Genomic DNA, 72,089 nt, shown 5'->3' with positions numbered 1-72,089 from the left:
TATTACCCTTTCTCCGTGAGGAAGCTTTCTAAACTTCTCTGCTGACATTTCAACTAGGATTCTTGTTGGGAAAGGACTGAATAGGGGACTGTGTTTCTAAATCTTGTGCAATGTCAAAGGGAATCTCTGCTGTAGATGCTAAGACATGAATTTCTTCAGGGGAAGAATGCAACTCTTTTTCATTTGAGTCAGGAGAGGAAATAACATCAATATGCTCAGAATTTATAACTTTAGGTACAGGAGTCTTAAGCTTGTTCATGCTTCTAGTTCTGCGACAACCTTGGATCAAAGTCTCTGCCATGGACATTGATGGTACTTGGGCTGGAAAAAGAGATTTCTTCTGCTTAGGCTTTGGTTCTTCCCTGCATGAGCTTCAGGAGCTTTAGATGCAGGTTCTTCACCTTTTGACCCTACAATGTCAGTTGGCTCAGGTTGGTCTTCACTACCCCTGCTCCGCTTGTTCCTTTTCTTATTTATCTTTCAGGTTTTTGAAGATGTCCCCTCTTCCATAGTATTAGAACAGGGTGTCAATTCTTGATGGGTTTTGAAAATAGGAGAGGCATGGTTGTATGTAGGGTTAGGTATCATTTGGGAATTCTGTGACAAGGTCTCTCTTCTATGCTTAAGTGACTGTCCCACCAACCGTTGCCGACCTTTGAACTGAGTCTCTTCTCCAGGAAAATTTTCAATCAGGAAGTCTTCCCAAGACTTCCGTCGCTTTGTAAGCTCAACAAAAACTACCATTTTAATAAGACTGTGGTGATATAAGGTTGTCTTAGGGTTCTTTCTCTCTGATTGCACCCCTTTAGACATTTTATGCAAGCTTAACCTCAAGAAATGCGGAATATTGATCTTACTATCTTCTGCAAAATGTGATAACAAGTGAATATGATATAAAAACACTATGTCGTACCTTCCTTTGCAGGTAACAAATCACTGAAACATGGTGATCAAAGGGTGTCATTTCTCTTTGATACAAATCCGTAGTACACCTTTCATCCAGTTGATTGACTGATAGGCCATCTTGAGGAATGTGGCACAATTTGGAATATTTAATTTCCCACCCTTTAAGAATGGTTCACCCACAGAGGGTAACCCTATAGTGTGGCTAAGAGACTCCTTTGTAACCTTAAAATTCAAATTACCAACTTTAACATGCTCTCCATCAAATTTCTGAGAAAATTCTAGGGCTACTTTATCATTATCTCCTTGAAATTCTCTTAAAAATGGAAACCATCCCCGCTCTTCGAGAATTCCTTCGCTTTGTTGATACTCAAGGTTGCGGGAAAATTGGTCAAAGTTCAGGTCATGGTGATCAGCCCCCATGCCTGTGTAAAACCACAATTTTCAAATCTAATTGAAAATTGTAACTCTTTGCGTGAAAAACTGAGATAAGAATAGAACTCCCTTATAATTGATAAACAAAACGGTTGCCTTGATTTTGATGAGACCACTTCCCTTCTCTGGATGGGCTGGTATTCTTGGGAAGACTTGTCTTCCTCCTTACATTCTTGCATAACTTCTACTGAAATGGTCATAGAAGGTAGTTTGAGCTTCTTTGCCTTGATCATTGATTGAAGGTGGCTCAACAAATGTGAAGTAAATCTGCTCCACAAAACTTTCACTTGTACCTGTTTGACAAGCTGCTAACAACAATTGTTAACAACAATTATTAACAACAACAGGCATACAGACAACAAGTGGATGGACTAAACTCCTAAACACCTCCATGTCTTACATCTACATACAAATGATGGGCTAGATAACAAGCCCACAAAACATACCTTTAAACAGATGACCCTTAAGCCAAGCATGTAGAACAAGACCATTAGGACTCTTTTTCAAAAGATGAAACACTTCATCATTATCTCCATTTGGAGACCAAGTTAAATTCTTTCAAGTCAACATGGCATCACATGCATGTCAAAGCAATCAACCCTGCAAGTTAATTACACATACATGTTCAAAAACAAGGAAATCATCAACATCCCTGTGCTCATGAATCTCATGCTCATGCATGCGTTTCATCCTTCAACTTTCACTTATCCACACTGTACTTTCGAAGTTGTAATGAAATATAATGTAGATGCATCAATAGACATGCAATCTTAATCGGATAAGAACTCTAAATGTTCCTTACCAATCCCTTTCAAAGGTACTACCCTTGCCTGCACATCAGCATCAACATGTGAATCATTTTGAGACACATCATTCATGGAATCTTCACTTCCATTTCTGCCATCTTCTCTTTCCACTTTCTTCAGCTTTGGTGGAAGCATTGTTGGATTCAGTGTCCAACACTTTGCAGCAATATGTCCTTGCTTATGGCAGTAAGTGCACTGCATGTGCATCCTCTTGACAGCATGATTTGCCTTGTCCAATGGACCTTTGGCTGCTTGCTTCTTTTCCTTCTTCTACTTCCTGTATGCAGCCATTCTCTTCCAACATCTAGAAACATCATGGTTATCCAAACCACAAAAGGAACATGCAAATCTTTCCCCATACTTATGTGGAAATTTATCATGCTTTCCAAAATCAAAAGGAAAATGTTTAGAACCAGATTTATACCTGCCTCTTTCACCTTTATTACCTTCATGAGGAGGTGAAGAAAATGAAGAAGTGGCTCCCATTGGAACACCATCAAACTCTTCAAGGCTGTTAGAGTCTCCCAAACTCTCTGGTTCAAGTGTGTGCTTTTGAACACCTGCATCCTGAAATTGATGTTTCAAGCTATTGTATTCCTCTTGGATACAACCTTCACACTTCTGAGCTAGAGGACATGAGATGAAACTCCTTCTTGGGATTGATTCAATGGCTTTCATAGCAGCTTTGGAATTCTCTCCATAAAACTCTCCATAGCCAAGCCCAAATATTTAGGCCTTTCCTCAACCATTATTGGTTCAACAATACCTTGTGTATGCTTTCCCAAACCCTTTCCTTCATATCCCATCTTGGACATTAGCTTGGAACTTATGCCTTTAGTATGTTTCTCAAAATAACCAATACAAGCATTCTCAGAATAAGTTGAAGACAAACTGGAATGGCTTACCTCTTCTTCAAGATGGTACTTGACTAAGGCTTCTTGGGAAACAAAGAGCTGTGTTTCCAACTCATGCATCCTTTTCAGGTTCATATTTTCAATATGAAGTTGCCTCTCCATTTCCTGCAATTTGTTAGCAAGCAACTGCTTCTCTTCCTTCATGGAATTCAACTGCTTTCTAAGCATGTTGCTCTTCCTTCCATCCTCATACATTTATCTCACCATATCCATCATGGTGGACAATTATTGCTTCATATCTTCATCAAAGAGTCTTGTGAAGAGAGCAGAATTTGAGGACCCACTTGTAGAAGTTGTCATTATGCCAATGAACAAAAAAACTTCAACAAGATAAATAAAGAGCTTATTTAAGCAACCTCTTGCAACAAACCTCTTGTGCTTTGGATTGCCTTGAGGTCCTTTGGGATAGAAGAATGCCTTTATCCCTTCTCCTTCTTGTCCTTCCTGGACTGAGCTATCAATAGCTTTCCCTTCACCTCTGCAAACTCAGCAAATAGTTAGTCTGCAAACAAGCATACAATCAGCCTCTTGCTGTTCAAACACCTTTCAGATAAGCAGTCTTTGCTTTGTCAATCAAGCATTCTGATATAACCTTATTTGAAGGTGGGGTTAACCAAACTTAAGGTCTGATACCACCTGGTCACGAAAATGGGGCTCTTAGGCTTCTTGTTTAGCTTATGAGAACCTCTCCCACTTCCAAAGCTTGAATTTTCCCAAGTCTATTTGATTAACCAATGCGAAATTAAGAAATGCTTGAAAATATAGGTGTATGCTTGTAGTTGCTTTAAGCTGATTATTTTCTTTAAAATCTGTTGTTTGTGCTGATATGTGAATGTGCTTAAATCGATATATAAATGCATATAACAGTGAATAATGCAATAGTAAAAACAAACACATAAGACAGCAAATTAATTAGGAGTTCACCCACAACTCTTGGGCTACATCTCCGTGAGCTCTAGTTAATTCAACTAGGCTCTATGGGATTATGGTATAAGGATTTTTTACAAGTCTTTGACTCAAATCCTACTGTTTACACAAAAACAGTGGGTTCAGACACCATTTTATCCCCTGGCTCTTAGCTCTGGCTCTTGGCTCTTGGTTCTAGATCTTTGCTCTGACTCTGGCTCTTTGGCTCTGGTTCTAGCTCTTGGCTCTAACTCTTGGCTCTTTGGCTCTGGCTCTTGGCTCTTTGGATTTGGCTTCTTGTCTGCCTTCTGTAACCTTCAGCTCTCTGGCTTTTCACTTGAACTTCAAGTGACCCCAAAGGCTCCCTCAGCTGCTCTTTTTCTTCTGTGCTGCTCTCTCAGCGTTGCCTACTTATGCTCGACTTCAGCAACAAACAACAACTCACGACCTTCAACAACAATAGCAATCCCGGACACCGTCAACAATTCAGTAGCCCACAGTCTTTGACATTCATGGCTTAAAAGCCAAATTGATGTTGTCTATTGGTTTTCCCTTTCGGGCTATCTATCTTCCTGGCACGGTCCGTTCAAATCCCGTCTCTGGGCGGTAGCAATCATTTCTAAATGCCCTCAGGGATGAATGCCACCTATTTGGTAACGGAAGGGGTCTATCGACGCTTTGAATCCTTCAAAAATGGTCGCTCTGTGTTTACACAGAGAAGGCCGCAATACACGGAAAAATTTGCAGAACAATGTTCATCTGGACTTGAAATTCTCATAAACCCGCTTTATAGCGCCTATTTTTCCATCGGGTTTGACTGATCGCATCACATATATATAACATATGTGGCCCCACTCCAATGTGTTGTTCTGACGCGATACTGTGATGCGACAAGTCGCAATTGCAGATCGCACAAGGCTGAGGCCTCTTCATATAATAGGGTCTATGCCATCACCGATTGCGATCCGCCGATATCGACGATTGTGGTATCGTATCAGCCTAGTCCCCTCGCATATTATGCCACCAATATCTGCCGACCGCCACCGCCGATTGTGATTACCGATCGGATCTGGACCGTTGATCGGCCAGATCTGACGGTTCCTGTTTACTACCTCTGATAGCCTTGTTTTCATGGTTTTCTTCATGTTTTTAAGGCCCGATGGTGTTATCCGATAAGTCCAAGACTTCTCCTTTTTCGGTGGTTTTGCCCTTTTGGGAGATTTGGAAGACTTAGAGGGTTTTTAGACCCATTATTCAAGGGATTTTGCCTCTTTTTCCTTTGAAAAAGGGCAACTTCATTTTATGATAGCTTTCCCATCTGAAGTCCGTTTTCACCCATTTAAGTTGCGTTGGATTCAGAATAGAGGGATCCCTGCAATGAGACTATTTCTGAGAGTAGCCTGTGATTTTCATTTTCCTCTGATTTACAAAGGATTTGTGCCATTTGGCACCTTTTACCTCTTGCATGAAGTCTTTTAGACTTAGAGGTTTATCCAAGATCCATTTTTGGATCATATATATATATATATAACTCTACTAGAAATACATCTATAATATAAACTCTTTGCAACACTATACACCATCAATAATGAATTTATATTTTGTCCACAGACCAGTGCATCCAAGATGATACAATTATAGACCAACAACAACCACAACACTTTATAAGTTCCAAATAAGCATAATCAACGATTTGTTAAGCACTAGAAAACTCCAAGCAAAAACACTTCTAAAGTATAAAATGTTCAGCGCAATAGTCAACTTACCAAATGCAATAGACACTGGTCATCAAACAATATTTACAAGTATGGCTTCAATATTGCACTAATACAATGACAACATACTCTGATCTCTTCATTACTTTGTCACAAAAAATCAGCAATATATTCACTGCACCAAACTCAACCATCAATCAGGGCTTGGTCAACCTTTGACTGGGACTTGAGACAAACCTTACTTTTCCCCATGGTAGGGGTTTGAAATCACCTCAGACTACAACTCAACAGTAGCTTCTCTATGGGAAAAACTTGGCCCCTACGCAGGCCTAATTTGGCCTCCTCCTATGGCCTTAACTTCCTCTACAACCTAAAAAAGTGTCCTTCTGCATTAAAACTTGGCCTAAATAGGCCTTTCTTCTGTGGTCAGAACAAGTTTAATTTCATCCCATGATCATCTGCAACTTCAACAAGGCTACTTTGTCCCTACAAAAGACCATTCTCTACAACTTACACAAGGGTAATTCAGTCCTATAACAATGACCCAAAAGAGTCCTTAAAATAGACATAGAACTAACCTTATTACCCTTGGATTATCCTTAGACCATGCCTCAACAACCCGGTCGTAGACCTACGTGTCACCTCCCAAAAGATAAAATAATTAAAACCCAAACATCATGAAACTTGGTCTCTCCTTCATATTTTCAATGATGCCCTGACCTCATATATTTCAGAGAAGATACGCAAATGGATGATGCAAGTGAAATTGATGGGTTTTGGAGAGCAACCGAGTTCCCTATACATACAGATGAAGGGGCATGAAAGGGAGGTCGACTTTCCCTTAAAGCATGGAGTTGAATTGATCAAGAGTCAAAATTTTCAATTATAAGTTCAAATTTTCAATGAGTCGACCTAACCTCATCTTCTGAAATCACTTTCATGATGAAAAATTCCTCTTTTGACACCATCTTTTAAGATAGAAAAATTTCTTTTGAGGGATGACAAGGACATCAAACTAACAACCAAAGGCCATATAATTAATCTAATATTTTCTTAAAAATTAATGCCAAATTTTTACCAATCAAAAAGTTGCCTTTTATCATTCATTTTGGGCATCATGACCACACTTTTGGGGCTTCATCTTAGAGAAGGAATATATCCTCAACTATGAGGAGTCACGTGGTGTACCACCTACCATTAGAAAGGACTCGATAAGAGTTATCAAACCATCATACAAATATGCACCATAACCTGATCCACTACATCCCTAAACCTCGTTCAATGCCGAATATTGACGATGATCTTCATCAAACCTTCCATCAATCAATTCCTTGTTGAGACAACCTTGACATCAATGAAAAATCTCCTTTGACATCAATGAAAACCTAACCAAAAATAACTTCTCACAAATACCCAAATAAACCTGCTCTGATCCCAATATGATATATCATCTACCATGGATATTCCACTAGATAATTTGTCAAAACAAATCTATTAAAGTAAACCAAAATTTATGTAACTATGAAGGGTTAATTCCTTTAGATTCTAGATTTCTTATTAGTGATTTTTTTGTTTATGCACAAGATAGATAAAATGAAAAAAATAGAGTAGTGAAAGACAAACATACACAAATCATAATGAATATCATGATATACTCTAGGAAACTCTTTTGAGATAAAACCTAACTAGAAGGTGAGGCTCTTCTACTTTGTTTTGTTTAGAGTGGAAATAATATAAGCACAAAAGAGAAAACACTCTTTATGGAGTTACCTAAGACCTGTGGCCCATGGGTTTCTATAGAACACAAGTCCCTCCCTCCCCTCCCCGCCCTCTCCTTTATGCTCTCTCACTCCCACTCCCAAGTTGTCCTAGTTTAATGTAGACCAATATATAATAAAACATGAATGGAACCCCTTTTCTTCCAAATGACTAGGTTACAACATAGCCCAATAGCCAACTAGGGGTTACATTTGACTCCAACTCTTAACTAGAGTTACAAATTTGACCCTTCTAGAGTCTTATTCATATTTTGATATGTCTAGCTTGTTTTCCATTAGTAATGGCAGTTGACATAACATCCTAGCAAGTTATTGTGGTTAATCATGATAGGTCAACTCACAGGAGGCATAATATTTTCATCCAAATTCCAATTGACATATTTCTTTCATCGTTGGAAATGTCATTGTATAAAAGTGCTACAAGGCCCTAATCTTGTAAAAGAAATTTTCATCCCAATTTTTTTTTTATATAAGTCCTCAAACTAGCCCCGAAATATTTTAGCTCCCAATTCTCCAAACTAGATTCCACCGATAAAACTATTCTTGTAAGTTGATTTCTTCAAATTTTCCATTCAAAAGCATCAAGATGGATGAAAAATTATATACCGATCCAATTTAGATCAAAATGATATCTAAGGTTATTTTGTATCACCATCCACACCACATAGAGAAACAACAATTATTAAGGCAAGGGTGTGAGCATTAATGAATGTATTATGGACCAACATGGAACGAAAAAGGAAATTGTTATGGAGTCACATAAAGAAATAAAAGTAATCCATGGAAATGTTATAGTAGGAAAATGACAACATGGAACCCAGGAGTAAATAGAATCAATATAGAGGAGGAAATACCAAGGTTAGACCCCATATCCACATTATGGATAGATGCTTGTGTATGGTATTGATTGGCTACATTGCATGGTAGGTTATATTACATGGGTCCTTCCCATCTTTTGAGGATGAAACATGCAAATGGGAATGGAATGTAATGTACCTAGGGAGGTACCCAAGCATGTAATGAATGTAATGTGGTTATAATCATGGAATGGGATCACTTGGTAGTTGATGGTTTTTATATCCCTATATCTAAAACCCATCAAATATTAAGTGGAATCACATTCCGAATTGACCCACCAAATTCCAAATAGAAAAATGAATAATTCAATTTTTTTTGTCCCAATTAATATGACATTAATCCTCCTCCTATTATTGTTTCCTTTCCTTTAAGGATTTTCATTTATTCTATCTTTGCAAAAACTTTATGTAGAGTTAATTATGCCAAGAGTTACTCACCAACATAGTATGAAAGAGATGTTGTAATGTCATGTCCTGTCTTGTTATGTAAATAATAATGAAAATTTATTTTATTTTAAAATTATAGTTAAATTAGATATTAAAGTGTTGTATGAAACTAGATTAATATTTTTAATAATAAGGAAAATCTGATCTATTTTAAAGTGATAGTCAAAACTAGATATTAAAATGGCATAGAAAGTCTTTATTAAACTCATTTTTATCTCAAAGCAAACCTAGATCCATCTTAACTCTAGATCTACCAACTCTTGAGAGAGATCTAATCTCTTGAGGTACAAACCTCTTTTAGAGTGAAATGAGATTGATTCCTCTTGACATTTGATAGATCTAGAGTTAAAGATGGATCTAGGTTGATAAATATAGATTTAACTTATATGACCTCGTCGATCATTTTTCCATTGTCTTTGCTTTGACCTTCAGATATTTATACTTGGGTAAATGATAATAATATATCCAACATTGCCTCGAGCCCCACCCTCACCCTTATGAGGGTGGGTGAGGATCATCATATAACTTAATCTATATTGATTAATATGAAGTGAGAGTGAGAGAAATATTGGTTAAATTATAATAATTTATTCAATAGTTTCCCTACCCCCACCATCATAACAAATTATGATTAAAATAAACCAAGATATATTGGAACAATAATTTACCCAATATTCTCCTACACTCCACGTCCCCCTTAAGTGGGGGTTGCGGGCAATATTTGGTGAATTATTATAATTTATCCAAGTAGCAAAGTGCAATGGGAATGAGTTCATATCTTTGGAGAGATTCGATAAAATTGGAATGATACAGAGAAGATTAGCATGACTCATGTGCAAGGATGACACACACAAATCGAGAAATGGTCCAAATTTTTTAAAGAAGGCCCATATTTGCTATTGTGGTGGTTATTCATGGCGACAACTCAAGCTACATCCTAAGTTCAAATAGTCCGACCATGCTCACAAAACCCAATAAGCGGTACTTAATAGTAACCATTTAAAATTTTTGGCTACTTGGAAACAATGAATTGTTGAAATCAGAGGTCACTTCTAGGATATTCAATTCCAACATATTTACAGAGAATTCAACAATTGTGCGGGCGGATTATCAAAAAGAGCATTAACATTGGGGTTGAGACACATTATAATTGAGGAACTGTCTGGTTGTTAGATTATAAATACAACCTACACTTGTCTATCACAACTGAAGAACCTTTTAGTGTTTCAACAGAAGTATAAGCAAACATAAAGCCAGGAAAATCTGAAAGCAGCAAATCAGATTCTTGATATGAGAACAAAACGACTCCAGCGAATTATTATACAGGCATATTATTCCTGTAACCTTTTAGTGTTTCAATAGGTGTAGAAGCAAACATACAACCAAGAAATTCTGAAAGTAGCAAATAAGATTCTTGATATGACAACAAAACAACTCCAACAAATTATTATACAAGCATATTATCCCTGTAACCTTTTAGTGTTTCAACAGGAGTAGAAGCAAACATAAAGCCAAGAAAATCTGAAAGCAGCAAATCAGATTCTATCCAACAAATTATTATACATGCATATTATTCCTATAATTTAACATCTAATAGTCAATTAAATTTTCTATATATTGATGTAAGCATGATTGATACATGCTTGCACACAATAGTCGACCAGCTAAAAGTATAGAAGTCTAGATCAACAAATTAAAGTATTGTAAACCTTCCTAGAGGGTGAATGAGATGATAATTACCTATTAAGTGACACAATAGTGTGGGGACAATCTCTCTCTCTCAACAGTAAATTGTACTTTTTAATTCTTAATGAATAACAAAAATGTAATTCCTTGAAGCGGGAAAAAAAAAAGAAAAAGAAAAAAAAGTTAAATCTATATTTATTAATAAAGGATGAGGGTGAGCTTGACGGTGCCAATAGAAAGAAATATTTGGTAAACTGAAAATAGTGAAAAAAATATTGAGTAAATTATTTTACCCATTATTTAATTTAACTCTACCTGATCTAATTTAATAAAATTATTAAATCCTCGCGACTTTTTCCATCTTTGTGGGTTAAGATCACATCAATTCATTTTTAGAATCACTATCGAGCAGGTAGCAGGTAGTCACGTCAATTACGTTACGGTCCTTCAAACACGCATCACACTTGACCCAATTCTCACATCTCAATCCGCCTACTCTAAACGTTTTGGACTTTTCATATTTATTTTGTTTGCTCTATTTTATTTTATACAATGCATGAAAGGTAGTCTTAAATGAACCATGTAATATTCTTAACCACATGTTGACACAAATGGCCACATTACAATTTATCAGGGTCCTTAATCAACAACACATGAAAGATAGACTTATTAATCTTACACGCAGGTTTCACAAAGTTCTTGGATGTACACACTAGTTGAATTTTATTTTTGGAAACTTTATTATAGATATATGCTACTCAACACACAATGATTCATCACTCTTGTATATTTATTCTTCAATGTTCTCACACCTTTTTACTCATATGGAAGTGTTTTTGTTTTACAGTGGTTTTGCTTCACAGGTAACAATGTAAATTTTGAAACAAAAATTAATACGATTTTTTTTTTAAGTAGTCAAAAATTCAATCGATTTTGAAAAGTGTTGATTTAGAATACACTTTTTTTAGCATATTTTTGGCACTTTAAATTTTTTTATGTATCAAATATGAACAATTTTTTTTAAATGTTAGTGATTTTCATGCTCATTTTGAAAAGTATTGATGCAACATCGACCACTTCTTTTATAGGGTTTAATTTTAACACTTTAAATTTCTAATGTATTAATTGTGGATAAAAAAAAATAAATGTTGGTGATTTTCATGCGGATTTTGAAAAGCATCAACAATTTTTTTAAGGCATATTTTTAACACTTCAAATTTTGTTATATCCTAAGTATACATAATTTTTTTTTTAAATGTTGATTATTTAACCATTTTTCAAGCTTATTCACCTTCATGTATTTCGTCTTAAGATATTTGTTTTTTAAAGGTTTTCCAATTTTTTGTTTTTTGTTTTCTTTTGTAACGTTTTTTCATAATGAAATTTTTTATTTTTTTGGCAAAGTTTGAAAAACATAATAAAATTAATATTGTGAGGTTAAGATTTTTTTATATTTTTATATTGTTAATTAATATTTCCGTTCACATAAATAATTGTCACTAGAAAATTATAATTTTGAAAACTCGATAAAATTCAAAAAAGAGTCAAGGGATCTCTTCTTGAATGGTTCATGAGGCACAATACTTGCTAAGGTTTTGCAAATGGGGTAGCAAGCTAAGTGGGCTTGATTGTGGAAAAACTCCACAGTTAAGCGCGCTTGAGCCAGAGGAGTTCTGGGATGGGTGACCTCCTGGGAAGTCCTGGTTACCGGGTGCAAGCCCCGGAAGTGATGATTGATGCTATGTGATTCGTTCTCCACATTTCACTAGTTTCAATCCCACTTCTTCACCCCTGTGAGCATCACCCGATGCAATGAGTGCTAAGTGAACTATTCAAAAATCATGAGAAATTAGTCAGTTACGACTACCTCTCATGGAAATGGTCATACGTTTGAATGACTTACTTAACGCAGTTGAATCCCAAAAATGATATCTAATCCCCCATACTTAAAAAATACACATTTTCCATATAAATATAGTTAAAAAATACGTATTTGAGGAATTTTTTGCTCAAAATGACATGTAAAATAAAAGATTTTTATGGAAAAAGTAAATAAAAAAATTGGAAAATAAAAAATTTTACGAATTTTATATAAAAAAATTAATACATATGAATTTTTTTTTTCCCCAAAAAAACGATTCATAAAAATTTAAGTAAAAATAACAAGAATAAAATAAAACAAATACAATTTAAAAAAAAACAACCAAACCTTTGTCTTGAGGATGAACCATATTAGTTGGTTCAAAAATTCGATAAAATAATAATGATGTGATTAATACAAAAAACATACATGTTTACAATATGGATCACAAAAAGCTAAGATCTAATTAAAAAAACCATTAAAAATAAAAACATAAAAAATAAAAAATAAAAATAAAAATAAAAAATAAAAAATTAGTTTCAAAAAATAAAAAACATTGAAGTAGGAAAAAATACATTTAAAAAAATAAAATTATAAATATTTCAAAAATATTAAAATTATAAAAAATATTAAAAAAATTGTATATATATATATATATATATATATATATATATATATATATATATATATATATATATATATATATATATATATCTATATATATATATATATATATATATATATATATCACAATTAAAAAAAAAAACGTAAACAAAAATCAAATTTAAAAATTTTAATAAAAAAAATTAACATTATAAAAAACATTTACAAAAAATAAAAAAATTGTGTGGCCCCTCAGGCCCTGGACAAGACTCGGTCGATTCTCGAAATTAGCCAAACCCCACCCAGGGGCTCGAGGGGCCTTGACCTTGGGCATATGGAGCCCATATGCCCAGGGTCGAGGCCGCTCAGGCCCCTGGGCAGGGCTTGACCGATTCTCGAAATCATCCGAGCCGTGCCCAGGGGCCCAAGGGGAATCGACTGAGCCCTGCCCAGGGGCACGAGGGGAATCGCCCGAGCCCTGCCCAGGGGCCTGACGGGCCTCGGCCCTGGACAGGTGGAATCGACTGAGCACCGCCTAGGGGCCTGAGGGGCCTTGGTCCTGGGCGGGTGGAGCTCGTGTAGGGGCCTTGGTCCTGGGCAGGTGGAGCTCACACGAGCTCCACCCACCCAGGTTCGAGGCCCCTCAAGCTCCTAGGCAGGGCTAAGATGATTCTCGGAATCGACTAAGCCTCGATTAGGGGTCTGAGGGGCCTCGACCCTTGCGGTTGGAGCTCATGTGAGCAGACCCGCCCAAGATCGAGGCTCCTCAGGCACTTGGGCGGGGCTTTGTCGATTCTGAGAATCAAATGAGCCCTGCCCAGGGGCCCAAGGGGCCTCAGCCCTGGGCGAGTGTGATTTCCACCTGCCCATGGTCGAGGCCCCTTGGGCCTCTAGGCAGGGCTCAACTGATTTTGAGAATCGGCTAGGACTCGCCTAGGGGCTCGAGGGGCCTCGACCCTGGGTGTATGAGCTTCATATGGCCTGGGCTGAGACCCCTCGAGCCCTTGGGCAGCCTCATCTGATTCTAGGAATCAGATGATGCTGCCCAGGGGCCCGAGGGGCATCAATTTTTTTTTCCTTTATTTAAAATTTAGGTATATATTCTTTATAATTATTATTATTTTTATTTTTTATTTTTTAATGTTTTTGTTTTGTTTTGTTTTTTATTTTTTATTTCTCAACATTTTTAAATTTATGTATTCTAATGTATTTTTATTCTTTTCTTTTTTTTTAATATTTTTTATAATTGTTTTATTTTTAGTATTTGAATGTTTTTTATTTTTTTATTTTGATTTGTTTTTATCAATTTCTTTTAATTTCTTTGGTTTTAGTAAAAAAAAAATTAATGACTTTTTTCTTTAAACGTGTTTTTTAATGTATGATTTATTTACTTATTTTTTTGTTTTTTATTTTTAATTTTATTTTTAATTGTACACTTGTTTTTCTTTCTTTTGTTAATTTATTTTTCTTTAATTATATTTATTTTTCATAACTTAATTTTGTTTTATTTTTATTTTTATTTCTTTATAAGTTATTTTATATATATATTTTTGTATGCTTGATTTTTTTTTCTTTCTAATATATATTTTTATTTACTTGTTATTATTTTTAAAAAAATTTGTTTTTTGTTTTTTTTTTGTTGTTTTTTGTTTTTTTTTTTTGTTGTTTTTTGTTTTCATTGTTTTAATTTTTGTTTTCTTTTGTAAATTTCTGTTTTCAATTTATTTATTTTTTTCAAAGACATGATCTTTAACGCCATTATTTAAAAATGTTGAAAATTTATCCTAAAAAAAACAGGTTATTCCTACATCAACACCATTCATTTTTAGGTTGTTTTTTGGACAAAAGAAATTGGTTTTCCCTGCCATTTTTAAAAAATGTTGAAAATTTACCTGGGTAAAAAACTATTATTCCATCATCAACATTTTTCATTTACGAGGTGTTTTTTCATGGTTTTTGAGGGGTTTTTTTGCTAGGGTTCTCATTTTGAGTGTACAGTTCCCACTTCAAAGTTTACATTGCTAGGGTCTTATATGTACACAGTTCCATACCCACGAGAATTTGTGCCCTTGAAAGAATAGATGATATAGGTTTCAAAGTATAGATTTGAGACGATCAATATAAATCCTTTGCCTAATAGTTAATTACATTTTCAAGACATAGTCATAGTACTATCACATTCAAGCATTTAACTCTAAAGATGACAGTGACAGTCCTTACTGTTGTACCTTTAATATGTTAGTTATTCATTGTTGTAAACCAGACTTCTACTGCCTTCTTTTGAAATAGGTAGGCTGCTTTAGAAACCACTACAATTTACACCAGTTATGGAGAAAAAATCCTTTCTCACTTAATCATTTTACAATACTTAAGCTTGGTTGTAGAACGATGTTCAAGGCAATACCTTTGTTCAAGATAAACTTCATAACTAGGGTATAAGTGAATGTTTTCAGTACACAATCATCAATGTAAGAATTTTGGTCTAACTCTTAATTAGATCAAACCCGCGTCAAGTTCCTTTTTGGAGTCTTTGAATTTGCTCCTAAACAATTGCCACAAATTCTTTTAAGTCTACATTAACAATGAGCTGGACATAACAATTATCATATTCAAGTTGTTTTTGCAGGATAAATCTCAATTTCTGTCCATGTGAGTTTCTCAAGTCAGTTCCGATCCGCCACATAGAAGAAAGAGGCCAATCAAGTCACCGAGTATAGGCCAAGAACCTTTAGAGGGTTTTTGTTTGCTTTAGAAATTCTAGAGTGAAATCTATTCATGTCACTTCCTTGAACCGGCTTGCTCAAACATTTAGATTTATCCGCCCTTTATGGTCAATATATAGTCCTTGAAATTGAGCCCTATATAGTTAAGGCATTTCTTCAAGTGTTCCCCTAATACAAGGGCCAAAACTGTAGTAAATCACTCTAGAGTTCAAGATTTCATTGCACAATAATATGTTGCCCAAACGAAGCCCAACAATGAGTATTTAATTAAGGGACAAGTGTTCAGATAACACGTCTTCCAAAAGAACAGTCATGGATGTAGAGGATGCTATTAAACGTGTTTTGGATCATATACAAAGTTCTTCATTGGTCCTTGGCTTAAGTCTATCGCAAAATATTGATCACTTGGAAACCATTTGTTTGTCACATGGTATGTATTCTTGGAGGGTGAAAGTCACCAATAGATCAAAGTTGCTTCAAGGGTAATAAGATTCATACTTCAGTATTACTTGCAATAAGAAATTTAAACCCCAATGGAATCATATCCAAAATCTATGAACCCTTTATTTCTTCACAAAGTTTGGCCTCTTGTTTGATCTTCGTCACAATTCAAAGACTTCAAATCAAGATGTACATTCAATCATACTTTGATGAGAGGAATTAAGGCCTTTATACAGTTTTGAGAGGAAATTATTTGAGGGATCCAATCCACATTTTGGGAGAGATATTAAGAGGAAATTCAAATTTTAAATTTGTTTTGGAGCCAAAATTTTTGGTGTCCAAAAACCCCAACATGCAATTAATTTTCACTTAACATTTTTGAAACCTTCCACAAGAGATTTTTGCCATATCAAATTTTCAATTTAATTCATAGCAAGGACTTTATGATTTTGAGCCCTAGTTTAGCCAAGGAGAAGCTGCCATATCATCAACTTGTTTGAGGCTTTTGACCACAAGGTGAGGCTTTATATTCAATATAGCATATCTCTCAAACCCTGAGGGATCTCGTGATGTGCCATCTACCACTAAAATTAGAGTGACGAGGAGCATTAGTTGACGATAGTCATGAAGAAAAATCCATCTATCTTTGACCTAAAAAATATTCAACAAGTATGGGGTTATTTGGAGATTTAAGGTTTTCGAATCATTTGGAGCATCAATTAACTAGACAACTATTAAGAGCGTTCAAAACCTGATGTTGACATCAATGGAAACACCATTCAACATTTAATCCTATATAGAAACTACCTACAAAATAATTCTTAAAAAATTAGAAAATATACAATGGTGAGAAATTTAAAAAATATACACAAAGATTTTATCTTGGAACCCAAAAAGGGGAAAACTAGATTGATTTTTCATTATATTCCTTTCAATGTTACAATGAATTCATTAGGGGAATTTTGAGGTGTAAAACGGGCCTCCTAAAAAAATGTAGGACCAAAATAAACTTTATAAGAATGAATAGGATTCAAGATGATGATGTCAACCATGGGGGATGATTCACAATTTTTGGAGTAAAAAAGTAAAAAGATTAAAAAAATAATAAAATAGTAAAACTACTTTTTCACTTGTATTTTAAACTTATCTCCCTAAGGTTTTTCTCAAACTTCTAGTGGCAGTACTCGTTGGATGTAAAATTCAATTCCTCATCCAAGGAGTACCCATGTTGCATACTTTTGACGGACCCTGCTACACGAAAAATGAGTAATACATGAAAAAAATGTGATTGCAATCACACTTTTCATGTATTTCTTATTTTTCGTGTAGCGAGGCCCATAAAAAAGTATGCAACATGGGTTCTCCTTGGATGAGGAATCAAATTTTGCATCCAACAAGTGTTTCCGCTTGAAATTTGAGTAATTCCATAGGGAGATAAGTTGAAAACACGAGTTGAAAAAATAGTTTTTTCTTTTTTCCCTCTAAAATATGATGATGTAATCTAATATTATTTTATTATTTCCACTATTATTTTATAATTTCCTTAGGAGGCCCATTTTAGACCTCAAAATTCCCATAATGTATATACATGTTGAAGCATTAAAGTAAATCAAAATCGATACTATGAAGTGTTAATTCCTTTAGATTCCAAATATATCATTATTGATTTTGTTGTTGATGCGAGCAATATATAAAATGCTCAAAATAGAACACAACCATCCTAGATCCATCTTAACCCTAGATCTATAGAACACAAATCCCCCCTCTATTATTCTCTTTCACTCGAACTCCCAAAGACTTTAATGTGGAACAATATACAATAAAAAAGTGAATAAAACCCCTTTTCCTCCTAGTGACTTGTTTATAACATATCCCAATAACCAACTAGGGGTTACATTTGACTCCTTCAAATCTCAACTAGAGTCAGAAATTAAACCCTTATGGAGTCTTCTTCATATTTTTCATGTGGATAGTGTTAGAAAATTATATATTACGGAGCAATGGAACACATAAAATATTGCAGAAATATAAACACAGAAAACACACAAAACAAGAGAGACACGGATATACGTGGTTCACCTAGTTTGGGCTACGTCCACCCCGAACAGCCAGTCCTTCCTTTCTATTATCCAGCAAAATGAAGAGACACAACCTACAACAAATCCGTTGTAATATCCTATGTTTTCTCTCACAGTCTCACCTCTATGTTTCTCGCTCACAGAATACACATCTATCACACAGCCTCAAATACAATACCCTCATACAAAGAGAGGGGTTGCCTTCTAGGGCAAAAAACCCTAAACTAAACATAAGTTCTACTGTCAGATCATTCGCCTAATGAACGGCCCAGATTGACTAGAAATTACTATACTTTTACAAGGCAATTTTACAGTTGTTTTTAGCTTCGGGGGCGCTACCCCCGAAACCCCCCGCCAGGGGGGGGCTCCCAAAGGTCGCAGCCGCCCCCCCTGGACCCCCCCTGCAGCGAATATTTTACGGGCGGCGTTGCCGCCCCCATTTCGAACTGGGGTCCTATGTGGCGATACCTTTGGATATAGAAGATAATCAGGCTCCACACCCAACAATCTCCCACTTGGAGACAGATTGTATTAACTCCACCACTGCTCCATTTGTTGGACGATGACTCCTCTTTGGACCTGGCTATTTCTCATCTTCATCGTCATCCTTGAAGACCAACTAAAACTGAGCATATTCTTAGTTTCTCCCTGGTTACAACTTTTTTTAGCATATCTGCAGGATTTTGGCTAGTGTGTATCTTTTCCAGCTTCAACTCTCCATCTTCCAACACTGATCGTATGAAATGGTACTTGAGCTGTATGTGTTTAGTCTTGGAATGAAATGCTGAGTTCTTTACAAGATGAATGGAACTTTGGCTATCACTGTATAACGTGCCCATATCATGCTCCTTACCCAATTCACCCATAAACCTTTGTAACCAAATCATTTCTTTACTAGCCTCTGTTGCAGCAACATACTCTGCTTCTGTTGTTGAAAGTGCAACAACACTTTGGATTTTTGAAACCCAACTGACAGTTGTTCCTCCAACAGTGAATACATATCCTGTAGTGCTCCTCCTGTTATCTCTGTAACATGCCATATCTGCATCAACATATCCTTGTAGGCAGATGTTTGAACCACCAAAGCATAATGCCTGATTTGTGTTACCTTTCAAATATCTGAGAATCCATTTCATTGCCATCCAATGTTCCTTTCCTGGATTGTTCATGTACCTGCTTACAACTCCCACTGCATGTGTAATATCAGGCCTTGTGCAGACCATTACATACATTAAGCTTCCAACTGCTGATGCAAATGGAACTTTAGACATATAATCCATGTCTTCTTGGGTCTTTGGGCACATTTCCTTGCTAAGTTTGAAATGGCTAGAAAAAGGTGTACTAACTGGTTTTGCATTGTGCATGTTAAATCTTTTCAACACCTTTTGTATGTACTCATTCTGAGACAATGTTAATTTACGATTTTTTCTATCTCTAGTTATTCTCATACCAAGGATTTGTTTTGCAGCTCCCAAATCCTTCATTGCAAATGAACTTGCCAATTTTCTTTTGAGCACATTTATTTCCTACATGTTAGATCCTGCAACAAGCATGTCATCTACATACAATAACAATATAATATAGCTGCCATCATTTTGCTTTTACAAATAAACACAATGATCGGAGTGACATCTAGTATAACCTTGTTCAGACATAAACTTGTCAAATTTTAGATACCACTGCCTTGGAGCCTGTTTTAAGCCATACCTGCACACTAGTTTCTCCTTCCCTTTCACCTCATATCCTTGTGGTTGCTGCATATATATCTCTTCCTCCAAATCCCCATGGAGAAAGGCTGTCTTTACATCTAACTGCTCAAGATGCAAATCTTCAGCTGCTACAAGACTTAAAATAGTTATGATTGAAGTCATTTTAACAACAGGAGAAAATATTTCATCAAAATCAATACCTTTATTCTGTGCAAACCCCTTCACCACAAGTCTAGCTTTATACCTTTGTTTTCCTCCATCTTCTTCCTTCAGCCTGTAAACCCATTTATTCTTCAATGTAGTTTTTCCTACAAGCAACCTGACTAAATCCCAAGTCTAGTTATGCATTAAGGAGTCCATCTCTTCTTCCATGACTACCTCCCACTTCTTCCTGCTTTCAACCTGCATTGCTTCTTCATAACATTCGGGTTCACCGGAATCAGTCAACAATAAATAATATAATGAAGGAGAGTATCGTTCAGGGGATCTACTTATCCTGGTAGATCTTCTAACACCACTTTCAGGTGTTTGGGATGCATGTTGTTGTTGTGGTGGTTGCTGTTGTTGTGGTTGTTGATTATTATTATTTTCAGGCACCTTTCCTTTTTCAGTGATTTCATCAAGAACTGTGTATTCCTTGTTTTCCTTTTCCTGTTTCTTTTCCTGCAACTGATTCTTATACAAGACCTTCTCATTGAATATTACATCTCTGCTCCTAATGATTTTGTGATTTTCGTAATCATATAAGCGATAACCAAAATCATTAACACCATATCCAATAAAGGTGCATTTCTTTGACTTTGCCTCAAGCTTTGTTCTATTTTCTTTATCAATATGGACAAAGGCCTCACAACCAAAAGGCTTTAAAATAGAGTAGTTTAACTTTTTACCTGTCCATGCTTCCTCTAGAACACCACCATCCAAGGAACTTGAAGGCCCTCTGTTTATTAGATAAAAGCAGTATCTACAGCATCTGCCCAAAACTGTAAAGGCAATCCTGCATGCAATCTCATGCACCTTGCACGCTCCATGATTGTTCTGTTCATCCTTTCTGACACACCATTTTCTTGTGGTGTTCTTGGAACTGTCTTCTCTCTGCTAATTCCATGCTCTGAACAGTACCTATCAAACTCTTTGCTGCAATATTGACCTCCATTGTCTGATCTAATACACTTCAATTTCTTTCCTGTCTCAATCTCAACCAAAGCTTTCCATTTCTTGAAAGTATCGAATACATCAGATTTATTCTTAATACAATAAATCCAAGTTTTTCTAGTTGCATCATCAATAAAAGTAACATAATAACGAAAGCCACCGAGAGATGATCCCTGAGCAGGTCCCCATACGTCTGTATGCACAAGCTCTAATTTTTCATTCTTCTTTTCTTTCCCAACTCTGAGAAATCTGACTCTCTTCTGTTTTCCATAAATGCAGTTCTCACAGAAGTCCAAATCAACATTCTTCAAACCCGGCAACAAATTCCTTGAGTAAAGAATCTTCATCCCCTTTTCACTCATGTGTCCAAGCTTATGATGCCATAATGCTGCATCTGCTCCTTTAGAAGTTAAAGCATTAACATAGTTAGAAATACCATTGCATAAATACAATGTACCAACCTTTTCGCCTTTTGCTATTACCAGGGCTCCTTTGGTGACCTTCCAAGCTTTATATGTGAAAGTTGTCACACAACCTTCACCGCCTGACTGCCCTATTGAAATCAGATTTTTCTTTAGATCTGGAACATGCCTTACCTCCTTTAATAGCCATTGGTTTCCATTCTGTTGTTTTACAAGAACCTTACCCATTCCAACGATTTTACAGGGTTTATCATCACCCAGACGAACTTGTCCAAAATCTCCTTGAACATAGTCATGAAAGTATTTCTTATCAGGTGTGGCATGGAATGAAGCCCCTGAATCTACCACCGAGGAATCAGTAATATTTTCGAAAGAAAGAATCAAAGCATATTGTAACACCTCACCTGTCACATTTTCTTCATGATTGTTTTCTTGCTGTGCATCTCCTTCTTTTCCCTTCCGAGATCTACAGTCTTTCTTTAGGTGTCCTTTCTTTCCACATTTCCAGCACACTATCCCCGATCTGGACTTGGATCTGCCTTTCCTTGATTTACTGCGATATCCTGAGCTCTTTCCTCTTTCCATTTTTCTTCCTCTAGACTCTGCACTCAAAGCATTTCCCGATGTCTCACCGGAGCTTTTCCGTCGCATTTCCTCGCTAAGGATAGCACCGACAACATCATCAACCTTTAAAGTACTAGATCCAGAAACATAGTTACTAATGGCCATTACCAAACCATTCCAACTTTCTGGTAATGAGCACAAGAATAACAGAGCTCTAACTTCATCATCAAAGTTTACCCCTACAGAACTTAACTGACTTGTAACTGTATTAAAATCATTTAAATGGTTTGCAACAGATCCACCTTTCGACATATTCATATTAAATAACCGTTTCATAAGAAATACCTTGTTTGAGGCCGAGGGTTTTTCATATAGTTTCGACAACGTTTGCATCAAACCCTTTGTCGTGGTTTCCTTCGAAATGTTGAAGGCGACTGACGCAGCAAGGGACAACCGTATTGTTCCGAGTGCCTTTCTATCGAGAAGGTTCCATTCTTCATCTTTCATACCCGTCGGCATCTTTGTTTTTCCGCCCAATCTTTCTGATACAGATAATCTTCCATCTGCATCTTCCACAGTGAGAAGTTTTGGCCATTAAATTTCTCGACCCTAAACTTACCATCTTCCGCCATTGCTCCCACTCGAACCAGGAACCCTTCTTTCCTGCGAGTTTATCAGCCAAATAGACCTTCGACTCTGATAGCAGTTGTTAGAAAATTATATATTACGGAGCAATGGAACACATAAAATATTGCAGAAATATAAACATAGAAAACACACAAAACAAGAGAGACACAGATATACGTGGTTCACCCAGTTTGGGCCGTCCACCCCGAATAGCCGGACTCCTTTCTATTATCCAACAAAATGAAGAGACACAACCTACAGCAAATCCGCTGTAATATCCTCTGTTTTCTCTCACAGTCTCACCTCTCCATTTCTCGCTCACGGAATACACGTCTATCACACAGCCTCAAATACAATACCCTCATACAAAGAGAGGGGTTGCCTTCTAGGGCAAAAAACCCTAAACTAAACATAAGTTCTACTGTCAGATCATCTGCCTAATGAACGGCCCAGATTGACTAGAAATTACTATACTTTTACAAGGCAATTTTACAGTTGTTTTTAGCTTCGGGGGTGCTACCCCCGAAACCCCCCGCTAGGGGGGGCTCCCAAAGGTCGCAGCCGCCCCCCCCCTGGACCCCCCCTGCAGCGAATATTTTACGGGTGGCGTTGCCGCCCCCATTTCAAACTGGGGTCCTATGTGGCGATACCTTTGGATATAGAAGATAATCAGGCTCCACACCCAACAAATAGACCCTTTTCCATGAGTAATTGTGGTTGACATGGAATCCTCTTGCATTATGGTGGTGAATCATGATAGGTCAACTCCCAGGAGGCATAACATTTGCAACCAAATTCTAATTGACATCTTTCTTGCACCATTGGAAAATGTATATGAATGAAGAAAAGTGATACAATGCCCTAATATAGAGCAATAAAGTTAAATCACAAAAAAATGTCATTTAAGGCCTCAATTTCCCCTATAAGGTTTCATACCCCAAATCTCCAAACTAGGTCCCATCGGTAAAACAACTCTTGTAAGCTAATTCCTTCAATTTTTCCACTATAAAATCATCAAGAAGGATGAAAAATTATAAAGTGATCCAATCCAAATCAAAATGATAGCTAAGATTAGATTACTTTAATAACTATTTCCTAACGCCTAAGTATGGACCCTGATGCATCCTTTTTATTTATTATGTAGGATTGATTGATTTTTTTCACCTTCGTCCTAAGGATGAACCAAATTAGTTGGTTCAAAACGTTGACCAAATCCTAATGATGTGATTAATCCAAAAGACATTCTCATTTGATAGCTAAGATTGTTGTATATCACCAACCACATACCCTAAAGAAAAAACGATTATCAAGGAAAGGGTGTGAGCATTAATGAACTTATTGTGGGACCAACATGGAGCCAGAAAGGAAATTGGTAATGAGTCAAATGAAGGAATAAAAGTAATACATGGAAATGTTAGAGTAGGACAATGAAAACGTGGAATCTAGGACTAAATCGAATCAATATTGAGTAGGAAAGGCCATAGTTGAACCCCATATCAACATTTTGGATGAATGTTCCTATATGGTAACGATTGGCTAGACTGTATAGTAGGTTATATTATATGACCTATTCCCATGTTTTGAGGATGAAATATGCAAATGAGGATGGAATATAATGTACTTGGGGAGGATAGCATGAGGTAACCTGATCTAAATTAGATCATTATATTGTTTTTCATCCATTTTGATGCATTTTGAGTGGGAAAAGTAGAGGAATCAGATCACGAGACTGTTTCATTGACGGGACCCAGTGTGGAAAAACGAGTTTTGAAACCTTCTGGGAGCAATTAGAGGCATCAAACAACATTTTTTCGGGTAAAACTTTGTTGTTGTTTTGCAACACATTTTTTTTGCTATTCTACGCAGATACCTTTCCAATAACACAAGAATCGTGTCAATCAGAGTTAATATGCAAAAGATATGTCACTCATAAATTGACCTTCATGTTTTCACACTTATAGTTCAGGAGGATGCCGCATCAACCCCCATTATTCATGGAAAGGGGGATATCCACGTGTTTTTGATGTAAAAGACTCTAGAAGAGTCTACTTTGTAACTCTCGTTAAAGGTTGATGTAGTCAAACTTAACCACTAGTAGGCTATCAGGCTGTGTTATAACTGAGCCACTAGGAGGAAGAGGCATTCCATTCTTTTGAGAGCATTTTGTTCCATAACTGAGCAAAGATGGCCAGGAGAGATAGGAGGTAGAGCACACCTAGAGGACCTGTGCACTGTAGCAGCCCATGGGCCACAAGCATTACTTCTTTGTACCTGTAGCCATATTTTCAGACAGAGAAAGAGAGCGAAGCGACGTCACCTTCTCACTGGATTTTCTCCTGAAAGGGTTTCCCAAAGAGCATATCTTGTATATTATGTGTGAGAGCTTATTTTGTCATTCTCTACTTTTCTGCATAATTTCCATTTGCATGCATGCACTAATTACAGTAAAAATCTATAGATATAGAATTGTAATAAAATTATAGTAGTGTAGAATTTTTAGAGTTTTAATATAATATTATTAGATCTATTGTGACGAAATGTCCACCGGAATATCCACAAAAGTTTATGAATCATTTGGTATTAGAGCAAGTTTCTTTGGGTATTTTGTGGATATTGCAAGGATCTAGATCGGTAGGGCTGAAAGTCATGAAACCCTAATCATGGGCGACGAATTTGTAAACAAGCCTCGTGATCTTGTAGAGGTGATGTTTTCACGGCTCGAACAACAAGTCGCGGATATAAGACGCAATGTAAACCTCCTCATGGCAACCCTAAGAAATAATTTGGGGATATTTGGAGAAGATGGGGGTTCGAATGCAGAGGACAAATCAGAATGGGGATTTGGAGATTGGGAAGACACGAAGAACCATCCGAAGAAAGAACCTAGAAAAGATCAACCAAGTTTGAGTGTCGTGAATCAATTCCTGTTCATAATGTAAGCAAAATTTGATATCAATTCGCACCACAATGAGATCCACGCTCTGAAGTTGAACCACTGGTTGCAACAACTGGAAGTTTAGTTTAGCGTCCATAAGTTTGAGGAAAGGCAAAATATCTCATTCGCGTGGTTGAAATTAGAAGGCCATGCACTGACTTGGTGGGAGAGCCACATAGAAACTATGAGGTTGGGGGAGAACCTCAAATGACTACATGGGAGGATTTCAAAATCCTAATTAAGTCATATTTTTATCCCATTATGTACATAGAGGACCAGTGGATCCGGTGGCATTATTTAAGGAAAAAGTCAGGCCAAAGTGTGCAAGAGTACACCATAGAATTCAGAAAGATGGCTATAATATTGGGTATCTCTAAAAATAACCCTGGTGTACTCCTCAAGTATTTGGGGGGTCTGCACCTCCATCTATGTGAGTAAGTGATGTTATTCAAGCCCAAATTGGTGGACGAGGCTTGTATATAGGCATAATACCTGGAGAACATAGGCCTAAAAAGAGCGGAATCAAGTAGATTAAAGCAGAAGGAGCAATAGGAAGATTCTAAGGAGAGGAAGAAGAAGCAAAAAGGGGGAAAAGATAAAAATACGACAACCATAGGACACAAGTGCAAAGATCCTAGCAACCATTGCAAAATTGATGGCCATAAAGAGGAGAAGTGTTGGAAGTTGGATCCAAAGCTAAACCCAAAGAACACGAAGAAAGATAATAAGAAGAAGAATCCCATGGCCATTGATTCGACCAACCAACTTGAAAGAAGCTTGGCGTGGATGACAAGATCATATGTACATCAGTGCAAAAGGAGTTGAATCCGAGTAGCCTTTAACAATAGGAAGAGAAAGAAATGACTAAACTATTCCATATAAAGATACAAGTCAAGAAGACAAAGATTGATGCCCTATTTGACTCAGGATTTGCGGGAGAATCTCATTGCAGTAGCGCTGGTCAAGAAGTTGGGGTTGGTAGTTCGTGATCATCCAAACCCATATCCACTGGGATGGGTAAATAAGGATGTAGAGCTGAAGGTAACGAAAGAATGCAAAATTAGATTTTCTATCAGTGTTGATTTTATTGATGATGTAGATATGAATGTCGTTCCCCTTGATGTATGTGGAGTCGTGTTTGGGAGTCCATACATGTACATGAGTGATGCAATATTCATGAGGAGAGATAACCAGTACTGGCTCATCAAGGATGGAAAAATTTTCATCATCAACGCAGATAAAGGCAAGTTGAAAATTTCACTGGTAAGTGCCAACCAAGCCAAGAAATTGATTAGTTCCAGTGAGAAGTATGTTTTATTGTTTTTAAGAGAAAGTTAGTTTGAAGAGAAGTGAAGAAGAGGCAAGACATCCCTAGAGGGTTGTACTAAGAAATAGAAACAACAATTGGAGGAGTTGTTACAGGCATACAAGGATGTGTTCGGAGAGCCTAAAGGGTTACCACCTAAGAGAGAGGTGGAGCACGAGATCGAGTTATTTCTAGACTCCCCATAGCCAAATATTGGGTTGTATAAGAAGTCTGTTATAGAAGCAAGTGATGTGAAGAAACGGTTGCAACAACAGCTGGAACAGGGTGGCATTCGACTGGGTACATCACCATGTGGGTCACCCATCATCATTGTGCCAAATAAGGATGGGACTTGGTGGATGTGTATAGATTATAGGGCATTGAATAAAATCATGCTCAATAACATATAACCCTTGAACATAGTTACCGATCAAACAAGAAAATGACGGAGAAACCGTTTTTTTGAGGTAGAGAAAAATCACTCGATTTTGAAAAATGGTGATTCACAATATACTTTTTTTTTTGGAGCATATTTTTTCCACTTAATTTTTTTTTTTTTGTATCAAGTATGAACAATTTTTTTAAATGTTAGTGATTTTCATGCTGATTTTGAAAAGTGTTGATGCAGCATCAACACATTTTTTTAGAGGGCTTATTTTTGACACCTTAAATTTTTTTATCTATCAAGTATGAACAACTTTTTTTTTTTGTTAGGGATTTTCATCTTGATTTTGAAAAGTGTTGATGAGCATCAACCCTTTTGTTTAAAGGGCCAAGTTTTTACACTCTAAATTTTCTAATGAATTAAGTGTGGATATTTTTTTTTTAAATGTTGTTGATTCTCATGTTAGTAATAAAACATAAACATAAAAATAAAAATGAAAAAACATGACAAAAAAATTCAAATACAAAAAAAATAAAACAAAATAAATAAATAATCTTAACGGAAAAACAAAAAACAAATAAAAAAATAAATGAAATATATATATATATATATATATATATATATATATATATATTTAAAGAAAAACAAATTAAACCAAAAAAAATCTAAAAACATTTTTTTTTAAAGTTAAAAAACAAATAAAAAATAAAAACTTCATTAGAAAAAGAAAACTTGAAATAATTAAAAAACAATTAAAAAGAAAACTTGAAATAATTAAAAAACAATTAAAATAAAAATTAAAAAATTAATAAAAATATTAAAATTAAATATATATATATATATATATATATATATATATATATATATATATATATAATTAATAAAATAAAAAATGAAATAAAATAAAAATATAAGAATTGTTTTTTCTTTTTTCTTTTTTTTTTAATTAATTAAAATTATAATATAAAGAAATAAGATAAAAGAAAAAAAAAAATTATAAAAATTAAAAAAACAAACTTGGGAAAAAAAATTCAAAACCATTAAAAAAAAGTCAAACATTAAAAAAAATCAAAATTAAAAAATAAAGCAATAAAACAATTAAAAAAATTATTAAAAAAATATATAAAACAATTAAAAAATATATTAAAAAAAAATAAAAAAACATAAAACAAAAATATATAAAAAACAATTAAAAAAATATAAATATAAATAAAAAAAAAAAACAGCTAAAAAAATTAAAATAAAAAATATTAAAAAAATAACGCCTCCTCTCCCCTCACTCCGCCACACCCCACCCCCTCGCTACCCCTCCCGGTACCAACCCCAGCCCCCCTCCTCGCTTCTCCCCTCCCCCTCATGCCCTCTCCAACCCACCTCCTCCCTCCCCCCTGGATCTCCCCTCTCCCCTCCACCTCCCACCGCCACCCCTCGACACTCGACCCCCCGTCCCCCCTCCCCCCCCTCCCGAACACCCAAGTATCAACCAAGAGGGAGCAGGTCGATTCCTAGAATCGGCCTGTGGCATCTTGGCCGTTGGCTGGGTGTCCAAGCGGGCGGGGAGGGTCGGGTGGGTAGGGGAGGGGGTTGAGGGAGCGTGGGCAGGGTGGGGGAAGGGAGAGGAGAGTGTTCGGGGGGAGGGGTAGGGGAGAGGGGTGAGGGGAGGGCCATGGGGAGAGGGGAGAGGGTGGGCTGGTGAGGGGAGGAGGGGGAGAGGAGAGCAGCTGGGCTGGGGTGTGGAGGGGTGGAGCGAGGGGGGCAGGGGTTATTTTTTTTAATTGTTTTTCTTTAACAATGGTTTATTATTTTTGTTTTATTAATATTTTTTTATGTTTTATTAATTGTTTTTTTTTTAAATGTTTATTTTTTTAAATTTTTTTTTTTTTTTTTTTTTTTTAATTGTTTTTTATTTTATTTTTAAATTTTAATTTTTGTTTTTTTAAATGTTTTGAATTTTTTTTATTTTATAGTTTTTTTTTTCAATTTTGATTTTTAGATTAGAACGAATTCTCATGAGCTCCATAGTGAAATGGGTCGTTGGGCAATTCCTAAAACACCATAGATAGAAAGGTTCTGCCATCTTTGTGAGAACACGAACATCGAGGATGAAAATCACTTTGTCTTAGACTGCCCCACGTACAACCACATTAGATCTCAGTTTCAAAATCTTTGTTGCAACATTGACCTTCCTAGCCTTTTACGATGTCAAAATTACAATGAGCTCGGGAGACTTCTCTCCAAGCTTTTTTAGCATAGGAATAAAATCTTAAATCAAACTAAATAATTCATTTCTTTAGGTCCGATAGACCAAAGTTTGGTCTCAGTGGACGTTAACCACCACCACCATCGTCATCATCATAATTTTTATAATTTTTGTCATTTTATTTTATGTTATTTCTTTATTTTTATTATTTTAGTTTTAAAAAACAATTCTTAATTTTTTTTTTATTTTAATAATTTTTATTTTTAACTTTAATTTTTTCTTAATTTTTTATTTTTATTTTCATTTGTTTTTAAATTATTTTAGTTTTTTCCCTAATGAAGTTTTTATTTTTTATTTGTTTTTCTAACTTAAAAAAATGTTTATATATATATATATATATATTTTTTTTATTTTTTTTTAATTTGTTTTTCTTTAAGTTATATATATAGATAGATATTAAATTTCATTTTTTTTTTTTAGTTTTTGATATTTTTATTTCTTTTTGTTTTTTTTCGATTAATTTATTATTATTATTTTTTGTTTATTTTGACGAGTTAATTTTTTTTTTTTTTAAGTTATATATATATATATATATATATATATATATATATATATTTATATGTATATATATATATATATATATAAGTTATTATATATATATATATATATATATATATATATATATAGAGGTTATTTTTAGGTTATATATATATATAACCACATTAGATCTCAGTTTCACAATCTTTGTTACAATACTGACCTTCCTAGCATTTTACAATGTCAAAATTATAGTGAGCTCGGGAGGCTTCTCTCCAAGCTTTTTGAGCATAGGAATAAAATCTTAAATCAAAATAGATAATTTATTTTTTTAGGTCCGATAGACCATTATTTGGTCTCAGCGGACGTTAACCATCATCATCATATATGTTAATTATTTAACCTTTTAAATGATGTTTTTATTTTTCATTTTTTATTTTTAGATTAAAAAAGAGATTTTTTCCCCTTAACTTATATTTATATTTTATTTAAATTTTTCATCTTTTTTTTTTTCTACATAAAGGCTAAACTATTGTATTAAGGAAAAAGAAAATATTTATATTTTATTTAAATTTTTCATCTTTTTTTTTTTTCTACATAAAGGCTAAACTATTGTATTAAGGAAAAAGAAAATATTTTACAAAAGAGGCCGTAGCCTAAGAAGATGCAAAGAGTATCTTCTGTCAGAGAAAACTACAGGTGCTCAAGGCAACCTGGATTACACATATAGAGATAGTATCAGAGAGCATATCCGACCAGACATCGACAACTATACAAAATGACAGCTTTTGAGTAGAGAAATCTGCCTTTCCATTGTAGCTTGCTGCAGAGACCATATTTTCCAAAAAACTAGGAGTGCTAAACCAACGCCTTGACTCTTCCTATGCCAGAATGAGTCCCCTCCATATTCCAAAACAGATGCATTAAACAGCAGAGAAAGCATGAATTAAGCCTTTGATGGCTCACCTGGAACAGTTTCTGGTTGGTGAATTTCTTCATTCGGCTTCAGATTGATGGTGGGCTGATTGCCATAATACTCAGGATGCTGAAGAGAGCCATGAACAAGATTCCTCGACAATCCGTGAGGTGGCTGCTGGGGCGCTCTCAAATCCGGAGAAGGCTCCAACACAGTAATATCAACCTCAAGAGCATTATCAGAATTGTCCTTCATAGCCCGAACAGGGGTCGTTTGTTCCAGCTCCTCATTATCTGACGTGTCGTCCTCTTCCTCGGTTGCAAGGACTGTGATAAGCAGTGATAGCCGGGTCTGATTTCTCCGGCATCGAAAGGTGCAACGAGAAGTATGGACTTGACTGTCCAACTGATCGGACTCTTCAGAGGGAGAGGAATGAGGTTCCATTATAGCCACTGGCTGAATTGCCTGGGCTTCTTGTCTTGCTCTAATGCCCCAGACCCCTCCCCGTCTTGGGACGCCCCTTTGTCGTGGTGGCATTGTTCCTGAATAGCACAGCTGAAACAGAGTACACTGAATTGAACACAAATGAAGCTGCGTGCACTGAATTGAGCCTCCAAATTGACTCCTATGAACCTGAGAACACAGAATTGAACACCCTTTGGAATATACGATTGGAGACCCAATTGAACACGCAATATACACAATTGACACAGAGTGCCCAGAACCCACTGTGAAGACACTCAGACGGCACGGCAAATCCAAAACACTCGAAACAGCTTGCCCAAACCACGCGGAAGGAACAGAGGGTAGGCGATAGCCTTTCCTTCTTCCTCCGGGAATTGGACACCCTTTGGAATTTACTATTGGAAACCAAATTGAATACGCAATAAACACAATTAACACATAGTGCCCAGAACCCACTGTGAAGACACTCAGACGACACAGCAAATCCAAAACATTCGAAACAGCTTGCCCAAACCACGCGGAAGGAACAGAGGGTAGGCGATAGCCTTTCCTTCTTCCTCCAGGAATTGAACACCCTTTGGAATTTACTATTGGAAACCAAATTGAACACGCAACAAACACAATTAACACAGAGTGCCCAGAACCCACTGTGAAGACACTAAGATGACACAGTGAATCAGAAACATTCGAAACAGCTTGCCCAAACCACGCGGAAGGGACAGAGGGTAGGCTATGGCCTTTCCCTCTTCCTCCGGGATTCTTGTCACTCTTGCCTTCTAACCTCTGAACCAGAGTATAATTTACAGCACTGGACAAATACCTCATTATATAGAAATTAGAACTGAACTGTAAGGCGGCAATGGAGTTGAGGGTCCATTGAACTGCGTACACTGCCATTACTTCGCCTCGCTTGAGGCCACATTCCTTCTGCCGGACCATCCTTTCAACGACTATCCGCATTAATAACTTGCAGGGGCTAGTTAATGGGGTGTCCAGCCTAACTGGCTGCAACCTACAGCTGCCCATTACTTGTACATGCATTTCAACAGGTGTCACCCGCATCCGGGTTTTTAAATTTTTCATCTTTACAAGATAATATATTTATTTATTTATTATTATTATTTTTTAATGATATTTATTATTATTATTATTATTATTATTATTATTATTATTTTCAGTATGGTTAATTTTTTTTACATTTTATAGTTTTATTTTTTATTTTTTATTACTTGTTATTATTTAGAAAAAATCAATATTTGAATTTTCATCTATATATATATATATATATATATGTACGGTCCATGTCAATGCTTGTCTAGCAACCCGATCCCATTATGTGCAATTTGTTAGTTGATCTTAAAGTTTTCATTAAATGAATCGGGTCTGCCCCACAATGTGTTAATTTCATGGTTGGTCTTTAAGTTTTCATTACAATGGGTTGAGCTCACCTACACTGCGTGGCAATTTGATAGTTGATTTTTTTTTTTGCAATGTATCAAGTTGTCTTAGGCTAAGATTTTAAAATTGCTATACATTTAGCATTTAAAAAAAAATTACTCTTGGTATAATAACTTTTTTATTCAGGTCTTCATTTTTAATGTTTTTTTAGTCATAATTTTTTTCCAAAATGTCATGCTTGAAATATTTTGAAAACTTAAGATTGTTTTGTAGTCATAATCTTTGATTTCAATTCCATGGTTGAAAAATTCTCAAGATTTTAATGTTTTTCTAAGTCGTGATATTTTATCTTTAATGTTATGGTAAAAAATATCATGTGAAGATCACTATTTTTTTCACTTGGTGTATGGTTGACCAAAACTTTGACTTTGCCCTACGCTAAGGTGGCAGACTCTTGATTTGAGTTAATTGGTGTATGAAAACTTGGTTCTTGTTTGGAATCATCTCCAAGTCATGACCTCAACATGGAGGATGGGCAACCACGTGGCCCTACAATTCTGCTACAAAACAAATTTAGTGGTCATAGAAGGTGAAATCACTAAAATCATCATTAGTAAACCAACCATAATCTTAATTAATTCATCAAAAGAAAAGTAAATTTATGAAAATTAACCACTTGATGTTTATAAACTTTTCATGGCTTGTTTACAAAGAATTGTGATGAAAATGGCAATGAATAAGTGAAATGATGATGATAAAAGAATGAATTTAGTAGTGATCCACGATATTTTCTTCAGTGTTGTTAAATAAAATTTCTTAAAGAGCATGAAAATACCATTAATGCAACATCCAGAGTCCATAACTGAGTGCGCGGACCCCTGCAGCTGAGTGCATAGGGTGGAGTCGGGTTTGTATTGAACTAAACTTGAAAATGATCATTAATAAAGCTAAGTTGATTCGACATATTGTGCAACTATTTCGTAGATCTATATTTTGATGTTCAACGTTAATGGTATCTATTTATCTATATGCGCACACTTGTATGTATGTTTATGTATGAAAACTTTCTAAGTAATTGACGAACAGAACCTAACTAAGGAAGACTTGGGTAATTAATATTGGTTGCACTCCTGCTGGATCTGCGCGAAGGAAGTCCCACAAGACGCAAGGAGCCCGCTGGTGCATGTAATCTAGTAAGCATGAAGGTTGAATCGTGTGCCTATCGCCCATATCAGACATCACCAGGGTGCGAAAACCTGGTTCCAGCACCCTCCCATACTACTTCGTCTGAGACCTCAGTCCGCGCTCCGTGACTATTGCCGAAAGGGCCAGTAGTACCGGGATTTGCTTAGCTAAACTCACTGCTGACCCTGGATTAGGCCCCACATAGCCAACACCCCGCATCAATACCAGTGCTCCCTGAACCATCTTGCAGGTATCTTTCTCGAACACTATTTTTACACATGCATCATCCAACTTACTTACAAAAATTAGATTTCTGGCCAATGTAGGAATATGCAACACACCTAGAAGTGTTCTGACCCTTCCACCTTGCAGCTTCAACCACTACAACAAAACCAGCGATTAGCGTCCCTTTTTACTTCTTTTTTTGCATCTAGAGCCCATTTTTGGTGCTATTTGCATCCATTTATCAAATATGGTGCAAAACTTGACACAAAATTTGCATCAAGTTTTGCACCAAATCTTACACCAACTTTAGCACCAGGTATTGCAATAGGTTTTGCACCAAATTGTATGCCAAGTTTTGTGTCATCCTTTACACCAGGTTTTGTTCCATGTTTTGCATCAAGTTTGGCACCTAATTTTGTTTGACATACTTTTGCATCCTCATTTGCATCCACTTTTTGCACCTACACTTGCATCAACTTTTGCATCGACTTTTGCATCCTTTTTTAAGTCATTTTTTGCATCCATTTTTGCATCCATTTGTGCATCCCTTTTGCACCAAGTTTTACATCGAGTTTTGTGTCTAGTTTTGCATCAAATTTTGCATCTACTTTTGTTGCATCCACTTTTCCCTCTTGTTTGGCATCCATATTTACATCCTCTTTTGCATCTATTATTGTACCCACTATTGCATCTAATATTTTTGTGCCACAATTAGCGCCTAGTTTGGCACCTCCTTTTGCACCCACTTTTGATTATAATTTTGCATCCACGTTTTCATCCTCATTTGCGTCTAGGTTTTCATCAACTACTACATCTATTTTTGCATCCCTTTTTGTATCCAATTTTGGACCGGGATTTGCATTGGGTTTTGTGTCTCGTTTTGCATCTACTTTTGCATCGACTTCTATTGCATCCACTTTTGCACACAATTTTGCATCCACTGTTGCACCCATTTTAAATTTCACTTTTTGCATCCCTTTTTACATCTTCATTTGCATCATACTTTGATTCTTTTTTTGCATCTATCATTACATCCACTTTTGTTATGCCACAATTTGCACCATGTTTTGCACTCACTGTTGTATCCACGTTTGCTTCCAATTTTGCATCCATGTTCACATCCTCTTTTGCATCAAATATTGCATCTATTTTTGCATCCACTTTTATGTCAAGTTTATGCATTGGGTTTTGCATCTCGTTTTGTATCTACTTACATTATATCCATTTTTTGCATCCAATTTTGTTTTGCCTATTGCATCAATGTTTGCTTCCACTTTTACATCCAATTTTGCATCTTATTTTGCATATTTTTTGTCTATTGTTACATCCACTTTTGTTGCACCATATCTTACGCCTACCATTGCAACCACATTTGCTTCCATGTTTGCATCCCCTATTGCATCCACTTTTGTTTCATCCATTTTTGCATATACTTTTGTTTCCGTTGTTGCATCCACATTTGTTTCACCACAATTTGTGCCAAGTTTTACACCTACCATTGGACCCATGTTTGCTTCCACTTTTGCCTTCATGGTTGCATCCAAGTTTGCATTGACAACTGCATCTACTTTTGCAGCCACTTTTGTGTCAGGTTTTTCATGTTGTTGTGCATCTACTTATGTTGTATCCACTTTTCATCCAATTTTACTTCTATTGTTGCCCCCATTTCTATGTTCGTTTTTGCATCCCTTTTCCAACACTCATCATATTTTCTGCATTGATGATATTCCTTATGGCATTGACAATTATGAGCAATTGATGACAATGTCAATAATATTGACAATGATGAAAATGAAGATGATGGCGATGACATGAATTGTGATTATGATGATAAAGACGATAGTCGTTACAATGACAATGATGATGATGGAAATGATTATGATGATGACGATGCTAATGACATTGGCGAGTCTTCCCAATTTTAGATGTTGTCATTGTCATAATCATAAGCATTATCTTTGGTGTCATGATCATCATTTTCATCTAGGTCATCATCAAAAACAATAATGGCATGAATGATGATGATGCATGATTACAACAATGTCGATAGAAATTACATTAATGATGATGATGGGGATGATAAAAATGACAATGACGATGATAATGGTGGTGATGATCATCATCATCGATCATCTGTCAAAAATAGAGTTGTTATTTCTCTTACATATATCAATGTGTCCTAAACAACCCTTTTCTAGCACTGATCACATTTTTTGGGTTGATGATATTTCTTACAACATCTACAATTATGAACAATTGCAAACAATGTCCATAATGATGATGATGATGGCATGAATGGTGATTATGATGATAATGTAATGATGGCAATAACAATGACAAGGATGATGGTGATGATGATGACAATGATTATGATAATGAGAATGACCTTACAATCTTATGGATTCGTGAACAATTACTAGTTTCAATACCATCTTCTGGATACGTATTACTATCATTCTTCATGCATTACATTTCCATCGACATCTCTACTCTGAGTAGTGGATGGCATGTCATCAATGTATGCTAATTTCATCAATTCCTCAAATTTTTCACGTGGTAGTGCTCTCTTCAATGCTTCTCTTCTTCTCCTAGTATGGTTTAAAGGATGAATTGGATCATCTCGTTGAATTCTTAATGGTCTAGTTGGATCTTGATCATTAATAGGTGTATCATCAACATCGTTTACCTATAATTAAATGCAACCATTATTTAATGTTAGATAGAAATTACTGTATAGAACATGGATCCATTTCAAAGATATACGCAATAAATTACTCAACAAAACAACATTATACATGTATACAATAAATTAAAAATATTATTTTTGAACACATTATTTTAAAAACAAGCCACATTAATTTCATATTCTTAGATTTTCTACCTTAGGAACATCCAAAAACAACAATTGTCTCAAATTATTCATTTATGCATGTAGTATCATCATGACCAACCTCTTGTTCATTGTGTTGATTTTATATTTCATTTACAAACTCCATTGTCATATCCTCTTCCACCCATTTCTTTTTGCGTGATTTAATTGTACGGCGTAGGCCACGTCCATATGCAGGTATTTGTATTGGTCTATCAAAATGATTAAACTCCTCATTTGTTCTGATTCCATTGCCAACCTAAAATAATTGATACATGCATTATTTTTTCCAAGGTTAGAGATTAGACTGTATGATGTACTTATACGTCCATTAATTTATAACTGAACTTATTTATAACACCCACAAAGTATAACAATTGTATCAAAGTATTCATTCCATGTATTATCATCATGACTAACCTCTTGTTCATTCCCAACTTTGGTTGAAGATTAAGATGTCATCTAAATACACCACCACAAATGCATTGGTGAAGGGTCACAAGATGTCATCCATCAACTTCATGAAGGTTGAAGTAACATTCGTCAACTTGAAAGGCATGACCAACCATTCGAAAAGTCCCTCCTTGGATTTGAAGGCAGTCTTCCACACATCAGAATTAACCAAACTTCAAGTTAATATTGCTGGAATATTTGGCCCCCTTGAGCTGGTCCAGAAGGTCATCAATCCATGGGATTGGGTACCTATTATAGACAATGATTTTGTTTGGCACCCGATAGTCAATATAGAGTCTCCAGGTCCCATCCTTCTTATGTACCAATACAATCAGACTCCCACACGGTGATGAGCTTTTCCTAATGTGCCCTTTCTGCAACAACTCCTGAATTTGCCTCTTGATCTCATTCTTCTCCAGAACACAACGTCGATATATTGATCCATTGGGAATGACGCACTTGGGGTCAGATCGATGGAGTGCTTGACCTGACAATGGAGAGGTACCCCTGCAGGTGAGGTGAAAATGTCCTTGTACTCCTCCATGACCTTGTCCATCTGCTACTACTGTGCGGAGGAGCCATGTTTGGAATTTGTGGCCACAATCTTCTTCTTGTCTTGAGGGTGAATCATAAGGAAAACAAATTTCCTAGTCTGTGAAATGATCTTACTACATTTCTTTGCAGAGATCAAATAGATGGTGGTAGGCGGGGCTACTCGAGCTAAAGGAGTTGGAGACTTTTGGCTAGTCTAGAGAATATCACAAAACAACTCCTAAACTTCAATGCACTCGCTTTCCAACACATACTAAGAAAGGGCAACAAGTTGGTAAACATGCTTGCCAATGAAGGGCTCAACTTCACTTTAGAGCTCATGGAATCTCTATGGGAACAAATTTTTGTTGCTCAATGGAAGCATGAATGTCAGGACATTGTTGAACAAGACAAAGTTCCCTAAGGTGGGTGCACAACATTAATTTTCCTGATTGACCATGATCTGTAGTAATCATATGAGAGGGAGGCAAGATGCCCACACCTAGCGACCTGCATGGCATATTTGCCACCACCATCACAATTCTCAGTAGAGGATGATATTTATGGTATTAGAGGCATTTGTACGAAAGGAGGTGGGCTACTATCATTTTGTAGATCTCACACTCTTCGAATCGAGCACACATTCATGGTTTTGTGTAGGTGAGTACACCACTGTCATTTAAAGAAGCAAAGCATATCATGTTGGATCATTAAGAGAAAAATACAGCCAATTCTCGAAGCCTTTAAAATAGGGCATATGGTCATGGGGTCCTGCAACACTCTATCAATGACTCTAGCTTGCAAGCGCCATGTAATCCCCGACGTTTGCACTTGCAATCAACCCCTTAGGATCTCCACTTTCGGTTATCATCCATGCCTCTCCTTTACAAGGATCTCTATCAATCAAGTTTGGTCTTCTCCTTTACTCCCGTTGCAACTCACTTCAGGATTGGTTCTTTTCCACAACCTCTCTTCTTGCTCCGATTTGGAATTTCGGATCTTGTCTCTCTGTCCCCATGCTTGGCTTTATTTTTGTTGCAGGTTTCCTCACCTGAGCCTCCTCACAATTTTAACCCCCCCCACTTTCAGTTAGAAAGGTTAACCTCTATCTAGTTTATTTTTACCCACCATTGACTTGTTCCTCCTTTCAATCGACTTTCTGCCGCCCCTACCTCTCACTCAGTCATGGTTCGATGTTGCACCACCATCTCCACAGAGGCAGAACATAGTGGCAGATCGAGTCAACCCCCCTCTCCTACTCCTCCCTCCCTGCATGCCTCCCATGCTCAGGATTCCACTGGAGCCATCATGGACCATTATCAACGTCTCGTTCTTGAGGTCATGTAGTGAGTTATCGCTTACATCAAAGGGCAAGTTCGCTAGGCTAGAAGATACGTGCCAAATCATCACGTGGAGCGAGAAACACAAGATTATATTCATGATAACAAAAGCTCCACCAGGGCGAGGGCCTCTGCTTAAGAATATTAACCTGTAATGGCATACTGAGACACTCATGGGCCGGGTACTTACTGACAAGGTTGACACCTAACAAGAGCTCCTTATTTGATGTTAGAACTCCTAAACAGAATGAACAACATGGAGAACATGCTGAATGACATGGATGACAACCTCAACCAACTTCTATCTACTACCCAACCTCCATCAACCACAGGAGATGACTCTCACCCTCGAGCTCATACTTAACACCCTGTAGAATGACAACTCAAGTGCAACTCTAGGAAAAATGATAACTCTCTCTATACCGTCTCTATTCTTCTACTTGTTTCAAAATGTATTTTGGTCTCTTAGTTTATGTAATTTTTTCTATGTATATCCTTGTTTTTGGTTTAAATTCCCAGACTCTCAGGTCAGAAAGAATGCGAGCAATATGAAAATTTTGTTTATGTGCTATTGCTTTGACCTCCCTAACGATAGACCAAACCAATCCATCTATGTTATAATCACGTTTTTTCTCGCAGTAATATAATCTAAATCCTCTAATCTTACAAAAATATGTCATTATTAGCTCAAGGCTGAACTCTTATGGGATTAATACCCTTACTTACCGGATTTTATTTTAAAATACTCGTTTATCTAACTTACTTGCTACATTAACCCAACTACCTTGTTATTTACTGCGCTAAGCGCATGAAATAACTCCATTCTTTCAAACAATTCTATCTCTTTATTTATCCTGTAAACTATTTATAACAACATTCTTTAACCCTACCTTATACCTTTATAAAAAGATTTAATTATCATTATAAATCTCCATCAACAATTATATTTTTATAATATCTTTCCTCAATGATCTTATTACCTTGAAATAAAAATTAAAAACTATCCTAATCCCTAAATATAAACCTTTCCCTTTCCCTAGAATGGAAAATGGTCCTTCACACTCTTATAACCCCTAAAAACATATTCTTTTAAAATATATAGCTATCTCAATTATCACTCCCTTTTAAAAAACACCCTAACATCATATTCACCACTTTTAAAGATTCTCTGCAAAGATTCACCACTTTCGAGGATTCCTTGGGATTGGACTATTCGACATACATAACAAACAACTAAAATGGTCCAATATCTATCAAAATATCCACAATATGACATATTCCATAAATAACTAACACCCCTGAAAAAAAAAAAAAAAAAAAAAAAAAAAAAAAAAAAAAAAAAAAAAAAAATTCCCTTTTAAACACACCGAGATTTGCAATGTTTAAATACAGTGTAAACTAGTCTGACCCCTAACCAGAGTTTGATAAAAATCTCCTAATATTATTAAATTTATTTAAAAAAATAAAATAAAAAATATCTCTATTTTATAATAACTTAATTAACATTTGACCAACTGAAAATTTCGATCACATGATGTTCCATTCCCAACCTCGTCCCCCCAAAAGAGGGATTTCTATCACGAGCTGTCTGATTGTCAATAACTAAGAATTTCGCAATAAAATAGATTAAACCAAAGCCCTGCACAGTACCGTGAGGCTTTAAAATCCCTTTTAACAAAGTCGTATCCACACATCTCCATTGATTCGGCCTTTAAGCTCTGGAATCTCCCCCTTATTCTTCATCTGCCTTCAGCTTGCATTCTTTCAGTGTTACCAGTGGCAAAAATGAGTTCTGCAATGCGACGATTGGTGGAATCTGCACTGAAGAATGCATCATCTTCTTCTTTCAAAACTAATGTTATGCCGAGAAGGTTTTATTCGAGTGGTGGAAGTCCGCCACGCAAGGTTGTTGTGTTGGGAGCTGCTGGGGGTATCGGGCAGCCATTGGCTCTTCTGATGAAACTCAATCCTCTGGTGTCAAAGTTGGCGCTCTATGATATCGCTGGCACTCCAGGTGTGGTTGCAGATGTCGACCACATCAACAGCCGTGCTGAGGTGGGTTCCTCTTTTCCTACCGTGTTTTTTTCGTTCTCTGTATGTTGGATCTGTTCTCTCTGCGAACGATAGAGATGTTTTGATTTTAGTTTCAAGGGATCTCCATTGGGATCGATCGTACGACGACCCACTTGGTAGGATCTACTTTTCGTTAGTGTTTTACCTGTTATTAGTTCTTTGATTTTACGTTTCTGATATTGTCCATGGTCAGATACTTTATTTATTTTGGTAAGCGCCTATTTTTTTAAAGGAACCAGGCCTTATACCAGGCTTAGACTCCACTGCTATAACCTGTCAAGGTCTCTGGGATTCTTCGAATGTGGAATTTATTCTTTTGGCCACATTTTTGCAGGAAATATGCCTTCCGGGGCTTTTGAACGTGGGTTTGAGCCTTGAAAGCGCAATGATTTAATTTCTTAAACACAACCCAATTCACGTTAATGGTCAACTCAATTCACTTTCATGGTCAGTTTGTAAATGTGTTTGTGCATATTTTGATTGATGAAAAAAAGCACCTAGATATTTATTTCGTGGAAATCCATGGCTGCATCATGTGCACCTACTCGATTAGGGTTTTTAATTTTATGGATCTAGGTGACATTTGGCCCAACAATCCATTGAAGCAACGCCCATCACATTGTCATTCTAAAACGATTGTATTGTACACCGTGAATATTGGATTTGACTATACCTAACATTCTTTGGGCCATTTCAAAAGAGGCAGATATTGAGGGCTACATTATTATTATTTTTGATTGTTTTCTTGATGGAAAATGTATTTCTGTTAACATAGTGGGTTTTGCCCTCATTGTAGATGCTACAAACATAGAATCTCTATTCCACCAATTTCATGCAGGATTTGCACCTGATCTTGTCTGTTGAATCTCAATATGGTAGTTAACTCCGATGGTGAGATAATGCCGCAACATACTTCTAAGAGGGCACTGAAAGTGCTATGATTTAACTACTTGACTACAATCTGCCTGACATTTATGGCTAGATTGAAATTTGGGCTGTGCTTATTATTATTATTAGCAGTAGTAGTATTTGCTATTGATAGGAGAAGGTTGAAATTGAGGTTGGGCTCACTATTATTGTTTTTGTTTGGTCAAGGCCTTTTGACTGGCGTGGGTGAAACACCTTAATTGCATCTATTCATCAAAGTCACGCATGACTTGCAGATGGGCTCATCTGTGCAAACCTCAATAGCACAGGGGTCATCATTAACAGCACCTCTGCATTATCATTGAACTGGTGTTTATCACGTTAACCCGACTTCATATTTTGGAATGACATGGGCAACCGCATTATCATGGGAATATGCCTCCTGGGTTTTGAACCTGGGTCATCCTCATGACAAGCACCCTACAACTTGCCACTAAACCACAGCCCAATGGACAAGGTAGTTCATATTTTTTTGATGAAAAGTGCATCTATATTTTTAGCAGAATCCACGGCTGGATCATATGCCTTTGCTTAATAGGACTTTTTGATCTGATGGATCTAAGTCATACTTGGCCTAATGACTACTTAGAAGTTAGAATAGTCTCATTGCATTGTCAATTTGTTATTTTGTGAGGATTGAATTGATGACCCTCTGCATATTGGATTTGCCTCTATATCCAACCTTTTTGGGGTCGTTTAGATTTGCCTCTTTATCCATGAGTAGATTAAATCAAAATAGTCTTCGCAGCGTAAATTAAACTAAGGTTGAATAAACTCCCTAAAGTGGCTTGTGAGATGCTAATTATTTATCACAGCATCACTTTTATACCTGGATTGGATAAGAGTCTTAAATGATAAAACTAAGGTCCTATCCAGTCGTACAATGCTCCCTTTGATCATCACATTTAAAGAGGATTAGTTAAATGGCTACTATTTTGTTTAGCGAGTTGTGGCATTTAGCCCCCGCCAGACATACAAATAACCATTTATCCCTTGAAAGGAATTGGAGATCACATTGAATTACACTATCCAAATCACTAAATGTCCAATTCCTCTATGTATATTTTAAGAGTTGCCTGTGGCATTCTCAATATATATTTAGTATCAGTGCCGGTACGTCCTGACTACTTGTTCAATGTGCCTCCGACACAGAGGACATTCTGATAAGCGTGATGAGCATGATGTACAGCAGCACATATGGCCACACCTGTTGCACCAACAGCACACCCACTTAAAAGACTATTAATATTAAGCTATGCAATCATCAAGTTACATAAGCCTGAAAACAGTTTCTACCCAAAAAAGAGGTTCGCTGTAAGAAGTAGAAGGATGAAACATACGGAACAAAGACTACATTATATTCTTGCTCCAAACATATAATACACAGAGCTGGCATGGGATTCTCCCTTTTCACTTCATGATCATGTTCGCTCCCTGCATCATTCTGAACCCCTGGGCAATTCAAATTACTTGAAAATTATTTATAGCAAAGATACTTCTTTTGGATATTCTATGAAGAATAATTCTAGGACAAATCTGAAGTGACTGCAACAAATTCTGGAGCTTACCTTCATGGACATTCTGCTCCCTCCGCTGAGCTGCAGCTCTCCTTACCCTACAGGAAACAAATTTTAATTGGGCTGACATCAAATGAATAGGTATTTTCGATGGTATCATTTACACCAAAAAATATGAAGTAAATATAAGCACTCAACCTTCTTTGCCATTCACGGTGCCTTCTCCTTTCCATAATATGCCGGATGGCATGTGTTGTCATTAAATACAAACCGAAAATGGTTAATCCCAGAGATGCAAACTTGTACCACCTGATGCCAAGCTTCTCTATAAGTACATTCTGTGGAACAGAAACACACAATATTCATGGAAAAGGAATCTTGTAATGCAAAATTCTCAAAGGAACTAACTACCTTGCCCATTTGCCAAGATTTGCAATAAGTTGGTCAATACTCTTTGGGGAGACATAAAATGGCCCTTTGCGAGGCTTCTGAATTCGAATTGTCCCTATGTCATCTTTCATGGCCTACATAAAAGTACAGCATGGAGAAAACCATGTTATTTATTTCAACAAAGAATTGAAAACTTTGCTTCTTGATTCGAATTGTCCCTATATCATCTTCCATGACCTACATCAAAGTACAGCATAGAGAAAATCATTTTATTTATTTCAACAAATAATCCAAATTTTTCTTCATGGGTTTTCTAGAACAACTACTGATTGATTCCAAACATTCTTTGCTAGATGACGATGACGGAAGACTCATTATGCAAACAATCATAGAGGATCAGAGATAAATGAAACTGGCCAAAATAAGTCATATACTCTAAGCAACTGCTTTAGATTTCTGGCCTATTCAGTGCTCTTAAACTTTAAATTTAATAGAGAATCAAAATCAAGCATCCTCGAATAAAAGTATTATTGGATCCCAATACAACACAAGGAGCTTAAAACGCAAATTAGTCTAGGGGAAGACAATTGGATTGAGGCATTGCCTTTGAAATTGGGAAAAACCAGGTAAGGTTCTATAAGCACTATGCAAGGTCAAAAGGGCAGGCTTGGACCTGCTTAGTCATTCTCAAATAAAAAGTATTATTGGATCCCAATACAACACAAAGAGCTTAAAGTGAAAATTGATGTAGATGAAGACAACCGGATCAAGGCACTGCTTTTTAAATTGGTAAAAAACATCTTAAGGTCCTATAAACACTAGGCAAAGTCAAAAGGGCAGGCATGGACCAGCTTAGCCATATTCTCAATGCAACTTTGGTGTTTGCATTTGGAAAGATATTTCTGATCATAACAAAAATGGCACAATTTCTAGTCTTCAAGTTTCCTTCATGGCATTGTTGGATAATCCTCTAGAAACTAAATGACTAAAAGGAACATCCTTTTAGTTAACAATGAACATCAATAAGCATCAAAATTTAAAAACCAAGAGTAAGTCAAACGTCAAGACAAAGTAGTGTAATATGTAGTGCCAGGCACTGACGTTCCAAATAATCTTTTATCCTTGGCATTGTCTTCACACAGTCATCAGGATACTCTCTCACATAGTAAAATTGCCCAGTCCACCATTTCAACAATGACCATAGAATCTCAACAGTTCTTTCACAATTACAGGGATACATGAATAAACATCAAAAAATCTAATATTATGATTTAAATACATGGAACTGTCTTGTGTCAAGCACAACAATACCTCACCAACAACTGTCAGAGTAGTACCTGTGGGAAGTACTTTCTCGACTCTCTTCACTCCAAGCATCTGTTGTAATAAGTTATAACATTCATTAAATCAACACAATGACTGATCTTCAATACTTCTTTATATAATGGTAGTATTTCAACAAAGCGTAAGTGTGAAACACAGACCTTAAGGCCTTGCAAATAGTCTAGTGTACCACGCACAGGTGACTGGCCAGATTCTTCAAAAACTTCACTTGCAACAGTTAATTCTAAGCCCCTTGCTCCACGAGCACCAACAACATATGCACTGCCTGTTCCATCCTCCTGAAAATAAATAGACATCCGAGATAGAGAACATAAAAGTATATGAATTGCAGAAATATATATTAGTAAGGCTCCTTAATGCATTTCTCACAAGATAGTTTTGAAACACTGGGCTCAAATATCTGTATTCTGATATGGTTGAAAATGTTGATAGGTACATAGTAAAGACTATACCCTGATTGAAATGTCGTATACCTGGATTGGACAAGATTATACCCTGATTGAAACGTGGGTTGGTATAGGTCTTCAATCTCCTACGAGCATAATCATTGCTTTTGGTGCTCTATCTCCTCAGTAAAAGCCAAAAGATGGATTTTACTATAGAATACAAATAATCCTATTCTTGTTCACTATGAGGAGGAGGACATACCATTGCTTGGGTCATGGAACAAGGATAACAAGTTTTACTTCTTTTGGAACTTTGCGATAATAATTTCTTTTCTTATTTTTTGGTCTACATATTTATCATTTAATTTGGTATTGCCATATTGATTTTATCATGCTTGTGTCACGACCTTGTCAGTAATTCACAGCAGTGTGACCTGGGTGCAGGTTGCAGGATATATGGGAGAGGAACAACTTGGCACGGCATTAGAGAATGCAGATGTTGTGATCATTCCTGCTGGTGTGCCTCGAAAACCTGGCATGACCCGTGATGATCTCTTCAACATCAATGCAGGGATTGTTAAATCTCTTTGCTCTGCAATTGCAAAATACTGCCCAGAGGTAAGTTGTCATGATTTATGATCTTCTTTGAAGTTTTTGTTTTCATGCGATTTTCTTATTGACTATTTCATAGGAATAAGCATGACGTTCATTGTAAGTTGCTTTGTCGAAGGCTTTGTATGTTTGAGATCTATAGAGATGGCAATATATACAAATACATATTTGCAAGAATCTTTAACCAAGTTGTTGATCTAGATTTACATACTGTTCTTGTATATAATCAATTCTACTGGAGAGGTTAACGAAGCTTGAAGACTTCTTTGAGTCAAACGAATAGGTGATTGACTCATTATTGACTCTTTATTTAGACAAATTGCAGCTAACTTTTGCCCATAAGAAGGAAATACTAATTGAAATGAACTTAAGAGTAATTAGCTGTGTAGTCCAATGCAAGTTTGCAGCCACTGTTAAAGCCCTGTTATTCTTGTTTCTCCTCTTGTAGTTAGTAACTTAGCTTTTGGACTTTTGAGAAAATTGGCATATGAATATCAATATAAAAAATATCCTTGGTCTTCTATTTAATTGTGTACAAATCCACTTGATCACGAGGTATCCTCTATAACATTATATATTACATACAATCAGTATGTACTACCAATAGTGTGGCAAGTTAATAGATAAAGAAGTATGTTTCACAATTATTTGTTTTGTTCATGTACTGGTGTGTGTACAGTATGTATAGTATATTGTTACATATTATATAGATAGAGATATGGAGAGGGGGGAGAGTGTACTGGATAATGTTTTCCTTCTATCAGGAATGGTATATTTGGATTCAAGAAATCATCTAGAATTGGTTTTTATGGCATTGCTGAGGACTTGATATCCATGGCACGCAATTGTAAATATCATCAGCAATCCTGCAAATTCCACTGTACCAATAACTGCTGAGGGTTTTAAGAAGGCAGGGACCTATAAAGAAAAGAAACTCTTTGGTGTTAACTCTTGATGTTGTCCGCGCAAAGACGTTCTATGCTTCAAAAGCAGGAGTTCCTGTTGAAGGTATTTAAAATTCTGGCTTGTTATGCTTAGCTACTCTCAAATATTTAGTATTCTGGATTTCAGAGATCTGTGGCTTGAATCTTTTGAATAATTGACCGGAGAATCCAATAACAATAAATAATTAATATAATTAATTAATAACAATAATTATTATTATTAATATAATTATTATTAATTAATTAATATAATTATATTAATATTAATATAATCAATTTAATTAATATTAATAATATAATTAATTAGTATTATTAATATTATTAATAATTTAATTAAATTATTTAGATATTAATTTCTTATTAAGATTAATATTAATTATCAAATCAAAATAAAGAAAAATTTTAAAAAAATTTAAAACATATTAATATTATATAAAAAAATTAAAAATAAAAATAAAAATTAATAAATAAAAATAAAAATAATAAAAATTATTAATTCAGCCGACATGTTTGTTATTCCTAAATGTTTCATCCTCATCACTATTTATTACTTCTCCGCTGCTCTTCTGTCATCATCATTCTCTCATCCTGAAGATGGATCCCACTTGGGATTTGAAACGTTGGTTCAAAAATGATAAAACTGTGGATTCTCCGGTCAATTATTCAAAAAATTTAGTATTCTGTAAAATATTTTTATTTTTTGTAATTTAATCATGAAATATGCATCCTGGGCAAACATTCCAGGCACTTCTCCTCATTTCAAGGATGGTATCATAGGGCTCAAGGCCATCAGAAATATAGTCAGCTCAAGATGTCACTTGAGGGAATTGAACCCGGGTGGGAAGGATAATAGTCTTTGCACACAACCATCTGGGCTAGACCCAATACATGATATGCTGCAGGATCTTACCAACATCATGCTTTTTTTAACATTAGATACAATTCTCAGTTTTATGTTTGTTGTTGATGTCATCCTATGCTGTCTGCAGAAGTTGATGTTCATGTTGTAGGTGGACATGCGGGTGTTACAATTCTTCCACTTTTTTCACATGTATATGACTTTGTTGGATCCTCATCTTGAGTTTGTTCTTTACTCTTGGATATTAGAAGATTAATTTATCAAAGATAAAATGAGATCATAATTACCTACCCTTCAATACAGTTAAAAAGGGAACTAACACTTTTTTGTTTTTATAATTTTTTTTAGGCAACACCAAAGCCAAACTCTGTATTGTCTGAGGAGGACATTAAAGCCTTGACAAAGTGCACACAGGATGGAGGAACTGAAGTTGTTGAAGCAAAAGCAGGGAAAGGTTCAGCCACACTGTCTATGGCGTAAGTTTATGTTTTGGTCCTCTATAGTGGCTAATATGCATTCATATCTTTTGAATGTTTTTTTATTCTTATGTGACTGTCTAGAGTGCTGAATTTTTCATCTTGATGCAGTAGTTGGAGTCAGATAATCTTATCATGGTGTGTGCTTCATGATTTCATGCTTGGCATGCAACATGATTTCATGCTTGATAAGTACCTAATCTGAGATTCACTGTCAGTGAGAATATGGCATGAAGGAGCTTCTTTCTCTTTATCTGAATCTTGTACTTCATACATTTGCATGTCTCAAATCTTTTGCCTTAAGCTTAGGTACTTATCCTACATGAAATCATGTAGCATGCATGTCTCAAATCTTTTCCCTTAGGCTTTCTCATTTGTGTGAAACTCAGCGGGTGCTTTTAACCTGTGAGGTTTGACCGATGGATTGTTGCCTTTTTACCTTAGTTTGATTGAAATATTCAGAGTTAATCTAGATTCTTCATGCAAAGATCCTTCCCTAAGAAAAGCCATGAGTCTCTTCAAGGATGTTATTCCTTCTTAAACATAAGATATGTCAAATGGATCCCGCAAAAGTTGTGTGCTTGATGATGGGTAAATCTGGGTATGAGATTTACAAATTTGCACTTACATGTATGCCTGTGGTTGCAATTTCATAGATAGGCGCATAACATCCATTCATTACCTCATCTTGAGCATTTGAGCATGGTTCATGCAAAAAACATTGCTGGTCAGTTAAATCCATTAGTTGAAAACTTGGAAGTGAAGAGTAGTGTTGTAGTCTTCTCTATGTTGATGAATGCTTTTTGAGACTTAAAAATGTTTAGACATGCAATTCCTTTTTCATCTTGCTCCTGTGTTCGCAAATTATTTTTTTTTCTACTATTTTTTAAGGCCAAATATAAACCATGGGATATATATTTTTACCCTGAAGACCTCCAAATCATTTGGAAAAGGAGGTGCTGCAGCAAAAGAGATGGGTTGAATTTGTTGTTTGGATGGACTCTATGGTATGTAATCTTAGTTGGATTTCCAATATACTTGTAAACCATATTTTCATTTTATTTTTTAGTACTATTAGATATTATATCTTACCTCATTTTATGGTTAACATTGTATAACAAAAACATGCGTTGTGTTATGTAATTAATACTAACATGTAATATTGATTTTTTTTGTCAGAATGCTATAGGTAATGATTGCCAAGACGATGATCCAAATTATGTTCAACATATATCAGGAGATGATGAGGATGAGGATGAGGATGATGGTGGTGAAGGAGGAGATGATGATGATAGTTGCGGTGTTGGTGATGATGTGGATCAGAGTAATGAGGATGGTCAAGATGATCATGAGGATGATCTTGGTGGTGGTAGCTAGGCATGCACATGCATTGTTTTTTATGAAGAAATTATTGTGTAGAATGACATTGTTATGTTTAAATGGGTGTTGTGAATTTACCCTATATCAATGAGACATTTTGATTTTGTAATCATACGATGAGTTTGATTTATGTATGTTGTTAATTTATCGTAGAATAACGATATTCATGAAATATTTTGATTTGTTAATCATATTTGAATTTTAGTTGTTTTGAGTAAAAATAATACTGATTTTATTAGTATTATGTTGCTATTTTATACATGTTTTGAAAATTGTTAATGACACATTGTTATTTTTTTGGATGGATGTTGTCAATTTCTCTTAAATTTCTTTACAAATGATTTTGAATTGTGATATCTGCTTTAATGATATTTAGAAACTATCATATATTTCACTATGAATCTATAAAGGGGGTCATATATGTAAAGAAAAATATACTCTATATAAGAAGTCAAATGCGGATGTAACCATGGATGCAAAATTGAAAGTAAAATTGGATGTTAAACTAGGAATTAATACAAAATGCAAACAATTGACATACAAAGTGTTTTAAATTAGAAGTGAAAAATTGTGCAATAGTTGACACAAAGAAGGGAACAAAACATGGCATACAAAAGGATATCAAATTGGGCAAAAACAAGGACACATAAATGGGCACCAAATTAGATGCAAAAAAGACAACAACTAGATGTAAAATAAGATGCAAAGTTGAGCGCTAAAAAGAAACAAAAAACGTTACAAATTAATATGCCAAATGATGATGCAAATAATGGTGTAAATTTGGGATGCAAACTTGGGTGCAAAAAAGGAAAAAAAAAAAAGATGTAAGAAAAGACATAAAACAAGATGCAAAATGGGGCTGAAAAAAGGTGAAACCAAGGATGCCATATTGGATGTAAAAAATGATTCCTAATCACATGCAAATTTAGGCTCGAACTCAGACACAAAATTATATGCAAATGTGGACACAAAATGAGGCAAAAAAAGATGCAAATTTGGATGGTGAAAACGATGTAAAACTAGACACCAAAAAAATGCAAAATTGGATGAAAAAGACGGTGTAAATAATGGTGCAACATTGGACACAAGTAGACAAAAAAATGGTGCAAAAAGGGGCATAAAATAGCTTAAAATTGGGTGCAAAACTTGGTGCAAAAACAAATACAAAAGTAGACGTAAAAAATGGCTCTAAATTGAATGTACCATTAGACACAAAATAAGATGCAAAGGTGGACACAACACATGACTCAACATAAGATGCAACTATAAATGCAAATTTCGATGCTCAAAATGATGTAACATTAGATGCAAGAGATGATGTTAAAAATGATGCAAAATTGGATGAAACAAATGACGCAAAATATGGTGCAAAATGAGATGGGAAAAATGGAGACAAATCAAACGTAAATGTGGATGTAAAAAATGGTCCAAAAAAAGATGCAAAAATGGGCACAAAAATGGATGCAAAATTTGGTGCTAAATCAAATTCAACACATGGTGCAAAGATAGGCACCAAAGCTGGTGCAAAAATAGAAGCAAAAACTAGTGTAAGACTAGATACAAAACCTGGCGTAAGACTAGATGCAAAAACTGACACAAAATGGATGCATAAAAAGACGTTAAATTGGATTCAAAATACAGTGTAAACTTGATGCAAATGATGGTGCAAAAATGGAAGCAAAAAATGACACAAAATAGGAAGCAAAAGAGAATGAAAAATAGATGCAAAAAATTACACAAAACTAGAAGCAAAACCTGTCATAAAATAAGATGCAAATCTTGGTTCAAAATTTGATGCAAAAAATGATGCATAGTTTGGTGTAAAAAATGATGCAAAATCTAGCGTGAAAAAGGATGCAAAATCAGGTGCAAAAAAGGACGCTTTAAAAATTGTACAATAGAGCCAGATTTAGCGCCAGGTTGCTCGTCACAATTACAAAAAAAATGCACTAAAATCTGGCGCAAATCGCTGGTTTTGTTGTAGTGAACTTTACTTCTCCGGGACCAACAATTCTAGCCTTCCTATCATCCGCTAAGAAGACATCACCACCATCATATTTCTCATACTCGCAGAACCACTCTATATGGGGAGTGAAGTGAAAGGATGCACCTGAGTCAATCAACCACGCCTCATGATCTACATGTGTACTTGAAGAAGCCATGTATACATCCCCACCTTCATATGAGGTGGTTTTTGCCTCTACAGAAGTAGCATCATCAGATCCTTTTCCTTTTTCAAGAGCTTTAGATTTACAGTCCCTTTTGTAGTTCCCTTCCTTTTCGAATTTCCAGCACACCACCTTTACAGGTTTTCCTGGAGATTTAGATCTCCCACTCGATGACTTATTTGTGTTTCTGTTTTGGGACCGTCCTCGTACAAACACGGCATCACCATTCTGGCTCTCCATATTTTTCTATCTCATCTCCTCCGTCAGCAAGGATGAGACTATTTCATCAAACTGCAAGGCAGTTGCATTGCTACCTATTGCAATAACCAAACTATCCCATGAATCTGGTAGAGAACAAAACAAACTGATGCACTTATCTTCATTTGAAATTTTAATATCAACAGACAATCACTAACTTACCACAATATTAAATGCATTCAGATTCTCTGTCGCCGAGTCTCCATCTGTCATCCTCAGGTTATACATATTTTTCCATAGGAGCAGTTTGTTCACCAGAGACTTAGACTGGTACAAAGTCCCTAACTTGTCCCACAAAGCCTTTGTCGTAGCTTCTCCTAATACATTCAATAATAATGAATCTAAGACACATAATCATATTGTGCTCTTTCCCTTTCGATCCAACTTATTCCATTCTTCATTGGACGCTCCTGTTGGTTTACTACCCGGATCTACCATGACCCACTTATCTTTATCCACCAACAGATCCTCCATCTTGAGTTTCCACAACTCAAAACTCTGACCATTAAATTTCTCGATCTCTATCTTTCCACTGCTCGCCATCTTCTTTCACCATCAGAATCGATCCTGTAGATCTCCCACTGAATAGGGTCCACCACAAGCCCAAGAAAAACCCCTCAGCAACAAAGGTGTCCCCTTGAAGCCAAAACAACTCTGATACGAAAGGTAGGTTTTAACCCCATACAAAAATTACCTGCATATGAATTCTAAAACACAGAAAATAAACAATGTGAGAGAATAACACATAAAACACATATACACATAGATTTTCCCCTAGATCCCAAAATCGAGACTACCAACTTGACTTTTCATTATGTTCCTTTCAATGTTACAATATATATATATATATATATATATATATATATATATATATATATATATATATATATATATACATACATGCCGAAGCATCCAATACCATGGACTAAAAACCATCGCGTCCAAAACCATGTGCAAAAACCATGCACAAAACCATAGGTAGGTCTGCCCAACCTAATATAGGGTCGAAAAAAATATCTTCCTCGGGGCGCTGCCCCGAGCCTCGTAGAGGGGTGCTACCTAGCCTCCTCAAACCCCCTAGACAAGGGGGGTTACTGCCTCCCCACTACGCAACGAAGGGGGGGATCAGCCCCCCCTCTAACCCCCTGGTTAACTAGGATAGCTAGTCATGGAAATAATATAACACAACCCAACAAACTCACCCCTGAAATCATAGGAATAATCACCACACTTCCTTTAGGGTTTCCTTGGATAAAGGACAATAAGGGTAAAAGCCAAAGTGCAAAGAAGAAATTATTTTTGGAAGGAGAGGAGGTAATGGAAGACAAAAATGGGGTTAGAAGAGAAATCCTGTCATATCCTTGGAATGAAATTAGCTACCACCTCATTAAGTATATATCATTTGAAGGTAGGTATAGTGTGGTATATGCGTACCATTTTAGGCTTCTCCAAGAGCTGAGGTTTGGAGCAAACACACCTCCTTAAAACAGACTAAGCATACCCTACTTTCTTCTTCAATCAAAGATAGATATGAGCATTAAGGTGCGGGGAGGAAACCATAAACAGCTAGCCCATCATGGGTTAATTAGACTTATCATAGAAGATTCCATCCAAAACCTAAGATTCCCCATCACATGGGAAACTTTCAGAGACATGCAGATAGAGGAAGACATAAAAGCCCTTGAATATGACAAAAGCCCCACTGCTAGTGAAATAGATGAAGAAGAAACAGAGAGAGGTGAAGAAGAAACATAAAAGGAAGAAAAGGAAACAAAGGAGGAAGAAGAGGAATAAAAGGAGAAGGAAAGTGGTGAAGAGATAGAAGAAGATGCAAAGGATGAAACTAATGAATAGAGTGAGGAACTAGAGGGCGAAGAAGAGGAGAAAGACAAGAGTGAGAAGGAGAATGGAAAATGGGAGACAGAAGACAAGAAAGAACAAAGATCTATAATGCAAGGCAAAGAAGGGGAGGACTCACCCAGGGTATCTCCAGAACCCACTGAGAAAGAGGCAACAACTTCCCTCACTGCCCTAAGTACCCCTATCAAGCAAAAATGGAAGAGACATAGACAAACTCCATTCTACTTTAGGATAAGAAAAATTACAAGGATCAGGCAAGGAAAACCTCAAACACCCACCAAATTTCCTATTGTAATGGAAGACTCATCAAAACGGCAAGAAAATATAGCTCCTCTTATGAAAAGTCAAGGGGAAGGATCATCAAGACAAGCCTCTCCCAAGTCACCTATCACTTATGTTAGGAGGCCTCTCACTAGATCTACCTCATCCAAAGGAAAAGGTATCCTACAGGAAGCAAAGGCCATCCTACAGGAAACTTTGCTAAACCTACAGGAAACTCAGAAATTGGACAAAGAAGGGATCATGTAGCAAGAAACAAAGAAGGAGGATCCAGAGCTGAGGGAACCTAGTCCTCAACCTAACCTTGACTCCTACTACAGGTTCATTTAAGGGGACAGGGTCATTCCATAGAAATTTCCCATCCCCTTATTCTTTGAGCTTGAGAAAGAAAGGGCAAGAACACATAGGTGGATGCAAATTTCCAAATCTAAAGGAGTGGAGGACATAGGTCACATGGGGAAGAAAGTAAAGGAGATGGGCAAAGAACTAAGCAGCCTGAGGGACAAAGAGGCAATGATGAAAGCTCTATTGGAGGCAAAGAATGCATGGTTAAGGGGACAACTATAGGATCGAGAGACTTAATTGGCATCAATGGCTTGTCTATCCTTAGAGGCAATCCAGTGTAGGATGCCAACAAAGTATTATGCATTGTATCTTAAGGAATAGTGGTTGCAGTTCCAAATCAAAACTTTAGCACAGAGACGCACTATGCCCTTCCAAGATTATAGACAATTCATTGTTCTCTATGATTAAAGCACCTTCGAGGTGTTGATGCCCCGAAATTCGTTGCAACAACATCGGGGAAACCACCCGGTCCGGAACTTAGTGCAGCTCCTTTTCCGTTTGGAATAGTGGCTCCGACTGGGGATAACGGGACCAGTTTCCCAAAGATTATAAGTAAACGGGATGGATGAATGATTTAAGATATGAAATGATAATAAACAAATAACTAAACTATAAAAGAAATACAAAAACTATAAGCTAATCCCGGGACTTATCAATTCAGACAGTACAGCGTTTGATAACCTATGCTTAATGACAGGCATATAGATGACACTAACAACAAGCATAGATGTTTAATCATTTGAGATTGCTCTGCGTAAGTAGTTACGCAGAGTTATAATAGCGAATTACTGCACTCAGTCATTTATATCATTGATACATACATGAGTGAAAGATAACAAATCACAAAACATTCAATAGTGATATGAAATGTAGACTTGTTGTTGTATTACATACATGTATTCAATAATAGCAAAGTAATAACACAGCAATTCATATAACTGAAAAGAGAACAGATACAGATAATAGTACCATGCAAGCTGTTTGATCATTCCAATATATTAATCGCTATGTCGCAGTCCTTCCTTCCAACCAGAAAGCATTCCAAGCAAACGACAATAGTGCACAATTTACTTAAACAGCATTCCAAGTAAAATTAAGGACCAGTGGTCGAGTTTCAAAAAGAATATAGACTGAAGCACAATAGTGCAAACTTCAGCCTTTTAGTCTTTTACAAAATTTTACGACCCTTTCCAAAACAATGAAAGGGTCTATAAATACTATACTAATCTAACTACTAAATATCTAAAAACTGAAAACTAAGAAATCGGCATCAATCAAATATCATTTTGCATTTGGGTGATTCGGCAGTCGGCGGCGATGCTTCAGTCAGCTGTCTCTTTGCCTTTACTCTTTCGCTGACATATCGCCAGCATTGGCTCTACTTCTGGTGGAGTATTGAGGCGAGAAGTCAGCTGTGCATCATATGTGGCATCTTGGAAATCGGCGATCAGGTATCGGAGAGCGTCGGTTAGGCAGTTAAGAGCCGACCTTTGAGAATGCGGTTTAATCAGGAAAAGCCAGTATGCATCGGAGGTCAAGGTATTCACTCCAGCAATTAACCGCCCTTGTTCTTCCAGCTTAGGATAATTCTTGTGCTCCAGCATATTCGCGGTTGTTATGTTTCCAGGTGTACATTGTGAAATCATGTTAGCCAGATACAATGTATCATTGACTATATTGATCATGTTTTTGGAAATTGTTTTGCACCTGGATGCTGCCCTCTCTGCCTTCATTACCTGTGTTTCCCATTCCATGAAAAGTATGTTCTTGTATGTTACACTGATTCGGGCTAAATTAGCAGCTTGCCCTTCTGGAGTATCTTGCCATTCAATATATTCTATTATTTCATCTTCGGCCTGATCCAAGTTAGTCCTGGCTTTCTCGATTTGCTCACATACTGCTGTAGATATATCACAAAGTGACTCAGCTTCAACTAGCTGTTGGCACAAAAGTCTGATCTGAGATATCAAAGCGTCGTTTATCAGAGTTGCTTCTGTTCTGAAATCTTCAATACTCTTGGCACCTTTGATACCTTCAAGCTGTGCTGAGAGCTGAACTATTTGATCCTCTTTAGATTTCATTAACAGCTCATTTGATGCCTCCAACTGTGATAAGGCCTGTGCCAATTCTTGTGCTTTAATGTCACTTTGGTCTATCTTCAGTTGTTCAATTTGCTGGGTTAACAAATGATTCTCTTGTTGTTGAGCCAGCAATTGTTCTTCTGCCTGTGTCGCCTTATTCTTTGCCTCTATCACTTCCGCTTGCAATGCATATACCTCATGCTCTTTAGTCTTCAAAAGAAGACTCACTTCGGATGCTTTGTCAATGGTTGCCGCTGAATAAGCTCCCGCAAATTGCGACAGCTTTGTCAAATCTTCAGAGGGACTTAATTCTCCTTTCCAGACGACATTGCCCGTGACTGTTTGCTCATTTGAAACAGAAGGTTGATCAAGCCTTCGCCTCTTCCTTGAGCGTCTTACAACGGCTCTATGCTTAGGGCTGTAGAAAATGTCTAGAGGAGGAATTTCCTCTACCTGAAGATCAACTTGATCAGATGGATTCTGAGTAACTTCTTCAACGTTCTGTAATGTGGGTGGGCCGCTGGTTCCTTCAAGAACCGGAGAAACAGTAGTATCGGGAGTCTTTGAGACATCTGAGTCCTTGGAGGCTTCTTTACCACTTATAATGGAATCAAATTGATTCCATTCTTTAATCAATTCAGTATCAACAGAGACTTGCTTACTCTGTTCTTTTTCTTTTTCAATTCTCTGCTGTTCTTCGAACGCCTCCCGCTGTTGCTCCTCTTGTACTCTCCGTTGCTGTTCCTCCAATTCCTTTTTCTGCCTATCTTCCAGTTCTTTCCTTATTCTTTCTTCTTCCTCTCTTTTCCTCTGTTCTTCTATCTCTCTCTGTTTCTGTTCTTCTATCTCCCTTTGTCTTCTTTGCTCTTCTTGCTCCCTTTCTATTTGTTCTCTTCTATGCCTTTCTGCCTGCAGCTTTCTTTGACTTTCCTCCTGTTCTCTAATTGTAACGGGAGGTGAATTTGTTTCTGGCTGATCAGGCTCGCTTGAGGATGAAGTTGGGGTTGTGGATAATAACTTTAGAGGCAAAGTTTGCAACCTTTGCTTTCTAAGTTTATTAAATTCAGTTAATTCCATATCTTCATATCTCATCGCAGCAAGTTGTTGGACTTGGCTTATTGAATCAGCACCCATGAACAGGTCGTCAAACTGGTCTTCTTGGTGAACAACCTTTGTCAGCTTAGCCTGTTCCAAGGTAATGAAAGCAGTCTTTTTCGGGTCATAGAGTCTGTTGGGGATAGAAACTAGAGATAACATTTGGAGTTTTGCTGCTTCCTTTTCTGCATGCTTATAATTCAGCAGCGTATAAACTCCAATTCTTAAAGGAAACGATGGCCATCCTCTCTTCTTCTCCTCTCTGAGAGTTTGGGTGACACCTTCAGACATGATCTGATAGGAGATTTCTCGGGCTAGCAGTTTGTCTGGCATGTATAAGGGGAGAACATGTGGCCTGGCCTTGCTTCCAAAAACTCTGATATAAGAAAAACATTCTTCGCCGAACCAATGGGCTACGGCTGGCAGGTCAAAAGAGGCTTCATAGGAAATCCTAGGGATAGGTCTGTCAAAAATAGAATAGTGAAGGGGAACCATAAAACCATTGCAGATTTGGTATAAATGGTCTTTGTGAGAGGGTTTCCACAATTTACGATGATACAAATGAATAGGTGTTGGGTCATGGGTTGTCCATCTCCAACCAAGGACAGGAAACTCAGAGTTAAAACAAAGGGCATCCATAATGTAGGCAGAGTAATAGAAAGGTGGGATTTTTCTCTCAGTGACTCTGGTTTTGGCCCTAAACTCACGAATAGCTAAGACCAACTTATCAGACAGGATAGTGGCCCAGTCCATAATTATACTATTGATGGCCGCTTCCATTAAGGGAACCATATCAACATGGATATTTGCAGAATCATGAAATCCCCACAATCTACACATCATAATTCCAGCATAGCAGTAAGGCGAAGCCAAAGAGGCATTGGAGTACTTACCCGACATATCCTGCTTGTGTTTTGCTGGATTTTGCCTCCAATCTCGGAGAGGTTCGGCTGGTGATTCATTCTCTCTGGCGAATTTCTCCACAAATGCTCTGTTATAGACTTGCTCGGGATTGGGCAAATGATACATTCGTCTCAAGTCGTCAGGCTTGAAGGAGCCGAAAATCCTTCCATCCTTAGAAATGAAGGTTCTATTAGTGAGAGGAATTTCTTCAATTGCCGAACGTACCACATCAGTATAAGGCAAGACTTGTTCCCTGGCTGCTATTCTGTGCAGAAAAGAGTCAGCCAAATCTTTAAGAGTTGCCTCAGACTTTCTTAATTCATCCACACTTGCCTCCGTTACTGTCGCTTCTGGTTGTTCTCCTTCTAGCAAATTGTATGTCCCTTGCCATGTAGTACCAGTAAGACCAGTGCATGTAGTATCTGAGATTAAGCCTTTCCTTGAAGGTGTAGCAGCTTGGCCTGAGGCAGGTGTCGCAGTAGAACCTGCCACCTTCTTGAACTTCTTTCCCATCATATTCAGACTTCTCTCGGTAGTCGAATTCTACACAAGTGCAAGAGAAATCGTAACAAAGAAATAACAATGACAATCCATAACGGGATAAATATATGATTTGAAGCGTGGCGAGATTATTCCTAAAAGAGGCTGCGGATCTAATGATTTGAGAAGGCATCGTAGATGCAATGATGGTGATTTTACGGCCTGCAGCTTCATAAATGACCATTACTTAAGTTATTAAACCGAATGACCCCTTAAAGCGTGTAATAGATTTTTTCAAAGGTCTAATCGTGATTGCTCGTTAATTCGAAGGGGCAAAGCTTTAAATACGCATGCATTACCTTATCCCTTTACTTAACGGTATCTTGAGATCTGTGTTGTTGTCAAATCGGATTTAAATATAACTTTAATGTTTTGAAATAATCACCTTTATGGAAACTGAGGTCATCATTAAGTGTCATCACATCGCATCGGAAGTTGTGTGTGTGGCGTTGTCACTTGGGAAAGTTCTTTAGCGAACGCCGATTGCGATATCGCATTCGGCGTGCGAACATAACCCTTGAATGTGTACCAATTGCTTTTAGCGAATGCCGATAGCGATATCGCATCGGGGAAAGGATATAAACGCCTTATGAAAATGCGTAGGATTGTACCGACTGCCGATATGCGATATCGCATCGGGTCGGAGCGTTAAAACATTTTAACAAGACATAGTGCCGTGCCGATAGCCGATCGCCGATATCGTTTCGCATCGGGAAAAAGGTATGTGCCCTTTTGTGTGTGCATTGGCTATTGCCGATGGCCGATATGCGATATCGCATCGGGAAAAACCAAGATGGCAACCGAACTTGCGATTACTTTTTTGGACTTAACCAAAAATTGCTTATCATTTGTTCAACAAGGGTTTTTTGCATAAATTCATTTGATTATCATACCTTATTTGAACAAGTTTATTAATGCCAATTAAAAATTTTAAAAGGGACCCATTTCATATGTAAATTGTTTGTGATAAAAATGTTATGAAATGGGGGGTTGTTGTAGGGCACAACAATTGGCGATTCGCTGGCAGAACCAGTTATCTCTGAACTAACAATTATACTTACACTTTCTCAAATAGAATCTTTATAAAGGAAAGGAAATTTCTAATATAACTAGATATCAATTGATTCTGAATAAAACAGGTTTCTTCATTTGACTTCCTCTTTTTATAAATGCACTTCGAGTATTAAAACAAGTCCTTATTGGTTTATAAAAATAAAAATAGAATACCTTTCCACATCAGCTTTTAAAATAAACTCCTCTGTCACAGGTAGAGCCTCTGCTGCCAACAAACATTCATAGTCTCGGCAGGGTTACCTTTTAACCATGTTGTTGTCCATTGTTCCATTCACCTTAGAGTGTGACTAAACAGAATGAATTCAAAAGATATTCTCGTATTTTTTGAATTTCAATTTCTTTTTTGTTTAAGATAAAAGCCATTGTCCTGGTTTGGTGGCCAGATAGGTGACAATGCCATTCACGGGTAGTAATTAAACTGAACAAGCTGGCTCGTGATGAGACCCCTTGTCTTGGACTTTCAAGCCATTACCCTGTTTGATATGCAGTTTTGGTAATGTCAGTTAAATTATTTTCCTATGAACATGGTAAGCAGGCTTGTGATAAGACCTCTTATCTTTAATCTTTTATATTTTAGAATTACACTCTGAGTAATCATAAACTTTTGGTGAATGGGATGAACAACTATCTTCTTGAGAATAAATGGATGACAGGTTTAAGAGTTAAAGATGCTGAAGATGAATTAGCTCTTATTTTCATATAGATAACCTTTGGGGACTGATTTCAACCACTCAAGATGACTCATAGAACTTCGTTCAGAGTGAAGTTTACAAAGGTGAGTCTGTGATGTTCAGAAATAAAAAGATATCTAATTTCCTAGAAATGATCTCTCTTGGTTTAAGACGCTATTATCCAAAAGTAAATACTAATATTGTCATGGCGAGACAGCTTTTAATTACAGCGAAAGGTCAATGGAAAATGTCCCACATTCTTATTCCTACAAATCTTACAAACTATGAAAAACTAACAAGCTACAAAGAGAAGGGGTTACCTCCTCAATTAAAGAATTTCTTCAGAATTAGACCATTGACAGGGAGAGAATCTCTCACCCCTGATAGATTTTGAAGTATGAATGTGGAATGGCCTACTTTTTCACAGATTTGAAATGGTCCTAGCCACAGTTTTTGGAATTTGGAATGTTTACCTTTGTCTTCATGAGCTTTGTCCCATTTCAGGACTAGATCTCCGACTTCAAATTGTCTAGGGCTGGATGAGGCTAGATCGAAAGCTGCTTTAATGACTTGCTGATGTCTTGCATGTGTAACCTTGGCTTTATCCCTTTCTTCTTCAAGTTTAAGTATTTGATCGTGTCTAAACTGTATAGAAGAAGAAGGAGTTTCGTCTATAAATTGCACTAGGGCTAAAGATGGGAGAAGAAGATTGGTTGGTACGACTGCTTCTTTTCCATAAACAAGATTAAACAGAGAGGTCCCTATGGAAGCTTTCTGTGTAATCCTATCGGCCCATAATGCAAATACCAAGGATTTATGCCAGTTCTTATGATTCTCTTCAATTGTCCGCTTAATGATTTTGATTAGATTTTTATTAGTTGATTCTGCTAGACCGTTGCCCTGGGGGTAATAGTTGGCAGAATACTTTAATTTGAATCCTCTTTTAATGGCGAAATCAATCATTGCATTGCCTGAGAAATAAGAAGCATTATCAAAGACAAGAGCGTTTGGAACACCAAACCTGGTAATGATGAACTGATCTATAAATTCGATGATTGCCTCAGAGTTTGTTGTCTTCAACGGAATTGCTTCTACCCACTTTGTAAAGTAATCAGTAGCTGTAAGGATATACTTGTGTTGCTTGGAAGAAGAAGGATTTATTTCCCCAATGATGTCCAATCCCCATTGTTCAAAAGGTTGTTCAATGTTGATTGGTTGCAAAGGGAAAGCTGGCTTTTGTTGTCTTCCACTGGCTGTTTGGCACTTAATGCATTTCCTTACATATTCATGAGCATCCTTAAACAAAGTAGGCCAGTAATATCCGGCATGAATTACTTTATGAGCTGTTGTATCAGCTCCAAAATGTCCTCCTGCCGGTCCATCGTGTAGCTCCTGCAAAACCTTTTGAGCTTGAGGTTTCTCAAGGCATCTTAGTAATACAGAATCATAGTTTCTCCTGAAGAGCACATCATTAATAAGAGAAAAACTCTTAGCTTTCAATCTAATGGCTCTTTTATTCTTGTAGGACAAATTGGTAGGTGCATAACCATTCTTTAAATAAAAGATCAGATCTGAATACTGAGATTCGGGATCCGGTATACTTAGCTGATTAACTTCTTGGGTTTGCTCCGTATCATTTGATTCAGGAATGTTTGATGCTCCTGCTAATGTCCTGCAAAAACCTTGACCTTTAACAAACTTTGCTGGCTTTATTTCTAGGTCATATTCTTGGAGGGCTGCGACCCAGTTTGCCCTCTTTTCTCCCAATTCTTTTTGGATTAATAATTGCCTAACTGCTGAGAAAGGAACTATTACTTTAGTATGGGTTTTCAGAAGAAAGGGTCGATAATGTTTGACTGCTTTAAAGACAGCAAAAGCTTGTTTCTCAATTTCGGAATAATTCAATTCGGCGCCTTGAAAGTTAGAACTGAAGAACGAAATGGGCGCTTCCAAATTGTCATCATTCAACTGAGTTAGTACTGCTGCGTAAGATAAGTCGGATGCAATAGTATATAATGTAAAATGATTTGAAAGATTTGGAGTATTCAGAGCTGGGACATTGATTATGGATTGCTTAATATCATGAAAAGCTTGCTTTTCTTCTAGTCCCCATCTGAAGGTTGAATTCTTTTTAATCATCTTTTGCAGTGGTAGTACAATCTGTGAAAAATCTGGAACAAATCGCTTAACGAAATTAATTTGTCCTAAAAATGACTGCATCGATTTTTTATTGTGTGGAAAAGGAATTTCAGAAATTTCTTTAATTCGCTCAGGATCTACATAAATGCCATCCTTAGATACAATAAACCCTAAGAGCTTACCTTGATTAAGGGCGAAGAAAGACTTTTTCGGGTTAAGAGAGATACCATATGTTTTGCATCGTTGAAAAATCTGATTTAAATCATGCAAGTGATTATATCTCTTTTTAGAATATACAGTAATGTCATCGAGGTAGACAACTACTGTTCGGTTGATTAACCCTCTAAAGGCTGTATCCATAGCTCTTTGAAATGTCGCTCCTGCATTTATGAGTCCGAAAGGCATCTTTTGGTATGCGTAAGTTCCCCATTTTGTTCTGAATGTAGTTTTTAATTGGTCATCAGGATGAACCAATACTTGATTATATCCTGAGAAGCCATCAAGAAAAGACATCAATTCAGATCCTGCTACCGATTGAAGGATTTGCTCCATGGTAGGCAGAGGGAAGTTATCTTTCAAGCTTACCTTATTCAAGTTTCTGAAATCAATACAGATTCTGATGTCGCCGTTCTTCTTCCTGACGGGTACCATATTGGAGACCCAGTTTGAGTGTCGGAAAGGGAAGATAATCTTAGCTTTTAAAAGCTTATTAAGTTCCGACTTTATCTGGCTCTCCAAATTTGGATGGATTTTTCTTAACTTCTGCTGGATTGGTTTTTGATCGGGAAGCATAGGAATAGTGTGTTTTATGATAGATGTATCATATGTCTTAAGATCGTCATATTTCCAAGCAAAAACTTGTTTATTCTTTCTTAAAAGTTTAATGAATGCTTCCTTTTCTTCTACAGAAAGTCCTAGTCCTAAATTAATATTTTGAGGAGCTTGATCTGTTCCCAAATTGATCAATTCAAACCTTAGAGTAGAGCTTTGGAGTTTTGCATTAATTACGGGCCTGAACCTATCTTTAATGTCATAAAGGTCTTCAAGCTTTACTACAGGTTTAGGAATCGCGTTATCTTGAGATGTTTCCTTCATTTGAGAATCATGGTCATGTTCTTCAATGATTTGATTGTCATAGGACTTTTCAGAGGTTAAGAATTGTAAGATGTCCTCGTCATGGTTGAAAACCCTCCAGTTAGTGATGTTATCAGGAACTGAAGGTCTAAAAATTAATTCTATAGAAAATCTATCAAGACTATAGTCTTCGGAAGGGAGGAGTTTTGAGGCTACGTTGGCTAGTAAATCAGCTGCTGAATTTTGCGATCTTGGGATCGAAGAAATGTTGAATGCTGAGAAATGCGAAGTAAGATCTTGCACTAGCGTTTGATAATGCTTAAGGTGACTTGACAGGCAATGAATTGTATTCCTTACCTGTTTAACAATGATCTCACTATCGCCGAATACCTTTATATATTGGACTTTAAGGTCAATTGCCTTATATAGTCCTTGCACTAAAGCTTCGTATTCGGTCGTGTTATTGGTGCATTCAAATTCTAATCGACAGGATAGCATTGTTTTTTCGCCTTGCGGACTAACCAAAATGCAACCTGCTCCTGAGCCCTCGCTGGACTTAGAGCCATCAAAATACAAAGACCAAAATAAAGGAGAATCAGAAATATATACATCTTTTTGATCTACATTAAAGCATTTGGATAAATTTGATTGTGAAAAATTTTCTACTTGAGATGTACAATGGTTTACTGAAAAAGGGGAAGATTGGGCAACAAAGTTGCCAAAGAATGATTCTGAAGAATAATTTCCCAAAATGTTATTGTTGAAGGCCACAGGCTGGTTTTCTTGTTCAAAATCGGTTACTGTATGAGTCATGTGCTTCTCACGGTCGATCCTTATTTGATTTGGTTTACCCTTGTAGGGGAGCCACATATGTGACCAATCCGTGGAAATATATCCATGCAGTTTCTCAGACCAATCTCTGCTCAAAATTAAACCGTAGAATTCAGGTATGTCGGCTATCAAAATATCTATTCTTTGAACTATTCTGGGATCAGCAGACAACCTGATAGTCACGGAATTAATTTCTCCTATAACCTGTACTTTCGTTCTGTCTAACTGTACAATGTGAATTGCGGACTTCTGGGGTTCTATGTTCAGCTTAGAACAAACTGAAGCCGGCATAATATTGGATGAAGCCCCTGAATCAATTAAACAGTTATGCAGATTTCGATTATAGATTTCATAGGTGAGCAAGAAAGGTGGAGTATGTGAATTGGATCTATCTCCGATCAGAACAGAATCGGTAGCTTCGACCATATCTGGAGGGGGTTGTCCTGAATCATTAGCAGCTTTTGAACTTGGAAGAGGGGAAGAGGGGACAGCGTTAAATTCCCTTAGGAGCAATTTTTGCTGATGTTTTAATTTACCTAGTTCAAACATGGTTATGTTTGCCTTGGTCTTTTTCATGTCATCGACAATATTATACTCCATATGGTCAGATACCACTAGTGTTTTGGATGTTGAAGGAGAATTAGAAATTGGAGGCTGGTTTTGAGGGGCTGCTATCGGAGATTTCTTTGGAAGAACTTTTTCTTTTGGTGTGGCAGCACCTGCGCTCCTCTTTTTTGTAGTTGTTTGAGTACGTTCAGAAACAATTTTGCTTCTCGTTGTAACAGGAAATGCTTCTTCTTGATTTTCAGTGTCAGAATTTGGGAGTATAAAATCCCACATACCGTGACACTCAACTACTTCTTCTTCTTCATCTTCTTGAGAGGTTGATTCTTCTTCTTCATCTTCTTGTTCAGAGTCTGCATTAGATATAACATTGGGTGGCTTTGTTTCAGTTTTCTTGAAAGTTCTGAATGGTCTTTTGGTTGAAGTTTCAGCCACCTGTTTTTTAATTTCGACCATTTCATTAGACAATGTTTTAAGGACCTTTTGTAAACCTTCCATGTCGTATGGATCTTTTGGGGTCTTTTTCTTAGAATCTTCTTTAAATGAAACTTTTTTGGATTTTCTATCCTCCAAAACTGCTTTCTTTTCTAGGGCATTTATCCGTTTTTCTACGGCAAGTGCTTCTTTCATATTCTCGGCTAAGGTAGGTTTGCCAGCCCTGTCAACAAAAATAGCTATGTTGGAAGGGAGAGCAGTAATGTACCATTCGCTTCTGATTTGTTCACTTGGCTTAGAAGCAGTGGGGATTTTATTTAAGAGTTTATTGAATCGGGCATTAAACTCTTTTACTGGTTCTCTATGTTCTATTCTCAAATTGGAGAGGTCGTTTATTAGAGTCGCCAGAGACCTGTCATCTCCATATTTGATAAGAAATTGCTCTTGGCACATAGCCCAGCTGGTAATAGAACCAGAAGGTAATGAGAAGTACCAGGATCCTGCCGATCCTTGCAGAGTATAAGGAAAAAGCCTTACAACCACATCTTGTTCTGTCACTCCTTTCAAGTTAATTGCTAACATGAAATTGTTAATATGTTCTTCAGCTTGTGTTCCGTTATCTGGATTAAATTTAGGCAACCATTTTTCGGGAGCATCAGGTAGATCATGTAATGGTCCGGGCATATTGACTGCACCTGGATGAGTCCATGGATCTGCCATTATGCTGGTGATATTAGTTGTTACTACTATTGGTATTCCAGATGACTGAGGAGAAGAAGTTTTTTGAGAGAGAGTAGCTTGAGAGGCTGTAGTACTTATTCCTTGATAGACAACAATGTGTAATGGGGGAGTGGATGGTTGACTTCGCTGAGGAGGAGTTGAGATGGAAGATATGGAAGAAAGATCTTCACTATCAGATACTTCAGTGATCTTCTTAGCCCTTTTCTTTTTGGGTAAAGGGAACTCAGTAGGTTCAATACCAAGTTTTTCGCTCTGAAGTCTGGTAAGTGGATGAGATAAGTTTAAGTGCGAAGTCACACTGCTTTGTGATGCTTCAGATTTCTGAGGTGAAATCGAGAAGCTCTGAAGTTTATGGATAAGAGACTGAACTTCAGGGGATTCAAGACTTAAATGTTCTGAAATATTATGGGTATGAGCAGTGGTAGTTGATTCTTCTTTTTCTTGATCATGTGCTGGAGAACCAGCATGTGATTGAGAAGGAGAAGAGGGTTTGGAGGGGGAATTACTCTTAGAATGGTTTGTGGACTTGGACCTACTTGCCATTCACAGTTGATGGCCCTCCTTCTAGCGCCAAAAATGTTGATGCCCCGAAATTCGTTGCAACAACATCGGGGAAACCACCCGGTCCGGAACTTAGTGCAGCTCCTTTTCCGTTTGGAATAGTGGCTCCGACTGGGGATAACGGGACCAGTTTCCCAAAGATTATAAGTAAACGGGATGGATGAATGATTTAAGATATGAAATGATAATAAACAAATAACTAAACTATAAAAGAAATACAAAAACTATAAGCTAATCCCGGGACTTATCAATTCAGACAGTACAGCGTTTGATAACCTATGCTTAATGACAGGCATATAGATGACACTAACAACAAGCATAGATGTTTAATCATTTGAGATTGCTCTGCGTAAGTAGTTACACAGAGTTATAATAGCGAATTACTGCACTCAGTCATTTATATCATTGATACATACATGAGTGAAAGATAACAAATCACAAAACATTCAATAGTGATATGAAATGTAGACTTGTTGTTGTATTACATACATGTATTCAATAATAGCAAAGTAATAACACAGCAATTCATATAACTGAAAAGAGAACAGATACAGATAATAGTACCATGCAAGCTGTTTGATCATTCCAATATATTAATCGCTATGTCGCAGTCCTTCCTTCCAACCAGAAAGCATTCCAAGCAAACGACAATAGTGCACAATTTACTTAAACAACATTCCAAGTAAAATTAAGGACCAGTGGTCGAGTTTCAAAAAGAATATAGACTGAAGCACAATAGTGCAAACTTCAGCCTTTTAGTCTTTTACAAAATTTTACGACCCTTTCCAAAACAATGAAAGGGTCTATAAATACTATACTAATCTAACTACTAAATATCTAAAAACTGAAAACTAAGAAATCGGCATCAATCAAATATCATTTTGCATTTGGGTGATTCGGCAGTCGGCGGCGATGCTTCAGTCAGCTGTCTCTTTGCCTTTACTCTTTCGCTGACATATCGCCAGCATTGGCTCTACTTCTGGTGGAGTATTGAGGCGAGAAGTCAGCTGTGCATCATATGTGGCATCTTGGAAATCGGCGATCAGGTATCGGAGAGCGTCGGTTAGGCAGTTAAGAGCCGACCTTTGAGAATGCGGTTTAATCAGGAAAAGCCAGTATGCATCGGAGGTCAAGGTATTCACTCCAGCAATTAACCGCCCTTGTTCTTCCAGCTTAGGATAATTCTTGTGCTCCAGCATATTCGCGGTTGTTATGTTTCCAGGTGTACATTGTGAAATCATGTTAGCCAGATACAATGTATCATTGACTATATTGATCATGTTTTTGGAAATTGTTTTGCACCTGGATGCTGCCCTCTCTGCCTTCATTACCTGTGTTTCCCATTCCATGAAAAGTATGTTCTTGTATGTTACACTGATTCGGGCTAAATTAGCAGCTTGCCCTTCTGGAGTATCTTGCCATTCAATATATTCTATTATTTCATCTTCGGCCTGATCCAAGTTAGTCCTGGCTTTCTCGATTTGCTCACATACTGCTGTAGATATATCACAAAGTGACTCAGCTTCAACTAGCTGTTGGCACAAAAGTCTGATCTGAGATATCAAAGCGCCATTTATCAGAGTTGCTTCTGTTCTGAAATCTTCAATACTCTTGGCACCTTGATACCTTCAAGCTGTGCTGAGAGCTGAACTATTTGATCCTCTTTAGATTTCATTAACAGCTCATTTGATGCCTCCAACTGTGATAAGGCCTGTGCCAATTCTTGTGCTTTAATGTCACTTTGGTCTATCTTCAGTTGTTCAATTTGCTGGGTTAACAAATGATTCTCTTGTTGTTGAGCCAGCAATTGTTCTTCTGCCTGTGTCGCCTTATTCTTTGCCTCTATCACTTCCGCTTGCAATGCATATACCTCATGCTCTTTAGTCTTCAAAAGAAGACTCACTTCGGATGCTTTGTCAATGGTTGCCGCTGAATAAGCTCCCGCAAATTGCGACAGCTTTGTCAAATCTTCAGAGGGACTTAATTCTCCTTTCCAGACGACATTGCCCGTGACTGTTTGCTCATTTGAAACAAAAGGTTGATCAAGCCTTCGCCTCTTCCTTGAGCGTCTTACAACGGCTCTATGCTTAGGGCTGTAGAAAATGTCTAGAGGAGGAATTTCCTCTACCTGAAGATCAACTTGATCAGATGGATTCTGAGTAACTTCTTCAACGTTCTGTAATGTGGGTGGGCCGCTGGTTCCTTCAAGAACCGGAGAAACAGTAGTATCGGGAGTCTTTGAGACATCTGAGTCCTTGGAGGCTTCTTTACCACTTATAATGGAATCAAATTGATTCCATTCTTTAATCAATTCAGTATCAACAGAGACTTGCTTACTCTGTTCTTTTTCTTTTTCAATTCTCTGCTGTTCTTCGAACGCCTCCCGCTGTTGCTCCTCTTGTACTCTCCGTTGCTGTTCCTCCAATTCCTTTTTCTGCCTATCTTCCAGTTCTTTCCTTATTCTTTCTTCTTCCTCTCTTTTCCTCTGTTCTTCTATCTCTCTCTGTTTCTGTTCTTCTATCTCCCTTTGTCTTCTTTGCTCTTCTTGCTCCCTTTCTATTTGTTCTCTTCTATGCCTTTCTGTCTGCAGCTTTCTTTGACTTTCCTCCTGTTCTCTAATTGTAACGGGAGGTGAATTTGTTTCTGGCTGATCAGGCTCGCTTGAGGATGAAGTTGGGGTTGTTGATAATAACTTTAGAGGCAAAGTTTGCAACCTTTGCTTTCTAAGTTTATTAAATTCAGTTAATTCCATATCTTCATATCTCATCGCAGCAAGTTGTTGGACTTGGCTTATTGAATCAGCACCCATGAACAGGTCGTCAAACTGGTCTTCTTGGTGAACAACCTTTGTCAGCTTAGCCTGTTCCAAGGCAATGAAAGCAGTCTTTTTCGGGTCATAGAGTCTGTTGGGGATAGAAACTAGAGATAACATTTGGAGTTTTGCTGCTTCCTTTTCTGCATGCTTATAATTCAGCAGCGTATAAACTCCAATTCTTAAAGGAAACGATGGCCATCCTCTCTTCTTCTCCTCTCTGAGAGTTTGGGTGACACCTTCAGACATGATCTGATAGGAGATTTCTCGGGCTAGCAGTTTGTCTGGCATGTATAAGGGGAGAACATGTGGCCTGGCCTTGCTTCCAAAAACTCTGATATAAGAAAAACATTCTTCGCCGAACCAATGGGCTACGGCTGGCAGGTCAAAAGAGGCTTCATAGGAAATCCTAGGGATAGGTCTGTCAAAAATAGAATAGTGAAGGGGAACCATAAAACCATTGCAGATTTGGTATAAATGGTCTTTGTGAGAGGGTTTCCACAATTTACGATGATACAAATGAATAGGTGTTGGGTCATGGGTTGTCCATCTCCAACCAAGGACAGGAAACTCAGAGTTAAAACAAGGGGCATCCATAATGTAGGCAGAGTAATAGAAAGGTTGGATTTTTCTCTCAGTGACTCTGGTTTTGGCCCTAAACTCACGAATAGCTAAGACCAACTTATCAGACAGGATAGTGGCCCAGTCCATAATTATACTATTGACGGCCGCTTCCATTAAGGGAACCATATCAACATGGATATTTGCAGAATCATGAAATCCCCACAATCTACACATCATAATTCCAGCATAGCAGTAAGGCGAAGCCAAAGAGGCATTGGAGTACTTACCCGACATATCCTGCTTGTGTTTTGCTGGATTTTGCCTCCAATCTCGGAGAGGTTCGGCTGGTGATTCATTCTCTCTGGCGAATTTCTCCACAAATGCTCTGTTATAGACTTGCTCGGGATTGGGCAAATGATACATTCGTCTCAAGTCGTCAGGCTTGAAGGAGCCGAAAATCCTTCCATCCTTAGAAATGAAGGTTCTATTAGTGAGAGGAATTTCTTCAATTGCCGAACGTACCACATCAGTATAAGGCAAGACTTGTTCCCTGGCTGCTATTCTGTGCAGAAAAGAGTCAGCCAAATCTTTAAGAGTTGCCTCAGACTTTCTTAATTCATCCACACTTGCCTCCGTTACTGTCGCTTCTGGTTGTTCTCCTTCTAGCAAATTGTATGTCCCTTGCCATGTAGTACCAGTAAGACCAGTGCATGTAGTATCTGAGATTAAGCCTTTCCTTGAAGGTGTAGCAGCTTGGCCTGAGGCAGGTGTCGCAGTAGAACCTGCCACCTTCTTGAACTTCTTTCCCATC

The 72,089-nt window shown here is 36.9% G+C and overlaps 2 protein-coding genes, 1 non-coding gene and 1 pseudogene across 3 annotated transcripts; 3 read left to right on the top strand and 1 right to left on the bottom strand.

The window, feature by feature from the left end:
* The first annotated feature begins 9,532 nt into the window (after positions 1-9,532).
* On the top strand, positions 9,533-9,638 carry LOC149185535 (U6 spliceosomal RNA). Its single transcript, XR_016256666.1, has one exon. It is a non-coding gene; the product is annotated as a U6 spliceosomal RNA (small nuclear RNA).
* Positions 9,639-41,160: 31,522 nt separating this feature from the next.
* On the top strand, positions 41,161-41,842 carry LOC149185534 (malate dehydrogenase, mitochondrial pseudogene; annotated as a pseudogene).
* Positions 41,843-43,451: 1,609 nt separating this feature from the next.
* On the bottom strand, positions 43,452-46,289 carry LOC149185533 (E3 ubiquitin-protein ligase SP1-like). Its single transcript, XM_089409074.1, has 9 exons — positions 46,275-46,289; positions 46,100-46,187; positions 45,767-45,978; positions 45,594-45,659; positions 44,304-44,416; positions 44,091-44,201; positions 43,944-43,990; positions 43,716-43,827; positions 43,452-43,582 (listed from the first exon to the last, which is right to left on the bottom strand). Exons 1-9 carry the CDS (start codon positions 46,287-46,289, stop codon positions 43,480-43,482), a joined length of 867 nt encoding a protein of 288 aa, XP_089265200.1. The 3' UTR covers positions 43,452-43,479.
* Positions 46,290-46,468: 179 nt separating this feature from the next.
* Positions 46,469-50,395, top strand: LOC149185532 (uncharacterized). Its single transcript, XM_089409073.1, has 2 exons — positions 46,469-46,630; positions 50,083-50,395. Exons 1-2 carry the CDS (start codon positions 46,469-46,471, stop codon positions 50,278-50,280), a joined length of 360 nt encoding a protein of 119 aa, XP_089265199.1. The 3' UTR covers positions 50,281-50,395.
* Positions 50,396-72,089: the final 21,694 nt, after the last annotated feature.

This window comes from Pinus tabuliformis, chromosome 3_1, assembly GCF_031772625.1.
Source record: "Pinus tabuliformis cultivar Carrire ecotype Pingquan chromosome 3_1, CPIR1, whole genome shotgun sequence".
Lineage (NCBI taxonomy): Eukaryota > Viridiplantae > Streptophyta > Pinopsida > Pinales > Pinaceae > Pinus > Pinus tabuliformis.
The sequence above is the reverse complement of the archived record's forward strand: the minus strand, read 5'-3'. Positions and strand labels throughout refer to the sequence as shown.

Coding starts and splice junctions, on each gene's coding strand:
- LOC149185533 (XM_089409074.1), bottom strand. Junction 43,828..43,943: donor GGAGCAGAATGTCCATGAAG/GTAAGCTCCAGA, acceptor TGAATTGCCCAG/GGGTTCAGAATGATGCAGGG. Junction 43,583..43,715: donor TATAATGTAGTCTTTGTTCC/GTATGTTTCATC, acceptor TTGGTGCAACAG/GTGTGGCCATATGTGCTGCT.
- LOC149185532 (XM_089409073.1), top strand. CDS start 46,469: ATGGGAGAGGAACAACTTGGCACGGCATTAGAGAATGCAGATGTTGTG. Junction 46,631..50,082: donor TTGCAAAATACTGCCCAGAG/GTAAGTTGTCAT, acceptor TTTTTTTGTCAG/AATGCTATAGGTAATGATTG.